The 72,089-nt window shown below is 35.8% G+C and overlaps 4 pseudogenes; all 4 read right to left on the reverse strand.

Annotated features, from left to right (window-relative positions):
• Window positions 1–4,245: 4,245 nt before the first annotated feature.
• Window positions 4,246–4,611, reverse strand: LOC149177831 (cytochrome P450 78A4 pseudogene; annotated as a pseudogene).
• Window positions 4,612–9,320: 4,709 nt separating this feature from the next.
• On the reverse strand, window positions 9,321–11,085 carry LOC149177832 (GTP-binding nuclear protein Ran1B-like; annotated as a pseudogene).
• Window positions 11,086–40,711: 29,626 nt separating this feature from the next.
• LOC149177833 (cytochrome P450 78A4 pseudogene) lies at window positions 40,712–42,592 on the reverse strand (annotated as a pseudogene).
• Window positions 41,615–42,592, reverse strand: LOC149177834 (cytochrome P450 78A4 pseudogene; annotated as a pseudogene).
• Window positions 42,593–72,089: the final 29,497 nt, after the last annotated feature.

The following is a 72,089-nucleotide window of genomic DNA, read 5'->3' on the forward strand; positions in this document are numbered from 1 at the left end:
GTTTTGCAAACGCTCCGACCCTTGAGAGAAAACGAGAAAAGTTTCTCACAGTAAGTCTCCACAATCAAACTTTGCGTAGTGGAGGCAAAACTATATGAGGGAAAAAGTATGAGCAGGGGGAAAGCAAAGCGCCCATGAAGGCCATGAAACTAATGGCTCAAGAGATTTAACAGGGCAGATAAACCACTGCTCTGATACCGTTGTAGGAATCAAAATATTAGACAATGAATTCAACTGTATTAAGAATTATGTAAATTGTACATATAAATACAACAATGAAATCATTGGATTGAGTTTCCAGGTTTCTTGGACATGCATTAACTATCCACCAAAACCTCGATATATTAGATCGCTAACATCAATGCATGGTTCAGGCTCAAATTTCCTCAAGCCTACTGCACCAAGGTTTCCCACTATTTTCTTACTTATTTTCACTTATTGTTGAAGGGCTCAATCCTTCTATCTCTAATGCAAAGTGATCAAACGATTTCCATGGAGACTTGATTAGTAAGAATAGTTACCTCACTCATTTAAGTTTTGTTGACGATATTCTCAAATTTTTCTTTTGTAATCACGTCGACAGTATGGCTCTTAATTAAGAAGATCGTTGACTCCTTTCGTGGTGCAACCAATATGAAATCGATCTCCAAAAGTCACGAGGTACAAGAATATTATCCTTTTTCTTTTTCTATCCATTTTCCATTGGTTTGCGAGGTTCAAAATGTCCGTGGTTAAGAGAGGGTGTTCTTCTCTATCCAAAAACATGAAGATATGGAATAGAGCCACCAATGTTAAAAACCATTAGTAAAGGAAATTGGTAGTAAAATCATTATGCTTCTTCCTCACTAAACATGAAAATGATGTTTCCATTTTTTATTATTAAATTATATTATCTTATAATATTTGTATATAAACTTCCAAATAAAAGGTATGCTTATGAAATTCTTGTTGTTGGGTGTGTGCACGACTATTCTCTGCATTTAATATGATATTTGGTCTATGTAAATTTATGCATAGAGAAGATTACTTCTTAAATACTTTAACCAACTTGTCTTAAGCCACGAGCTAGAGAACTACATAACAAAAATGCATTCTTAGCATTTACTGTTCCAAGGCCTTAAAGTTCATTTATTTTAAACAAATTGCAAAGCCTTTAGAGCTCTTGTTTTTGTCAAACTACACAACATAAAGTATCATACACAAGATAATGGTGTGTCAAAAATAAACCTGAGAGATTCAGTTATGAAAGAAAACACACTCTATAAACAAATAAAAATAAAAAGTAGGTGAGCATGTTAATGCCAAAAGAAACGACTCATCTACCCTATTTTACAAAATGGTCTTACTTCAAAAAAAAGATTCTTGCAAGAAGGAAGAAATTAGGGCACAAAGAGACCAATAGTGTTATCATTATGATAATGGAGAAAGCCTTTAAAGCAGAAAGAATATTAGAGAAAGAACTATATATGGGCAGTCAGAGGTAGGTCTCGGAACTATAGAAGAATTTAACATGATCATTTTTATAAATGTGACCCATATAGAAAAGTTACTTCATCACATACTCAATTTGCCTTCTTTCTCAATGAAATTTGGGGTGATTCAATGGAATTAAAAATTGCGTCTTTAAAAAAAACATGCTAAAATATTAAATAGAGAACACATAGATTGCAAAGGTTGCTAATGGTTGCTAAATCACACCTAAGGTTGACCATGTCATTTCCCTTTCTTGAGTTTTGAGTTTTTTTTGGTCCAATATATATATATATATATATATATATATATATACAAATTTCTTATTTTTATTTTCAAATTTCAAATTCGACTAATAATTTGTAGAATGATTGAGCCCATATAGCCATTAGTTCATACCAATTTCATCTAAATATGATCCAAATTAGTTGGTTCGGTTTAAACCAGGGAGTTACGATAAAAAATTCCGATACCCAGTCATCCAATTGAATCAACCATTCAACCATGAGTTGACGAGTTCTAACTAATAAGCCAACTGAGCCACTAATCAATTAGAGAAAACAAAAACAAACTAAACCTGAATCCCGATGTCAAGTCCACACCACCTTCAACCTAGTCATGTCATTGAGTTGGCCTCCTCCATTTCAGAAAGTTATATTTAACTTTTAATTTAATGTTGACATTTACTTTTATTTATATATTAGATTTATTAGTTTAAGTTTTAATTTTTAAAGTTCAAATAATATTTCCATTGGCAAAGGTGGCATTTATTTTATTACGTTTAGTAATAGATTCAAATTTATAAAAATTCATATAAAGAAAATAGCAATAACAATGTTTTGAATTTTCAACCTACTCAACAACCTTTTTCTTTTCAGCATTTTAATATATATATATATATATATATATAATTAAATTTAAGAACCTGTATCGATTCCTCCAGCCCTCCTCAATCTAGGAATTGTGAACTTCTAAGATTGGAACCTAGAAATAGAATAAACTGCCCCATTGTTCCAAATAATTTAAACCCTTAAATCACAACAATGTTTGACAACATTCAACGAGAGAAAATTCATACTCTTGGAGTTGAGAGAGCCATTCTAATGAGCAAGACTTCAAAATAGTGCATAGTTTCACGAAAAGTTATCTTTGCATCTCAAATTTACTTAGATTAGTGCATAGTTTCACGAAAAGTTATCTCTGCATCTCAAATTTACTCAAATTAAAGTTACTGCGCCATTCTAATGAGCCAGACTTCAAAATAGTGCATAGTTTGGCTCAAAGTTATCATTAAGAATTTCAGAATTTACTCTTTAGATTATAGTCGTTACTTTTTAGACATGAGGTTACCTAGAACTTCATTGTTGACAGAATTTTGTTGACCAGAACTTTAATTTCATGTATTTCAAAATTTATGGTTCGCATAGTTTTAGTTTTAATTTACATAAATTATTGGTGTATATAAATAAATATATTTTCATTAGATTTTGAATATTTTAATATGTTATGAGTTTTTGATGGGCAATTCCAATCCAGTATATTATGATTTTATTGGTAATATTATCTTTTTAAATGATTTTATTAGTAATATTATATTTTTTTAAATGTTAATCTTGTGATAATTTTTGTTTTGTAAACTTGGGAGGACTATGTATCTTCATCATGTCCAATATATCACCCCTATCGGGTGGGAAATTGAACCGGTGACTTCATATGAAGGAGTGTCGTAATAGAGCACCGGTGACTTCATATGAAGGAGTGTGGTGACTTCATATGAAGGAGTGTCGTAACAGAGCACCCTATCACCGTCTATCCAAGAGGTCGTGGACTTGATCTTGTGATATTGATAAATTTATTGGCTATTGATATAAAATGTTGTAAATCCTTTAGTATCTTAATATTAAATATTATTTACAAACTATTCATTACGAAAAAATTAACATGATGTTATAAATTCGTTTGTTTAAAATATATTTAGCAGCGGGCCGACCCATGCCCGTACCTGTGTGTTCGTACGGTTGAGAATGTGGGTCAAAGAAGAAGCCGTGGACGCCGCCATATCTATCTTGGCAGACGTGTTGATAGTAGATACCGCTCATATTTAAGGTCCCGAGAAACGCTTCGCCACCTGTTCGTTCGTTTATTGCTTATTTTTTCATTGACGAAGAACTGCAACAGATCCTCCGACGACGAGACCATACAGATTACAAAGAGAAAAACGACTGAAAATAAAATGCGTGCTGGTATAAGAAGTTGCATGATTCTTGGGAAAGCGTAAGCGTATGTATTTTTCCATGGTTTTAAAGCATAATTTTCCTCTGAAACCGGGTAGCTACAATGCTTATATTGTAGTTTTAGATTTTATAGATCTCTTGTCTTAGATTTTGCAATCTGGATGGACCTCTTCACCCATCGAAACGAAAAGAAAATAATAAGCTAACAGGATTCTGCATGGATCGGACAAAGGTATGAAATTATTTAACATAGTAATAGCGGCAAGACAAGATTGATATGGGTGGTAACTCATCATCTTTATTGTCGAAATATGCTCACACGTCGGATAACCTAACCTTAATGTGCAGCATACACACACACAGCTTACAATAATTCGAAATCAAAATCACCATCGTTGTTCTATCCATCACAAAAACACACAATCTCAATCTCTTCCTCTTCTTCTTATGACGAAGCATGGGTCAGAGAGTGTACCACTTGCAATCGAAATACAGAGCCTAGTAATACTGACAAACAGAACATGAGGTGAGGTGTAATTGACTAGACAGAGACAGGGACAGAGGATTTAATGAAAGCGAAAGGCACCCGCATGACGGGAACAGAATGAAGAGGATGAGCCATTTCGCATGACAGCTTCAGGACCTCGGACAGATCAACCGGATGTTGAGCATGAGGAAGCCATTCAAAATGATGGAGCAACTTGGCCACCCAGAGGTTAACAGTGGCAAGGCCCAGAGCCTTCCCCGGGCACACACGACGACCAGCACCAAAAGGAGCAAGCCTCAGATCGTTACCCCTCACATCCACGTCTTCCCCGCCTTCCGACACCACAAACCTCTCCGGACGGAACTCATGAGGTGATTCCCAAATGTTGGGGTCGTGAGTAATCGACCACATATTCACCATGGCCGTCGTGCCCGCCGGAACACACATTCCGTTGATGTTGACATCTTCAGTTGAGAGCCGCGCCCATGATAGCAGCGGTCCAGGCGGATGCATTCGCAGCGCTTCCTTTACCACAGCTTGGAGGTACGGCAGCTTAGGGATATCCGAATCATTCACGCTGCGGTCTCGCCCCACTACAGCGTCCAACTCTGCCTGAGCTTTCTTCTGGGCATCTGGATTCAGCACCAGTTCTGCCATGGCCCACTCCGTCAGCAGAGCCGTCGTGTCTGTGCCACGAATCATCTCCTGCATACATAACATTACATAAATTAGAACCAAACTTAGTTAATGCCCCTCCCCAAAGGCAAGGGCAATCAAACTCACCTCATTCATAAGTTTCGGTGTGAAAAAACTAAACTAAAATACGGAGAGATAGATCAGATGAGAGTGGTGAAAAAACTAAACTAAAATATAGAGATACACATTACTACATGTTAGGGGGTTTTAAGACAATATTTGAGTCAATTGTCTTAAATTAAGACAAAAAGTGACTTGTGTATTGTATTAAATATTGTCTCTAAAGGATTGTGGCAAAATATAATGTCTCAAAAATTTGTCTCTATAAAGATAATATAGAACACATATTATTATTGTCTCTATAAAGACAAGATTTATTGTCTATTAAGAGACAATTTGATTTGTGTCTCTAGAGACAAATTCATTTGTATCTCTAGAGACAACTTCATTTGTGTCTCTTTAGAGACAATTACATTTTTGTCTTTTTAGAGACAATAGCTGAGATTAAAAACCATAATTAAAACTATTGTCTCTTTAGAGACAATATAAAAAATTATTTAAAAATAAATAAATAAAATCATAATTCAAACTATTGTCTCTCTAGAGACAATTTAAAAATTAGTTAAAAAAATAAATAAAATCATTTTGAATGTTCTTTCAAAGTATTTTCACATTCAAAGTTCACAAATAGTACTCGTGTATGAGAGAAACCACCACAGAAATTCGTGTCTGATAGAAACCAGCGCATATGGGTTATTAATATTACCTTTGTTTAGCAAGAGGGGATTCAATTCATTACTAAATTTACACCCAAGTTTTACGACTTCAAATGGGAGTCAGAAGTTTGGATTTATGACGCTACCTTAGCTTTGATAAGCGTTCCATATCCCAATTTTACTATAGTTAAAGAAGAATCTGTAGACTGTTGAATGGAAACGACTTTAGATGTAGACAATGTGAATCCTTATGTAGAAATCAATCGAGAGCCCAATTAATGAAATGGCGATACCTTTATGTGTTCTACAGACAACATACCCACAAGAATACCCAGGCAGGCTTGATAGCCACAGTTATCAACTGTACAAGATTGTATTAATTTTGTTGGTGGCAAGTATGGGTTAGTTTTATGCTTCAATCATGTTATCAAAAATATAGCTTCATCGCTCAACTGGATTACGCAGTATTATAGAGTGAGTATGATATCTAGAACTGGATTACACAGTATTATAGAGTGAGTATTCTTTCGCTTGAACGGTCTGTAATGGAACGTTTTTATGCCTGCCCAGTTTTTTGCTAAAGCAAGTATGGATCCTTCTATTTCATTGAACCAAAAAAAAAAATAGTGTACAATTTTACATGCAAGTAGTACAAGACCTCCCGGTTAGAACCTTATAGTTATACAAAGAAACCCGAACCCATGGAAAAATGAACAAAAATGCAATCTGGCTTCCGGAAAGCACGTGAACTAACCGGCAACACCGCTTTAGGAAAAGCCCTGTTCATCTGAGCCGTCCAATAAAAAGCATTAAGATCGACGGTCGAGGAGGATATCACTCCGTCAAAAAGACCGAAGTATAATAGTCCTGCCCCCCAAGTTGCACGAACCACCGCAACCGTCGATCGTCGTTGACTAAATCCAACGGATGATGTTGATATCGCACGGGATAAGAAGGGTCGACGTTAGTGAGCGGGGAAGAGCGGTTTTTGGAACCCTCTCCATGCCACGTGTTTGAGGGTGAGTGGCATTGCTGCATTTTCATCAAAACCGCTTTCCAACAGAAAGCTGTGCGATCATCCAGAAACCGCCTAGGGGGCGGTAAACCATGCCGAGACTCCAAAATCTTGAAGGACCGTCCGCTGGAAGAAACAGGGCTCTGTCTGCGCTTGTGGATCTTCCTTGCCCGAACCTGGAACCCTGAATAGATGAGGGGTTTGTCACTGAACGAAGATCTGAGGGACTCGTTTTGATCCCCAAGATAAACAGAGAGCATCCTCTCGTTTGCTCTGGGAATATGAGCGGCCAGACTAGGTATCTGCCACGCCACAGAACCGTCTATCTGATAATGATGACACATGCAAATGTTGAAAGCAAAGGTTGAGTCAAATTGATCCCTGGTCCCAGGCTCTATCTTTAAACTCCAGCTTATCATTTTCTACCTGTTCCTGAACAACCTCCTTTAACCTGCTCTGTGGAAACTCATGCCAATTTGATGCCACTTTAATCTCTGTGCTAATAACACCCTGGTTGGCAAGCAAATTAGCCACTTTGTTCGCCGATCTGCGAACATGCTTAAAGCCAACTTTATGGAGGCTTTGAAGGTGGTGTTGGATCCATTGAAATCCTTGATCATTGTTATTTTAACTTCTTTTTCAAATTATTTTTGATCATTGTTGAAAATTAATACTCTAAACAGACTCATCACAAATATTCTTTAACTGATCACTTATCAAAAGCTTATGAGGTTTCTTATGTAGCCCGTGAATTATTTTGATTTTAACCAAGGAAGACTCGCTTATTATGTTTGATAACAAAGGCATTAGCAATGGGTTCTACAACAACCCACTTCCCTTTTCTAAGTACTTGCAAACCACTGACATCGTCTTGCATTAGAACAGTGATGCCACCTGCATTTGATTGGCTTCTTAAAGCAAGGGTAACATCTGGGTTTAGGCATGGTGGATACTAATTTACAAGTAACAGCTGTCTGTGTTCCCCAAAAATATTATTCAAGTAATCAGAATGGAGTCCTATAACTTCAGAAATTGCAGCCAGCAGCCTTAAACACAGTGCCCTCACCTCCATAGCATACTTGCCTGCAATTTCCCTGTAACAAAAGCTTCAATATTATATTAAGCCAAACGAGTTATGATTGTTGCTTTAATGGTTGACATAAGGTTTAATGGCTACCTATAGGCTACAGGTTTTTTAGGCCAAGAGTCGATGACTTTGTGTAATGGAAAACAAGGGTGTCTCAGATAGTCCCTCCAATTAAGGACTTCATCTTTGTGAATATTGAAGCTTGTAGCAAGCTGAGCCAATTGCTTTGGATCCTCTGAATAGAGGCATGCACGATCTTCCATCGGCATTTCGAAGAATTCTTTGGCGATTCCCATCATGTTTTTCATCACCCTCTCTGGTACCCCATGGTTCACTATCTGATCATATCATGCAGCTTCAACCATATTAATACTGAATTTGAACAGAATTTTTTTAAGAATTAATGTTCATAATTGAGATATTGGAATTTTATTGAGAGATATTATGAGATTCAAAATTCAAATCTTAAAATTCAAAATTCAAATCTTCAAAACAGTTTATATCGCAATATCATGAGATTCAAAATTCAAAGCGTCATGAATCCAATCCATTCCGCAAAAAAATCATAACTTGGGACATTGGAGATTGAAGGTTGTACCTAGAAAAAGCCATCCTCCTGACATGCACATTGGATTTGTTGTATGACAGTGGTTCTGCTAGGGCCATCCAAGTGTTTCAGATCCACCACTGGAATGCTCTCGCGGACCTGAGACATGTTGGGTTGCTCCTGGGGAGGCAAAATATATTTGTTCTGCACCTCAACATTGTTTATTCCATTGCACAATAGTTTCTCAACACCATTAGCATTGGTCTCAGTGTGAAGATCCATTCTAGAGGACATGCATCTTTCTTTCCTCTTGATGTTATTGCGAATACAATCTTTTTTCCATACAGATGTTGCACGACTTCTAATCGAAGTTAGAAATTGCAAGTTCGCATTGCAGAAATTGCAATCTGTAGAGCCCCGAATGGAAACACAGGCTATATGTAGGGTCAACCAATAGTTTTTACCATGGAAACATTGACAGTTGCAACAGAAAGTGTCCCGGATGAAAACAATATTGCAAAGGGAGGATTTGGCCCGTATACAAGGTATTAGCACTTACTTTATAATATCATTTATTCTGATAGTTTAGCAGGTAAACTGTTCATTGTACAAGATTTATGTAAACCAATTTCAGAGTTAAAAATAAATCCTCAGACATAGTTAGAATTTTCAGAGAAAGTTTTAACAAGCCATAATATATTACAAGCAACAACCATCGCAACTAGCATTTCCCCCAACATTACACAACGAAAGGCACTTGAGCATTCTTGAAATATTTGAAGAGTACAAAAAGTTCTTGTGCAAAATGTGCAAGAGTATAAAACGGAAAGAAACTGTCTTAGCATATAAAAATAGCTCTGTAATGGAGTTGAACTAAGATAGCTTAGCCAACTCCACTGATGAAAACATCTCCACAGTACCCAAATCACATATAGAGAGATGCGATAATGCTATTCTAAGCCCCAAATACAAATCAGAATTAAATGTCGGAACTGAAGAGCAAACTCCAATGATACAAAACTAATTGAATCCACCAATCCCTAAATATGCAAAAGCATCTTAACAAAGCTATTCAAAAGCATCATCATCGTCATCTGGAAGGGGTTGGGTCGTAGTTGCTACAAGTTCTACCTCGTACCTGACAACATAAAAGATTGTAAGCCAAAGTTTCAATCTTTTAGAAATGGAATTGTAAATTATTTCAATAAAAGTTAACAAAAAATAATAAGAAAATAGCATTCTACTTACTACTGATGAGTTGCAAGGTCTATCTGAACCTCAGGAGGAGCAAGAGCAGGTGACTCCACAAAATGAAGGTTTGGATCCCTATAAAAATAACCCATTATAGAATCAATGCAAATTTTTTAATATAACATTCATATTAGGGAGCATCAGAAACTAGATTAAAGGCTCACCCTGAGAGCTTCCGTGCCAAGTGCAAGAATGGCTTCTCAAAGTTGTAGTTACTTTTTGCAGATATCTCATAGTACTGAAGATTCTTCTTTCTATGAAAAGTAAATTGCTTAGCTTTCACTTGCCTATACTTCACATCAACCTTGTTTCCACAAAGAACAATAGGAATGTTCTCACACACCCTAAAATTCACAAAGATATTTAGCTAATTGGTTCAGGCAATTGTGCCACCACACAATTAAGGAACCTTCATTTCTACTTAGAGATCCAACCCCTCTGCAAAAGAGATACCTACAAAGATCTCTGTGCCACGTTGGGACATTCTTGTAAGTCAATCGTGCAGTAACATCAAACATGATAACTTCACATTGCCCATGAATACTACAACAAACAAAATCCCAATCAGTAAATAAGAAGGAAACAAATAAATAGAAGTGGAAAAACATGGAACCCTCGCCAATTCAATCAGGAAAATGCCAACAGAAATAGGAAAAGCAAACCAGTATTGATCAAAACAACCAATAACAAAGTCTGTCTATAAATTCAAAATTAAACTAAATTAAAATTCAAATAAATATAAGTGGAAAAATACAGAACCCTCGCCAATTCAACGAGGAAAATGCCAACAGAAGCAGGAAAAGCAAACCAGTATTGATCAAAACAACCAATAACACAGTCTGTCTATAAATTCAAAATTAAATTAAATTCAAATTCAAATTAAAGAGACATAAACGAGTAAAACAGAGTGTTGATAAAAAGGAACCAAAAAAGGGTTCATAGTTGCTCCATTGTCATTGATATTGAGGTTAAAAGGTGTTGCTACTGAGCCCACACTACATACATATCAACACGGGAAAATAGAATTGATAAGTCAAAAGTTCTCTTGGGATCGATCCAAGTTTAAATCCATGTAGGACCTTTTTAAACAAAAAGTTGAAAAGGCACCCCAAAATCTCAAATGTACAGTGCTCCAATCAATAGGTGTCTACTACACCTGCAGAGGATGACAAAAAACACTACTTTCGTAAAGTCCCAAGAGACCTGATTTCAAGTGAAAATCAAAATCAGTCTAGAAAAATATAGAAATGGGAAAATAATCAAACTAATTATTGACGTACCTTAACCACATTTTGTCATTAAACCTTACCTGACTGAGCTATAAAGTTGGATCAGCATTTCATCCTTGGCTTTCCAACTTGACAAAGCACCACAGCCTGCAAATCATCAAATCATCAATTCAAGTATCATGGACTGAATAAACACTGAGATTCTGTATGGTTGTATTGTGTGCTCATCCACATGGATGTCTTACTTTGGGAACATTTGCAGCAAGACTATTTAGAACATCTTCCACATAACCATGGACTTCTTGAGCCATCATTCTGAGCTCCTCCTCCGGATCTACAGGCCTTCTTACCATGGTTTCCTAGATTATAAACAAGAAAATCAAACTGAGCTTGAATATTAAGTTGGGAAATAATTTTTCTATTCTCATCATTGTATATGGTCATGGTCTCCTAGGCTAAAATGTGTATTGATTCTTAAATTATTTAATAGCAAACATTTTGATTATGTACATGTGCAACTTATGATGGAACTTTATGTGCTTCATTGCCTATATACAAGTGTTCAATACAAGTTATATTTGTTCACGATTATACTTTGGGTTACATAAAGTAGTCTTGGCCTCTGGCCAGCTAAATATTGCCTACCCTCTACCTTATATCTAATTAAGTTTTAACAGTGGAAATAGTTTGTCTTGAAGATCGAAGAAAACTCAAAGGATGTTAGTCCTAGATGAAACCAAAGACTAGAAATCTATTTTCATTTTCTGCTAAATAGTTCTCTACCAGAGAAACCAAATTTTTTGGTTACCTGTAATTATTCGTAAGTTGAACAATTGTCCAGCAGCACAATGCCTACCTATTTGCAATATAATTGTCCATCAAAAAATAATGTGACTAGCATGAGTTTGAATGCAGTTTACTAATTTTTTAACCTTAAACAGACATGTGAGTACTCGATAACATAAATAACAAAATAAATATAACATGTCCTCCTACTGACACAAGATGTGAATTGATACTCTGTTTCAATTTCTGAGATGAGAGAATTACTTATGAGAATATTTAAGATATCTGCACATTCAGACTGAGGTGGAATTCATCGAATGTTTAAGTTCCCTCCCTCCCTTCAGAAAACCCAAACAGCAATCATTTATCGGTCGCCCGAAGGATGAAAACATAGACCCATGGACAAAAAAGTAAAATATTGAACAATCTACCTGGCTGGTGGGCAGGTGAAGCAGATGATAATTACTACTGAAAACACTATAAGTCCCATCCATCTATTCGATTCCATGATCTCGACATGCCCATGCCCTATCCATTTTTTTCTGCTGGAAAAAATAAATAAATAAATAAACACCTAAAAAAATAGAAAACCATTGGAATCAAATGTATGAAATCAAATATTGTTAATGATTAACATATAGCATCACAAAATAGATACAACAATGTCAAGTTTCTTGTACAGTCCAATCATAAGGTGCTTTAGAATAACAATTTAACATCTGGTAGAGTAGATGAAATGAGAATACTATGAATAGAAATATCTGCAAACAAAATCCATGAAATGTTCTTCTTTCTCATAGCATACCAAGAGCCATTCATGGATATGCTCATGATCCCATGATGTTTATCAACTACTATGATTCCTTCTGACATACATACCCCACTCTCAACACTTCTAATTAATGAATATGGTTGGTTAGAACTCTGTGAAATGAATCAGGACCAATTTCTCTAATTAATTTAGATGTAAGGTATCAATCTACACGTACCTGGTCATTTGGAAATAATATATTGATGTGCAAAGCAGCTCACAAATCATAGCATATCTATTTCATGCCCTGCAAAAACTTGTAAACTCAACCACTGAGATAAAATAATGAAATTAAACAGCATTTTGAACTGTTAAAAATAGAAGGAACGAAGGCCAAGTACTATGTAATCCACACAGTCCACCAAGTGAAAAGGCTAGCTGGCCTTGAGCTGCATCTGTGGCTCCAGGAATATCAGTCACTATCCTGAGTGGGATCACCAATACAAAAACAAAAATTATTATTTATTCAACTTATTGACCATTATCTTAAAACAACTGTAAATAACCTAGTAGAATCCAACATAGTTCCATTTAATCTAACATAATAATGTACAAATCTATCTAATCCGTAAGAATATCAGTTCCATTTAATCTAACCTAAAGATAGTATAAATCTATCTAAACCTCGAAAATATCACACCTCAATGCTTAAAAGTCAGTATTTAAAAAAACTGACAAAAAAATCTCGGTTCAAGAGTTTATCACCTTAGGTAAAAACAACTAAAAAAGTAAAACAATTAAAAAAACTAAAAAAGTAAAACAAAACAAATTAACCTCACAAGCTAGAAGAGACTAATCTTAACTAAACCTAAAACCAAAAAAGTTTAGACCTAAAATGATTCATCTTAACTTCATGTTATCTTTAAGATGATGAGAACAAAAAAATTACTAAAACAAAAAATATTAACCTAGTAAACTAGAATACATTAATCTTCATCAAACCTATTAAAAAAGCATCTTAATCTCAAAGAATATATCAACTTAAGCAAAAGACAGGAGAAAATAAATAAATAAACCATCTTAACCTAATACACTATGATAGAATTTTCTTAACCATTAAAGTCCACAAAAGTCCAAGATGTATTAAAGCCATCCATGATGTATTAAAGCCAGATGAAAATTAGAGTAGATCCAATTGAACTACGATCTATCCATCAATCAGCTGTAAACCTCAAAGAGATACCAAATTATAAGAAAAACTATGAATAAACTCCCATTACCAATACCAACCAGCATTATATCCATCTTTATCAATCTATTTTTAAGCTGGGTGCAAAGTTCACTGAGATACCAAATTTAAAGAACTACCAAACAAAGCATAAGAAATTGATAAATGAAAACAGCGCAGGCTAACTGGAAACATTGTAAGACATTGATCTGTAAAAGCACAGCCAAATAAAAAGCAGGTACATGAGCCAGAGGTTTACTTTTTCATTTCAATCCAAAATAATAAAAACCATTTGCAAAACTGCTATGACAGAAAATGATTTTTGAACTGAATTGGACAGAAAAACACATCTAAGGATGGCATATGCATTTTTCAGCAGATTTGCAGCAACCTCAGCTCAACCATATATTAACAGCCAAGTTGGACACTAAATTGGTGTTTGATCCCCCCTTGTTTGTGAGACAAGGGATCTCATCCACATAGCAATTTGACTGCTAAAGTCTAGCATACATGTTAGGGAACCTATCTGCTTTTTGTACATTGACGAATCAACCAAATCTAAATCTGAATCTACTGAAAAATTCAAAATATGTATCATAAAAGTAGCCTAGGGTTTATTGTCCATTATCCAAAACTTCTTCAGAATCTCAATTGCTTACTTACCCGTGTTCGAGGACCAGCTCACCTCAACTCTGCCAAACCTCCAAGACCAAGAAATAATACATGTCAACTTCACTTGCCAGTTTCTTATTGCACCATGGGATAGAGTTTTTTAAACTAACTGTTAGGACCAGGTAATCTACATACAACACAAATATAAGCATATCAAATTTATCATAATCAGACAAATAATAAAATTTAGGACCTGCAACAGTCTTAGTGATGCCCATAATCTGTAAGTACTCATAAATCCATGAGTACCAAGCACAGGAGGCTACTTTAGCCCAGAAAGGGACTTCTTCAACTTGCACACATGGGTATCCCATCCTAACAAAGATATTATATTTGAACCCAAGCTGAAACAAAACCATGAATCACTCTTCCTGCCACCTGCATCTCTGGCCCTGTCAAAATCCACTAAAGCATGCAGCAGCTCAAAGCACTGTGCCAGTGTGCCCTTTAAGTACCTCACATACCTCAGACCATGGAGCATATTTGCAGCAACCTCAGCTCAACCATATATTAGCAGCCAAGCTGGACACTAAATTGGTGTCTGAGCCCCCCTTGTTTGTGAGACAAGGGATCTCATGCACACAACAATTTGACTACTAAATTCTACCAGATATGTTAGGGAACCTATATACTTTTTGTACGCTGACGAATCAACCAAATTTGAATCTTAATCTACTGATAACTTCAAAATATGTATCATAAAAGTAGCCTATGGTTTATTGTCCATTATCCGAAACTTCTTCAGAATCTCAATTGCTTACTTACCCCTATTCGAGGACCACCTCACCTCAACTCAGCCAAACCTCCAAGACCAAGAAATAACACATGAGGTGTATGTCCTTCATGTCAACTTCACTTGCCAGTTTCTTCTTGCACCATGGGATAGAGTTTTTTTAACTAACTTTTAGGACCTATTCATCTACATACAACACAAATATAATCATATCAAATTGATCATAATCAAACAAATAATACAAGTTAGGACCTGCAACAGTCTTAGTGATGCCCATAATATGTAAGTACTCATCAAAAAAACAAAGTATCTTCAAAATTTGTTTTGTTGCACACATAATTAGTTTATGTTTGGACCCTCACAACCTAGTGCGCTCCTTAGAAGCTAGAGCGATGCACGTTCAAGTTATTAAAATAACACATATCAATCCTTTTTGTCCTCTTTTTGGGAGGCGCTACATTAATTGTGGGTGTGAAATGCTCATCACATTGAACACCCTCCTCATTATTTTTTTCTAAGTCCATTCGCTGAAATTCAACAATGGTTTCCTGTCAAGGTTCAGGAATGACTATTGGATGATTTTGTGCAACAAGCAAATCATCATGTGCTTGTATCTCCTCCCCATGCTCACTCCCAGATGTTTCACCTGATTCCTATACACAACACACTTTAACTTGTTATAATAACATTAAAACCTCCAATTGATTTATGGCATTATTCATATAATATTATAAACAACTAACCTGGGATCCATAACCAGTAATTAGTTTTTCCCCTCGATTTATCATGTGTTGGCAAAGACCTTGGGAACCATGTAATAAAGCATATTTTAGGTCTTCCTCTGAAGCTTCCTTTTGAAACTGGTGAACCTACATTAACAAAGGTAATCATATCTATAAGGTAAAATAACTAATAAGATACAATTAACTCAACGTGACCATGGTTATTTTGCCTAAAATAGAAAATATAATAGATGGAAATATCACTTACCATACCACCATGAATACTATTATATCCACCAGAGCCTAATTTGTGAGATCCAAATTTTTACACCCTAGCTTGGGTTGTTTTTCTTGTATCTCATAGGCGTCTCTTAGCTCCTCCTTGTGCAGATGGCGTATAGTTTGGATTTCTGAGGACTTTCCTCTTAAAGTTGGCATCTTTCATAAGTTCATCCCACGTCACTTGGTCTGTCATCCAAGCTGGACGTGGATACATCAAGTTTTTTGTCAACTTTGTCCTTAAATTGGACCTCTTTGAGTGCATGTATTTACTTGCAATCTGTAAAATAAGTTCCTTATCAAATCCAAGATTACCAAATGCTATTACTACATCTTTAAATAGTTCCTCTTTTTTGGCATTGGCTTGTTTCCTCCAATCCATTTGGATGGTATTTCCAAATAATTGTTCTGCACGACGAAAAATAAAGTGATAAAATTTCAGCCCTGTTTCATCCTTCAAGACATTTCCTTCTAAAGTGAGCAAGATTGTAACTTCTTGCATTCCTTTTGTGGTCACCGATGATATTGTTGTAGTCTTGGGGATTGAGGAAGGTTCCCTTATAGATACATTAGGCACTGTGTCACTTACTTCCTGCATTTACAATGAAATTGTGGAACTATTAAGAACCCAACCAAAATATGAAACTATTTTTCATTTCTAAAATAATGATCCTAAACATAACAAATGAAATTATAAAAAAAAAAAAAAAAAAAATTACCTGTTGATCTCTTGTAGGAGCTACACTCTCCAACAATAACATTTCCCATAACTAAATTTGTTCAATTATTTCTTGTCTGATTTGAACATTTGTAGGAATATCTGGTAGGAGCCTTAACATTCTTGTTTGTGAGTCTATAAGACTCCTCAAAGAAACTTGTTCTGGTCTTGGTGGGAGAGCACTAACTAGACCCACATTTGATGTAGAGGGCATGTTATGGGGTTCTAGTCTAAGTGTAGATGGCATAACATGACCCTCTATACCAACAAAGTGTGTAAAGGGCATGTTATGGGGTTCTGGTCTAGGTGTAGATGGCATAACATGACCCTTTATACCAACAGATTATATAATTGTTGGAGTCACCCTAGAAACATCCTGCAAGGCACAAATATAAATAATAAGATGGAATAACAGATGAATAATGTTGAAATATGTAACTAGGTTTGGTCTTCATAATGACATATCTAATCACAATTCTATGTAATTTATGTAAAAAAAGGAAAAAGAAGATTATTTTTGTTATGACTAAGGCATGGGTTTCATGAACACATGAAGAAGCAAGTCCCATTATAGGATGACAATATCTCAGAAGACTCATTAAAAGGAGGTCATGAAGGTGGCAAATGATCAATGAAATGTATAGTAAAGTTGCAAATAATCATGGCAACCAAAATACTAATCAGTACAAATAGGTGTCCATGAGGTATGTATAATAATTTTCTTTTAAAGGGTCCATCATAAGATGTAGTAGGGTTGAATTTATGGGTTTATATTTTAAGAAATACCCTAGTATTTAGAAACCTTAATCTTAAGGTATTTGTTCCCTATGATTTGATTTCTAGGGCATGGGATGAACTCTAGAATGACATAAAGGGAAAAGAGTATGATCTAAGGTTTGAATATAAGAAACCCTAAAAAGGGCTCTTGATTACATAAAAACCCTTAAAAAAGTAACTTGACATCATGTTTTGGAATAATATATTGCTTTGGGTTACTTGTTAAAATAGTATTGTATGTACAAGAAGAAAAAAACGGATGGGGTGATCCATTTGAAGGCATGATGTAGCTCTTCGTAACACCTTATAAATCATGGAGTCGTTGTGCAAAAACTTTATTAAATATATGCCCTAGATTTCTCAACAAATTACATAATCAAACTCACATAAATAAATGGTTGAATCTTACATCTTGCATAACATTAGATGTATATGGGGGCATTAATGATCCCTGCATGCCAACATTGGCTGTATTGAGGGGCATAAACGAATCCTGCATACCAACAAAATGCATGCTTAGTAAAACACATATATATATATATATATATATATATATATATATATATATATATATATATATATATATATATATATATATATATATATATATATAGTGAAATAAGTTAACTAAATGCACAAAAATATTGATCAAGTTTTACCACTATCATTACCTTAGATGTTTTATAAGGTGTTATAGGGGTTGGAATGACTTTAGCGATTGCCTGCATTCCACAAACATAAATTAGCATAATATAATAAGGAATATAAGATAATTGAACATATAAAAGACAATATTCAAGCTTACCTCATGCATCATCATACCAGCGTCTTGCCCTCGTGCATTGTTAACATTTCCATAAAAGTAGTGAATATCATTGAATCCCCCATAGTAGCATCGGTAACACCCATGGGTACATTCTTGAAAAAACACATAATAACATAAAAATAAGAAAACCTTGATCAAAAAACCGATAAGAAAATAGAATCGGTAACACCAAATATGTGTTGAGTGAGCATTGAAGATCTGTCCAACACTTTGAGGCAAGCTTATTAGAGTGTTCCAACAAGCATTTAACTAGTCACAAACAAACTTTTGAAGTATCATTTTAAAGTTATTTCTAAAAACAAATCCAACCTATAACTAAATCAACAACATAAATAATACAAATACCAAAAGCAACATAAATACCCGGTCTGCCATTTTGTATAGAATAATGTAATAGAAATCTACGAATAAAATTTTGTGGACACTAGTTAGGATCATTACATAAACAAATGTTGAAATATATGACAACGTGTAAAACCATAAAATTATTCTAAAATATGTTGGTTTAAACTTCTATGCATGTAAGACTAATTTCATTGAGGAGTTCTCTGGATTATATGACAAAGGGTAATGCACTGTCTTAAATTGTTGTCGCATAATACAAAGTAATCTCTGTAGAATATCTCCTTGCTGCCTATAAACATTACTTCACTATCTCATTGCAGCCACAATCAACTCCAAACCAGACCTTGCTTGCCTCAAAACCCTAGACCATACCTCAAGATGATTTGTTGCCACATAAAAACCTTAGGGGTGATTCGTTGCCACAAACAATCCCTTATAGTTGGTTCGCTACCACAATTGATACCTCAGGGATGATCTGTTGTCATCAACAGTGCCTCAGAGGTATCTTTCTATCTCAGAATTGCTTCATAGACATATCGCTGCCACAGTGAAGCCTCAGATTTAATGTACTGCTATAGATAATGCCTTAGAGATAGGCCAATGCCTCAGATAATGTCTCAGGGATGATTCGTTGCCCAGATAATGCCTCAAGATAGTTTGCTGCCACAGTTAGTGTCTGTTCGATCATTTATATAACAACATTCAGAAGTTGGATTAAAGTGAGAGATTTTAGAAAATTAAATGAAAGTCTGGTTGGTTGACTCTCTGCAATTATGGATTGAAACCAACGAGGTTCCATATATGGTGCTCAAAAAATAAACAGCGTTCCTAACAAACAAGCATCATTTTGTATATAAAATATTTAAATAAATTATCACCAGTTTATATTAAACTGTGAAATCAACATTTGAAAAGCAATGCATATGAATCATATTAAGCATGCATGGAAACTACTAATCGAAGTCCAAATAATAATTATGGTAGATGAAGCGAGATGGTGTGCTACCTTAGAAGAGCACCAATATGCAATAAAGAACCCTGAAATATGCTTGGAAAATGAAAAGACATCAAATAATTTAGAACACTGGTGGCAGAGAGGGTATAAAAACTCAGAATTATGTTTAACCCTCCAATATAGTTAACCACACATGGAATAAGTGAATTCAAATGAATGACAATGCAGTGAATGCCCATGAGCTCTGGTTTCATCAATTCATGAGTAAATGTTGGTGTGGGATTAAACCAAATAATGCCAATTTCATGCCTCATACTTCTCAAAGACCCAAGCTACAAATATCATGGCTTGGTATTATACCTATGCGCAGATTTGTGGAGATTTGAGATGTTTAGAGGAGAATCAATCATATTTCCATAACACCCCTCTAGAACCTATTTCATGCTAACGAATTAGAGTCTAGTGCCAAACACATGATCACATATCCAAGCAAAAGATCATCCCAGTGCATCTCCTAGAATGGTGGATATCAAGTGACTCAATGTGGCCATTTATTGCACAGAAGTTGAAATATATAACAATGAGCCAATGGGGCGTGCATTTTCATAAAAGGATGACCTCATTTCTCAAAACACACCCAAATTAACTAGGATTGCTACAATGTTGTATGTTGGGTTAGGGTGCAACACTATCATGTTATAAGACACAATTGCATATAAAAGGTTATACTCCATGGGATACATAAAGAAAATTCCTTTCCTTGTCTTAATTAGAAAGGAGACATTTTTTCATTGACAAGAAAGAATTGTTATTTAGAAAGGAGGCATCATCCAATGAAGTTCGAGATGGTGAAGAATGCACCATACAGTACATTTCAGCTACTTCTGTTCAGGAAAATCCCATCTCACTTGTTAATAATGAAACTCACGAGTATGGGTTTAAGAATTCAGATGCAATTGAAAGATATCAAGATCATGTAGTTGAAAAAGAAGAGCAAATTGAACAGGTTTACAAAATTGAAACTCACGATGATGAAGAACGAAAATCACATAAGAAATTATAACAGTAGCCAAAATGATGGTTGTCCCATGTTGTCTAATGCAGTTTCTTTGAAATTTGAAGATCATCAACTGATTCATTCATCATACGATGAACCTCAAGAAGCTTATGAGAATATTTGAGTTTCAAATGTTGGTCTGCAACCTCATAACTCAGTTATTGAGGATGAAGTTCATGAAGACAAATTTCATTATTCAGAGCTCATACAATGACAAACAGTTTTATGGCCTTGATGAATTGTATGGTTCAAAAGTGGATAGTGTCTCTAGTATGTATGAGCCAATGCCTAGTGTTTCCCAGCATGCAGGTGAGTCATCTCATTACAAGGTTGATTGGATTCATGTCTACACACAAATAAAGAGCGATACTTCAAAGTAGAAATTAAGTTGTTCATGTAATTATAAAGAAACAGAACCAGACACGGCTCAGGAAATTGTTGATAATAATCCCCAATGCCTACATCTATACCATGAAAATAATCCCAATTCCTACAGCTATACCAATGAATACAGCTACACAAGGAAAATAATACCAATGCCAATATCTTTGCAAGGGAAATACATCAAATTGAAAGGAAAATACCTGTGGAAAATAAACCCTTTGTTGTCTACCTTGAAACTTCTAGCTCAGCTTCGAGTTCCTTTGAAAAATAACAGTGAAAGCTGCCCCAGCATATAAAAACTAAAACAATTTAGCACCAAAAAGATTTTCGGCCTCTACACCAAAAAAGTTTCGGTCATTTCAGCAGTCTTGTTTCCATTTTAAGATGGCCTAGTCTGTTGTTTCCTGCTGTTTCCCACCCATGTCTCCCACTTTTCATAAGAATGAGGGTATTAATATCTATCTCCCACCACCCACGAATAAATGAGTATGTACTCTACTGCCATTGGGCCTCATGCCCTTAATGCCCATCATAGAAACCCTAGTCTCGTGGCTCTCAAACATTGGTGTTTGTTTGTCTCTCCATTTTCTCGACAAACCCTCCATTGCAATGGGGCAAATGAGGAGGAAGGTTTAGTTGATGATGAGGAGGAAGGTTTGGTTGTAGAAGCAAAGGTGTCGGTTCATTGCAGTGTGGAGGAAGGTTTGGTTGATGAAGATGCAGCACCATTTTGCAGTGGATTCGTAATGGAAAGTCGTGGTAGGAATCAGGCAGGGAATGGAGTAGTTCCGCCAAGCCCACCGATGGATTCTGTTCCATAAATTCCTCCCAAAATCCCAATTTCTCGTGCCGTCTGGAGAATCCCTCTGGAACAAATCGAGGTGATTCTCTAGCCATCTCTTAGCACAACAGAAACAAAGTGACATTGGTGTGGCACTGTCACCATCTTCGTGAATCTGCAAACATTTCTCAATCTTTTTCGTTCCTCTATTCCTTGCAGAAACCCTCTCTATTCCTTGCAGAAACCCTCTTTGTTCCTTGAAACCCTCTATCTTTTTCGTTCCTCTGTCCCTTGCAGAAACCCTCTCTGTTCCTTGAAACCTTCTATGTTCCTGCAATTGTCAGGCCATAACTAGTATGCGAGGTGCCAAAAAAGATCTAACCAATTTAGAATCATACCACGCACCAGGCAAAACAGAAAGGGAAAGGCCATACGCCAGACTAAAGATGGCCACGCGCAGCTACAAGGATAAAAACTGAGATCCACTCGTCTAGACAGGAAACATTAATGGTATACTAAGCCCAAAATGATGTTATGAATCATGAAGACATCTTACCTGAAAAACAAAAGACACGCATAGGGTAGCTGGACAAAAGGAATGCCATGCGCAGAGACATGGGTCGTAGCCATAAATCAAATGCAGAGAGATATTCCGCATTCAAAGCCACGCACCGAGAGATGGTTCAAGGCATAAGGCCTCACACAGAGCAGTAGAGTTCTCATGTACTTGTGCTTCAACTTCCATTTTCACTCAAACAACTTTATCTATCGCTGCGAACCACTGAAATCCTACAATTTGGCTGTGTACACATGTTCTCTAAGATAGCATTAACCGATAAACACTTAATTAAATAAGTTTATTTAACAACTATAGAATATTTATTTATATAAATAGGAATAAATAAATAAAAATTTAACCAATATTATAATAAAACCCCTTTACCTTTCCCTAATGATTTATTAAGTTAATTTATCAACCATAGAATAATATGTAATAAAAATAAAATAGAATAACATTCTTAGTATTAAATAAATTAATTTAATAACCGAAGTAAATCTTTCTTTACTTATCCCTAGTATATAAATCAATAAAGAATTAAATATATTAATAACCATAGAATAATATATGAATAAATTTTTTCTTTAATTTAACATATTTTTATTTTGGAGTCAAGAGGGTTCTGAAACGCGCGCTCTGCTCCCACCACCGCCTGCAAACATTAGGTCTGAACCGATCTTCAGCCGCTCAGGATGGCCCCTCCGGAGGCTTTGCCGGAGGAGGAAGTTCACCAACACACCTTCTCTGCCTTGATCAAGTCCATGCCTCCTTAGTGAGCTCGCCCTTCAGTCTCAAAGTTCGTGAAAAAACTTGATGGGTTGCAGGACGTTTCTCCCCCTCCAACTTTGCCCAGAATGGTTGCTCTTGCCTTGGCAAAAAAAGGAATTATTGGGCAATTTACAGAACTTTGGCCCTCTCCAAAAGTAGTCCAGAGGTGGGTGGAAAGGAATTGGACAGACAAAATACAAGGGAAAATCTCTATCAGATTTTGTGGAAAGGGATATTTTACATTTCATTTTGAGACAAAGGAAGACAAGGATTTAATCTTCCGTAATGGGCCTTATTTCATGGATTCCAGAGGCTTATATTTAAACAAATGGACTCCAGATTTTGACTCGGAGCTTGATATTCCTAATGCGGTCCCTGTTTGGGTCCAACTTCCTCACCTTCCCTTGCATTGCTGAGGAGACGAATCTATGCGTGCTATTGGGAATGCTGTTGGGAAATGCATTGATTGGAGTGAACCGAAAGATAACATGCAGGCCTGTGCCTGCATCTGTGTAGAAGTTGATTTGGGTAAAGGCCTGCCAGAAGCCATCAAGCTCAAGGTTGACGACTGGACACACATTTAGCAGCTTGACTATGAACATATCCCCTTCAAGTGCAAGGTATGTCACGAGTACGGTCACTTTTCTAATCATTGCACTAAACTTTCTAATGTAGAAAATAATCCACAAGAAGAGCAATGGGAAACCATTAAAAAGAAAAAGACAGCCCCTAATCCTAAACCATCCCATGACACAGGTCCTTCCTCTCGACCTCCCCCAATTTCCCCTCCCTCTTCGAATCCCTTTCACATCCTCTCTCTTCCCAAGGAATCCCCTCCCTTGATTCAATCTGATCCTACCTCTTCTCGCCTTGCCCAGGTCATTTCCTCTTCCCTCCTATCTGATCCTCCCCCCCTCAGAATCACCAGAAGCAATTCCAAGGAGCATGGATCCATTCTAGACAATCAAAGAAGCCTGGAAGAAAGTCTGCCAAACAGCACAGGGATGAAAATGCGCAAAAAGACATAGCATTGGGGCTCTAGAACCCCATTGAATCATATATTCAAGGACCAATAGACAAAGACATAGCAAAAAAAGACAATGGAGGGAGAGCAACTCCTCGCACCTCTCACCTGAAATGATTAAAATCCTCTCATGGAACAGCAGGGGACTAGGGCACCCCTCCAAATCAAATGCCTTAAAAGATCTTATTAACCAAGAGAAACCAACCATTGTTTTACTCCAAGAAACAAATCAGAGATAGCCAGAGATGAACAAGATTATTGAACAACATAAGTGCTACAAAGGATGTATATGTGATTCCAGAGGAGCCTCAGGAGGAATTGCTACACTTTGGCTTCAAGATGAATGGAACAGCACAGCAGAAATAGTAGAACAACATTGGGTCAAGATTGTATTGCAGAATATTATCAGCAGTCAACAGATAGTAATTTACAATGTTTATGTCCCGAATCATTACAAGGATAAAGAAGTTTGTTGGGACTCTCTCATCAATAATATAGCAGAAGAAAACAGCAGCAACATCATAGGTGACTTGAACCTCATTTTACATGCTAATGAAAAATGTGGAGGCAGCTTCAACCCAAATCCTTTTAGAAATCAGTTGGAAAATGTTATGAAACATGGTGATCTTGTCGATATCATTCCAAAGAATCACAAATACACCTGGAGTAATCGAAAATTGGGAAGAAATAATATTATGGAAAGGCTCGACCGAATCCTGGTAAATGTATCCCTTCTCTCCACCTTTTCAGCTGTCAACACTTCCATCCTTCCTTTTATTGCTTCAGACCATTATCCCACTGCTTTAACCCTTGAATTTCTCTGCCCCGTGGGCCCTCTCCCTTTTAAATACAGTCCTTTATGGAATGGCATTGAAGCAGCCAAAGTGTTGGTCCAGCAAATTTGGTGCCAACATGTCGAAGGATCTCCAAGTTTTATTTGGGAAAGCAAACTTAGAAATGTAAATAATGCTATCAAGAATTGGGCAAAAACCCAATATAAAGAGCCAGAAGCAAAGAAAAGAGAAGTGAAAGCCAAAATTGAAGAACTTCACTATGCACTAAAAAAGAAAGAATATTATCAGGATGAAAAAAAATCAAGAAAATCTTTACAGTTAGCTATACAGTATCAGAAGAGAAGAGGAAGAAAAATGGCGAATTAAATCAAGGCAGACTTGGTTGAAGAGCGGAGACAGGAACACAGCTTTTTTCCATAAGCAAGCCACTGTTTGGCAAATCAGAAATAATATAACAGCTATCATAGATAATCCAGGAATTCAACACAATGATCAAACTGCCATCAAAAACGTTGCCTCAGAACATTTTAAAGAGCTGCTAACTGAATCAAGGTAGGACGAAAACTACGTTGACTTCCTACAGCATTTGCCAAAAAAGATTGTAGCAGAAGCAAATGAAAGGCTAATAGAGGAAATAAAATAAGAAGAAATCAAGGAAGAAATTTGGGGCCTCCAGCCAAACAAGGCACTAGGGCCGGACGACTTTCCTATTTGTTTTTATAGGGAGTATTGGGAAATGATCAAAAAGGACCTCATCAAATACTTTAAATGGATTCAGAGGAAAAATAAATTAGGAGGCTACACAAATTCAACACATCTGGTCCTCATTCCAAAGGAGAACCAGCCTTCAAATTTCTCCCATTTCTGGCCCATATCCTTATGTAATTCTTCCTACAAAATTTTCACAAAAATTCTTGCTTCCCGTCTCAAACCTCTATTCCCTATGTTAATCTCTGAAAACCAAGGTGGCTTTATGACAAATAGGAATATTTCAGATTCTATTCTCTTAGTCCAGGAAGCCATTCACTCAAGCCATTCTAGAAATGAAAAGGGCTTCATCCTGAAATTGGACTTGGCAAACGCTTTTGACAGGGTTAAACACTCCTTTCTATTTGATGTTCTTCAAAAAATGGGCTTCTCATCCTTCTTCATTGATCTCATAAGAGCCTGTATCTCTAGCCCTTGGATAGCTCCCCTTATCAGTGGCAGACCCGGCCTACCTTTCAATCTTCAAGAGGATTAAGGCAAGGTTGTCCTCTGTCCCCCTACCTTTTCCTTTTAATGGCTAAGTCCTTCAGTTGCGCCCTTGACCATAAGCGGCAAACAAGCCTCATTAGTGGAATCAAATTTGAAGATGGAGTGAAAAACATCAATCACTCCCAATTTGTTGATGATACCCCACTAATTGGAGGGGCGCCCGCAATCATAGCTCAAGAGAGTGTCAATATAGGCCAATGGTCTGAACCAGAGAGTGGCAATATAGAGGAAAAGAGATCCCCGCCAAGATGTATTGCGTTATCAAAGATCAGGAATTTGTCTAACCGAGATGCAATTTGGTGGGCATATGCATGCTTCTTGTTCCAAGTATAAACGCCATTGTTGAATTCCATATCTATAAGCCTATTGTTATGAATGTAGTTTTTGAAGTGTGTGCTTTCACAGTCCAACTTGATCCGTCCTCCTCTTTTTTCCTCCAATCTTGTAATCATGTTGAAGTCCCCTCCTGTGATCCAAAGTGGGTGGGATCTTTCTGAGTTGATCTGAGTTAGGGTGTTCAGTGTGTCTACTTTGTTTGTTGCCTTCTGGGGGAAGTAGACATTAGTTAAGTGTCCATGAACATTTGTCCCTGTTAAATGAAACTTGGCCTGAATAAATTGCTTACTGGCATGCATGTTGGTAAGTGTTATAACTCTATCATCCCAAATGATGGCTAGCCCTCCTGAGGCTCCCATGGCTTCCATGTTCTCCCATGGCCTTCATGTTCTCCATGTAATCATGCAACTCAAAGAACTTCTTCATATTTAGTAGCCATGCCTCTGCATCCTCCAACTTCTTTAAATACCCATTAAAGGTAGGTGGCTTTTCTTTCTTGAACTCATCCCATAAATATCCCTGGTCACTCCTCCTGTAAGGATGCTAGCAATGATGGCCATGATACCTGTCTGAACTAGAACTAGAGTAAAGCTTGTGTCCACTGCCTTACCTATCAGGTGTATCCAAGAACCTGCCATCTCTAATCATGTCATCTCTGTGTGACATGTTCCCACCATGAGACCTGCTACCATAGGCTTAATTAGTCATGTTGCCCTATCGATGAGTGATCCTAAGTGGTCCGTCTCTCTACAAGTCTGACAAGATCTGATGGATGACTACATTAACCTCTGCCTGTTTCTCCTGTGCTTGAATGATTATGTCATTATCTACTTTGATACTTCTTATTTCTTCTTTCAAACTTCTCAATGTGTCTCTTAAGTCAGAAGAGTGCCCACCACCATGCTGATCATATGATAGATAGGGAGAGTCTTGTGAATTTTAGTCTACCATCATTCTAGTCCTCTTCGATTTTCTTCCTTCAAGTATACCATGTCAACTTAAACCAAAACATAACTTAGTCAATATACCTTAGTATAGTTCAGGGTAGGATATCTCATCTACAAGATCAACTAGATTAGCTCAATACATGTATAAACATAATCATAGCATTATATGCAAATCGTCTCAACCATCATCCAATTAGCATGCATGACTATACCAACCACATACCATGACCTCATGCACGACAACTATAACCATGTCAATGTATGTATAATGACGTATAGACACTGACATGCATAACAAGTACATAACTGACAAGAACTCACAACATATACATCCAACAACAACACCATCTACTTTCACATGGCGAAACAACTGCAACCATGCCTACACAACAAGCACATAAAACACAAGAATAAAGAACACATATGAAACTGACATGTATGCATGACCAACAAATTCTGCCCATCCAGTCCACGGGGTGAACCTAGCTCTGATATGACTCTGTAACAGCCTCCTCCCACATTTACCCAAGCTAACCGGTCCACTAGGGTAAACATGTGACAAAGAATTACATGATGTGATTCAACTCTGCATGTACAATTAAGGAAGTGGAACCGACAAAACAAAACAATCTATCCTTTCTCGTAAGCTATATAATCTTTAGGAGACAACCAACCCTTCCAAGTTCCCAACCCCTAAGACAACAACTCATTTTTTTGAGCTAGACCCCTAGTCGCTCCCGTGACAATCCATGCATGCGACTGAGAGCCTCTAGTCACTCCCAGAATAAGGCATGCATGTGACTGTGACCTTCTTTAGGCAATTCTGAGCCAGCGACCCCAGATTTTGTGCCACGTTTTTAGGGCCAGGTCTCAGGCCTCTACTTAGAACTTCATGAAACTTCCAGAAATGATAAATAACAATTAATTAAAGCTACTAATGAGAACATTGGTACAAGGCCTTGACCTGACCCCTACTATCCATTATAAACATTTCGTCAAACATATCACAAACATGTCATCTACGGGTCATAACCACAGATTTGAGTATAGGGGTCTCATACTTATCTGAGAATCGTCAAGAAGAATTTATGCCTTATCACAATAACTGCTTTATCATTTATTAGGTCATACATTCATTATTCATTCATTTCCTAATCAAAACATAATGAAAGCCATGACTAAGATCTGTCATAAAACCATGCCTATAACCGGAAAAATAGCAATGATAGAACAACTATTAAAACCACATATTAACAAGTACATTTACACATGAAATACCAAAGGAAAATGATTTCTTATTAATGTATGTATAAGCCAACCAAGGCAGGAACTTCCAAGAACCACCCCACCATAGATTAGGCTGAACCAAATCTTTCTTTCAACTAATCACCCCCATGCCATATTCCAAGCATGAATGTGGACTCACAACAGAACCAATCAAGGCTTCCTTGAGCTTTATCGTATAACCACCGAGGGATTCGTAGGCCGAAAACCATCATCAATACAATTAGGCTTTAACGCAATCCCATTGGATCACTGGGCCCTAAAAAAGCATGGATGCCTCTGAATCTTTAAACCTAAACTGCGAGGAATTTGTCTATCTCCACCTCTAGGATTTAACATATTTCCCGCCATTCACGAGTCAAGGATTCCTAGGCCCAATGAGGTTCCACCATCTAGGATTTATCCTATATCTTGCCATTCACCGGTTGAGGATTCCTAGGCCTAACGATGTCATACACAATCAGACTTCACCATAATCCACCTTCACCGGCCTAGGGATTCCTAGGCTTTTGTTTCTCCCCTTGCACTACCCCACTCAGTTTCGAAAACCATCGGGCAATCCAGCTCAACCAAAACAAGAGAACCCCATCACACCATGGCTATCCGGAAATGGAAAAGCAAGGTTAAAAACCACTGTCACACCTGGAAAAACCCATGCCAAAGATAAGAAGAGAACCAAAACACACATGCATGTACCATGCATGCGAAAACTAGCAAGGAAACCATACATGCAACTCGATACCTGCAAGTAATCTCGCTCTTCCTTTCTTGATCTTTACTTCCCTTTTCTTTCTTGTCTTTCCTTTGCCTTCCTTCCTCCAATGCTAGAGTGCTCTAAGAATTCTCTAAGTGCCCAAGAGTATGAGAAAGTAAAGAGAATAGAGAGAGATGTCCAAAACTGAACTGACTAAAGGTTGTGAATTGATCCTCCGAAGAATTTTTATCAATGAGACCTCTATTTTCTTCATTTTCCATTATTTTCCTTCATTTTACTCCTCACATGCAACCTGTGACCTTTCACCTTCATTTTCTCCTCATTTCCCTTATATTCATAAATAAAATGTCAGTTAATGCCACTTTTCCTTTGCAAACACTTTGTCATTGCCTTTGCCAATTTCCCTAGCTATAATAAACCAAATGAACACCCACACTAGGATGTTTTGCTCAACATTAAGCTTGGGTTATGTGCCCCATGACCTATGTTATTATTTTGCCTTTATTTACTTTATTTCATGGATTTTTGACAAGGGATGTTACATATTGTTAAAGGCTCGACTATAGTAGTTCTAGCTTGGCCTTGGGACATTAAAGGGGCATTTTTGCCCTAGCCCGCCATATATAAAAATTTTGAAAGTATAGACCTGTACCAAATAAATAAAATATTTTATTGTCCACATGACATAATATAATATCATATGAACTTTTAAAAGAGATAAAGTAATTAAAAGTATAAAAAAAATATGAGTAAGATTTTTAAACCTTATAGTAACTTTTCAAAAACATTTCAACATAGGATATATATATAGAGAGAGAGAGAGTAAAATATTCAATGTTCAAAAAAATAAAAATAAAAATAAAACAAGTGAAAGTTAAAAGTAAAATAAAAAATATCAAGTTATCCTAATTAGAGGGAGATGTGTAATTCATTCCCTTCTTAATATAAAATTAATATGTTACATCTAAAAGTGTTCATAATAATAATAAATTTCATATAGTGTATCAAAAAATACTTTAATATGCAAGATTAGGCAATATTAAGTATACCTAAAAATATATTAATAACAAAAAACCATTTTAATATCAACAATGTAGAGATAAAATGTCTCAATGCACATGTTACATTATTTTACATTTTGGTTCTTTTTTAAGTGTAAATTTTTCTGGTCAATTTTCGCTAAAATTCAGCAAAGTTTTTTTGACTTGCAAGTTTAAGTTATGCACTCTATATAGTATTCAAAGATAAAATGTAAATAATGTTGAGATTACACATTGTGTGTAGAAATTACACATTGTGTATCTCTGTGTAGAGAGAGAAAACCATTACAGATTCATTGAGATCTATAAAGAGATGATAGGGATGTAATTTTTTTTCAAATTTTGCATTCTAAAAGAAATTTTAACCCAAAATGTTTGGATCTATAGTGTTGGTAACCTAGTGATCTTTTAACAATTCCTATTTCTAATATATAATATAATTAATAGACTACCATAATATTAACCTTCTACTTACATACCAATAGCTTTTTTATATATAACAGATCTATTAGAATATATTATATTATTAATATACTATAATATAACCTAGAAAATAATATCTATATATATATAATCATTGTATTATATAATAATATTAAGTTATATAAATCTAATAATATATAATTTATATTTTATTAATTTATTCACATACTAATTCATTTATAAATACTATTATGTATCTAATATAATATTTTTTATAAAAAAAAATTAGGGTGTAATATAATATTTTTTATATAAATTATTTTTTTTAATTTCAGGTGGACATTTAGGTTTTGAATGATGCTTCTTATTCTCTACGCACACTATTTAATTATTTATATGCTCTCCAACATTTCTCGTTCTTCAAGATAGACTTAGCTGATGGCTCTAAAACGTCCACTAAAATCTTTAAAAATTACCCAATGTTGAAAGAATCTTACCTGTATTTATTATATTTTCCATGGTCTCTAACTATTATACATTATGGTCATTTTCAACTCCATATTTCTTCATGGGATACTGAAGTCAACCATTTTGAATAAAATCTACCATTTTGGAAAATTATTCAAGGAACTAGAACATGAAAATATTAGAGATATGGCCTCGATTCTAGCCATGTTATGAAAGCTACTCGATTATGATGAGAATAATGATCTATTTCAATCCATGACAACAAACGAACTTCGTGGTGTTATCCATTCTGGAAGGAATGAAAATCCTAGACGGGACGATTATACCACAAAAGTTTTTACTAAATTTTTTGTGGTCAGGGAGGATCAACATCAAGTCATGGAGCATATCCGCGAGATTGGGCATATGCCTATAATTTTTAACTCCTCATTCATCACCCTCATCTCCCTCATCTCAAAGGTAAACTATCCCAACAACTTTAATGATTTTTGGCTAATCTCCTTTTGTAATAGTTTATACAAAATTATTACCAAGGTGAAGGTGATCATTACAAGACTAAAACCATTACTCTCAAGGGTGATTTTATTGCAACAATTTGGTTTTCTAAGGTAGGTTAATTCATAAAGCAATTGGATATGCTCAACAAGGTATCCACATGATCAAAACAAATGGAAATCCTCAAAATTGATCTTTCTGAGGCATATGATTGGTTCTCTTGGACTTATTTAAGGTTGTTGCTTCTACATATGAGCTAGTGTACCATTTTAAAACTAAATTATGGTCTGATGATGTCCTCCTCTTTTGGTGTCTCAATTTTTGTAATCGCAATATTGGAAAATGAATTCAACTGTATTAAGAATTATGTAAATTTTACGTATGAATACAACAATGTCACTGTTGGATTCAGTTTCTAGGTTTCTTGGACATGCATTAACTTTCCACCAGAACCATGACGGATTAGGTGGCTAACATTCCCCCCCTTAATATGAAGGGGTGTATATGAGGATCAAATAAGAGAGCTAAAATGCAAAAGAGCATGACAACCAATGGTTGAATAAGCTCTCTAAGATGATGGATTTTAAGAGAAAACCACAAACAAACCCAAAGGTAGGAGAACTCGAGGTCTCAACCAGTGGTGGTTTAAAGATGAGCACGAACTCTAGAACTATCAAAGCAATTCCTTAAACAATTCCTAGTCTAGCTAGAAGATGAAGTCTTCTACTAGTGGAAGTGCTCCCTAACAAAACCTGTAGCGGAAACCAAAATCTTCTACAGGTAATGGTTTAACGAATGCCACCAATAAAAAAATTATGTTCATGGGAATTGTTCTGTCTTTGGATACAACTCTAAATATGGCTATGGTTATCTCTAGTTGTACGCTAAGATAGTAGGTTTCAAGTTGTGGCTCAGGCTCACTTGTAATCTTTGAATGGTCAATCTTCGAAGATGGTAACTTACCATAAATTCCCCCTTGTCAGATACCTTTGAGAAGATGATGAAATCTTTGTTGCAAAACTAGTCAATAATCGAGAATAAATTCTATGGTATGACTAGTATAACTTCCTGACTGTTGAACACCATTACCAAGAACTGATTCATCCAAGGTGAATCTTCGTTCTTGCAAGAGTTCTTTTTCCTGGAACATTTGTTTGAATTATGATCGTGCTTACCTCAATGCTCACAAGGATGAAGATCAAAACATTGATCTTTCACATGGCCAACTCGATCACAATGTTGGCATTTGACAATCTGTGGTTGTTGTGCAACAGGAGCATGTAAAGATGGATCATCCTGAAGAAATCCAGCACTGAAAAACTGGATGAGCTTGGAATATTTTGGAATATCAAAATACCATCCCTTTTATATGCGAGACCAGTTCTATTCTTGCTGTTCATAACTTCTTCCCAAGGTCTTGGGAAGTACAAGTTAAAACTTTACATCTACTTGCAAATCTGCTCGTGAAATGACTCCATTATTTTAATCAATCTTCGATTGTTGATGGGATTCAAGCTCAAACAATGATTTGTCCTGAACAAGAACCAGTTCATAATTACAACTCTTCTTTTGTGGTTCATCTCGTTGTAGTTGTGACTCAAGCTCCAAAAACAAAATCTTGTCCTGAAAATTTTGTAAACAAGTTTGTATGTTAGAGAGAGTGTATTATGAATGTGTTATGAACAATGGAGATTTGAGTATTCAGTAACTCTAATACTCGCTCAAGTTTGGCCAGTTTACAATAAAAATATCAAGAATGTCGAGTTCAACCGAAAATGCACCCACTTACAATACAATTTACAAAATAAAATATAGATGATATAGATGGCACCTAAACGTTAAAAATTTGTAGTCAACTATGATAAACAAAAAATAGAAATTCAGAAACCTCCAACAAGCATGACCAAAATTCAAGCCTTCAAAATAGGGCACCATTTCCTTTGACACATACATAACTTTTCTCCATCAAATGCCATTACCCCAAAAAAAAAAAACTCATGGACACCTTTGTAACACCTTCATCCTTTCAATAAACTATCCTCCTGAAGTTCTACATAAAAATGTTGTTCATAGAAGTAATATCAAATTAACTCTCTCAAACATTAAATTTGTACGGCTAAATTTTCCAACCAAAACAACGTCTTTTATATATCTTAATAGAAAACCACTTTAATCATATTTTACGAACATTGGGGCATTCTTTAGAAATCGTCTTCTTCATGTAAATATGAAATCAAAATTAACATTCTCTGCATAACTAACAACAAATTGTCATTTTCATCGTACTATCCACATTGACGACGTTTAGTATTCAACTTTATTATTGAAGAAACAAATATCTCTTACCACTCCAAGGGAAAACCTACAAGCCTTGCGTCCATGATATGATTTTTGACCATTATAATGGAATCCAACCAACCTTCATACTCTGCTCGTTTATGCACATAATCACCATTCTACAATGCCAATAGTCACACGGTCTTTATCTCATCCATTTGAAAGCTATGCACTCTTGCTTCTCCTCTCAGATGGACTCTGACCCAACTCCTCCTCTAAAAAACACAACACAATGCAACTAAATATACAAAAACAACAACTAACTACACTAGAGTGCCAACATTGATGTGCTCTGCTGAAAACAAGCATCTTCGCATCATTTTATTTAGAGTTCTATATGGTTCCCGTGCATAGCTAGAAACAACAAGATGCTTAAATTCACCATAATAAAATCTATATTGACATTTGAAGCCTTAAAGTTATTTGAATAAAAATCTTTGAAATGAAAATTTGTGTTCTCCACGCAACTCTGAAGAATGAACCGAGTGTCCCAGATACCACTGAATCAAATGGGCCAAAGTGGAAGAGGGGTTTAGAATCTAGGTCCAGTAGGAGCACCAAAGGCGCACTGGTTTTTCATGCTACTGATGGCGATGCATCTGTTTTATTAGAAAAAAAACTAGTGAATAAGACCCTTTCGATTTATAATGCTTTACATCAAAAGCTTGTACCAGAAGATGAAGCTAGCCACAGTAACTTCAAACAACCTGATCTCAAATCCTGGCCAATGATGATGGAAGGAGGGTTTTGTGTCAATCGAGACATGAGGGTAATTAGAGCTATTCTTGGTGTAAACGTAGGTGCTCTTTTCTATTTTAGGATGGAGCTTATGTGATGCCACACAATGGAATGAGTTTGAAACAACTTACCAGGAAAGAGACAGATTTGTTATTCTCCTTACATCCGTTCGGTAGAGCATAGGCCTTGACAACGCAAAACAACTTTGCATCCAAATAGAAACGGCTCTGCTCTACATAAAAAAAAAATGTCTCCTCAAGCATGTCCAACAATTTGGCATCTTGTGCAGGTCCACTTCAACGTAGCACAACGTTTCCCCTTCACGGTGAATACAAAACTAGGAAATGTGCAAAACCTCCTCCTTGTCAAACAAAAAATTGCAACACAGATTCTTCGCATAAAATGGCTCTTCAATAAGGAATGTTTTTCAAACGATCCGACCCTTGAGAGAAAACGAGCAAAGTTTCTCACAGTAAGTCTCCACAATCAAACTTTGCGTAGTGGAGGCAAAACTATATGAGGGAAAAAGTATGAGCAGGGGGAAAGCAAAGCGCCCATGAAGGCCATGAAACTAATGGCTAAAGAGATTTAACAGGGCAGGTAAACCACTGCTCTGATACCGATGTAGGAATCAAAATATTAGAAAATGAATTCAACCGTATTAAGAATTATGTAAATTGTACATATAAATACAACAATGAAACCATTGGATTGAGTTTCCAGGTTTCTTGGACATGCATTAACTATCCACCAGAACCTCGATATATTAGATCGCTAACATCAATGCATGGTTCAGGTTCAAATTTCCTCAAGCCTACTGCACCAAGGTTTCCCACTATTTTCTTACTTATTTTCACTTATTGTTGAAGGGCTCAATCCTGCTATCTCTAATGCAAAGTGATCAAACGATTTCCATGGAGACTTGATTAGTAAGAATATTTACCTCACTCATTTAGGTTTTGTTGATGATATTCTCAGATTTTTCTTTTGTAGTCACGTCGACAGTATGTCTCTTAATTAAGAAGATCGTTGACACCTTTCGTGGTGCAACCAATATGAAATCAATCTCCAAAAGTCACGAGGTACAAGAATACTATCCTTTTTCTTTTTCTATCCATTTTCCATTGGTTTGCGAGGTTCAAAATGTCCGTGGTTAAGAGAAGGTGTTCTTCTCTATCCAAAAACATGAAGATATGGAATAGAGCCACCAATGTTAAAAACCATTAGTAAAGGAAATTGGTAGTAAAATCATTATGCTTCTTCCTCACTAAACATGAAAATGATGTTTCCATTTTTTATTATTAAATTATATTATCTTATAATATTTGTATATAAACTTCGAAATAAAAGGTATGCTTATGAAATTCTTGTTGTTGGGTGTGTGCACGGCTATTCTCTGCACTTAATATGATATTTGGTCTATGTAAATTTATGCATAGAGAAGATTACTTCTTAAATACTTTAACCAACCTATCTTAAGCCACGAGCTAGAGAACTACGTAACACAAATGCATTCCCAGCATTTAGTGTTCCAAGGCCTTAAAGTTCATTTATTTTAAACAAATTGCAAAGCCTTTAGAGCTCTTGTTTTTGTCAAACTACACAACATAAAGTATCATACACAAGATAATGGTGTGTCAAAAATAAACCTGAGAGATTCAGTTGTGAAAGAATACACACTCTATAAACAAATAAAAATAAAAAGTAGGTGAGCATGTTAATGCCAAAAGAAACGACTCATCTACCCTATTTTACAAAATGGTCTTACTTCAAAAAGAAGATTGTTGCAAGAAGGAAGAAATTAGGGCACAAAGAGACCAATAGTGTTATCATTATGATAATGGAGAAAGCCTTTAAAGCAGAAAGAATATTAGAGAAAGAACTATATATGGGCAGTCAGAGGTAGGTCTCAAAACTATAGAAGAATTTAACATGATCATTTTTATAAATGTGACCCATATAGAAAAGTTACTTCATCACATACTCAATTTTCCTTCTTTCTCAATGAAATTTGGGGTGATTCAATGGAATTAAAAATTGCGTCTTTAAAAAAAACATGCTAAAATATTAAATAGAGAACACATTGATTGCAAAGGTTGCTAATGGTTGCTAAATCACACCTAAGGTTGACCATGTCATTTCCCTTTCTTGAGTTTTGAGGCTTTTTTGGTCCTATATATATATATATAGATATATATATATATATATACATATATATATATACATATTTCTTATTTTTATTTTCAAATTTCAAATTCGACTAATAATTTGTAGAATGATTGAACCCATATAGCCAATTTCATCTAAATATGACCCAAATTAGTTGGTTCGGTTTAAACCAGGGAGTTACGATAAAAAATTCCGATACCCAGTCATCGAATTGAATCAACCATTCAACCATGAGTTGACGAGTGCTAACTAATAAGCCAACTGAGCCACTAATCAATTAGAGAAAACAAAAAACAAACTAAACCTGAATCCCGATGTCAAGTCCACACCACCTTCAACCTAGTCGTGTCATCGAGTTGGCCTCCTCCATTTCAGAAAGTTATATTTAACTTTTAATTTAATATTGACATTTACTTTTATTTATATATTAGATTTATTAGTTTAAGTTTTAATTTTTAAAGTTCAAATAATATTTCCATTGACAAAGGTGGCGTTTATTTTATTACGTTTAGTAATAGATTCAAATTTATAAAAATTCACATAAAGAAAATAGCAATAACAATTTTTTCAATTTTCAACCTACTCAACAACCTTTTTCTTCTCAGCATTTTAATATATATATATATATATATATATATATATATAATAAAATTTAAAAACCTGTATCGATTCCTCTAGCCCTCCTCAAGCTAGGAATTGTGAACTTCTAAGAATGGAACCTAAAAATAAAATAAACTACCCCATTGTTCCAAATAATTTAAATCCTTAAATCACAACAATGTTTGACAACATTCAAGGAGAGAAAATTCAGACTCTTGGAGTTGAGAGAGCCATTCTAATGAGCAAGACTTCAAAATAGTGCATAGTTTCACGAAAAGTTATCTTTGCATCTCAAATTTACTCGGATTAGTGCATAGTTTCATGAAAAGTTATCTCTGCATCTCAAATTTACTCAGATTACAGTTACTGCGCCATTCTAATGAGCCAGACTTCAAAATAGTGCATAGTTTGGCTCAAAATTATCATTAAGAATTTCAGAATTTACTCTTTAGATTATAGTCGTTACTTTTTAGACCTGAGGTTACTTAGAACTTCATTGTTGAAAGAATTTTGTTGACCAGAACTTTAATTTCATGTATTTCAAAATTTATGGTTCACATAGTTTTAATTTACATAAATTATTGGTGTATATAAATAAATATATTTTGATTAGATTTTGAATATTTTAATATGTTATGAGTTTTTGATGGCCAATTCCAATCCAGTATATTATGATTTTATTGGTAATATTATCTTTTTAAATGAATTTATTAGTAATATTATATTTTTTTAAATGTTAATCTTGTGATAATTTTTGTTTTGTAAACTTGGGAGGACTACATCTTCACCATGTCCAATATATCACCCATGGGAAATTGAACCGGTGACTTCATATGAAGGAGTGTCATAACAGAGCACCGGTGACTTCATATGAAGGAGTGTCATAACAGAGCACCGGTGACTTCATATGAAGGAGTGTCGTAACAGAGCACCCTATCACCGTCTATCCAAGACGTCGTGGACTTGATCTTGTGATATTGATAAATTTATTGGCTATTGATATAAAATATTGTAAATCCTTTAGTATCTTAATATTAAATATTATTTACAAACTATTGATTAGGAAAAAATTAACATGATGTTATAAATTCCTTTGTTTAAAATATATTTTTGAATGCATAGATGAATTTAGCACCCCTAAGGCAATGCGATAACACTGAAACTTATAAGTCTAACAAAACCCCGGTGGATTTTGGGAAAATTTGAAGGGAGATATACCTAAAAAGGCCTCGAAAACTTACAATACTACTCTACATAATCAATGTTGTCTTCCTCAAAATTTGAAGGGAGATATACCTAAAAAGGCCTCGAAAACTTACAATACTACTCTACATAATCAATGTTGTCTTCCTCTCAAAGCAAACGAAAAGACAATTGAAATTAGAAATGATTATTTATATCATCATAGATGCTTTGTTATTATGCAAATTCATTGAAGAGAGATTCCTTCATTGTATAACCCAAAAGATTTTCAATCATATTTAAGACCTCTCACTGAGAGAAGTTAACCAAAATATCCATATAAGAAGGTGTTTCAATAATAAAAACCAACCCTAACAAATTATGAAAACTAGTTCCTACTTGTCTAAATTATGTTTTGAGATTGTTGTAACCTATAAGGCTAGGTTGGGAAAAAAGATTTAAACAATGTCATTAAATCATTTTATCATATTATGTTATTGTGTTTTGCTAGATGGAGATTTTGACTTCATCAATCCAATTAATCTACCATCTTTGACTAATCACACTTTAGGTTGATAATGATAAATTGTTTTAATCTACCATCTTTGACTAATCACACTTTATGCGGATAATGATAAATTGTTTTAATAAATGAGTAGAAATTATTTTATTAATTCAATGTCTTTTTAAAATTCAAACTACTCTTAAACTTATTTTTTTGACAATTTCTTTATTTAAAGCTATTTGAACTTTGTAATATGCCTAACCTCCTGCATATGATGTCTTTCACTTAACAGGGGATACAAAATCATTAAAAAAGTTATTGATCCAAAAAAGCATTCACAGTAACTAGTCTTTATATTTTTTATATCCACATTTCTATTTTCCCGCACTCGTCTCTATTTTATTTTAAAGGAGAAACAACAAACCGTGGTGCGCCGCTTTTGGTTTTAGCTGCTTCGGGATTCAACAGGCTGAAGCAATATTTTAGCGGCGGGCCGACCCATGCCCGTACCTGTGTGTTCGTACGGTTGAGAATGTGGGTCAAAGAAGAAGCCGTGGACGCCGCCATATCGATCTTGGCAGACGTGTTGATAGTAGATACCGCTCATATTTAAGGTCCCGAGAAACGCTTCGCCACCTGTTCGTTCGTTTATTGCTTATTTTTTCATTGACGAAGAACTGCAACAGATCCTCCGACGACGAGACCATACAGATTACAAAGGCAATCACCGAAACAAAATATGGCAGAGAAAAACGACTGAAAATGAAATGCGTGCTGCTATAAGAAGTTGCATGATTCTTGGGAAAGCGTAAGCGTATGTATTTTTCCATGGTTTTAAAGCATAATTTTCCTCTGAAACCGGGTAGCTACAATGCTTATATTGTAGTTTTAGATTTTATAGATCTCTTGTCTTAGGTTTTGCAATCTGGATGGACCTCTTCACCCATCGAAACGAAAAGAAAATAATAAGCTAACAGGATTCTGCATGGATCGGACAAAGGCATGAAATTATTTAACATAGTAATAGCGGCAAGACAAGATTGATATGGGTGGTAACTCATCATCTTTATTGTCGAAATATGCTCACACGTCGGATAACCTAACCTTAATGTGCAGCATACACACACACAGCTTACAATAATTCCAAATCAAAATCACCATCGTTGTTCTATCCATCGTTGTTCAAAAACACACAATCTCAATCTCTTCTTCTTGTGACGAAGCATGGGTCAGAGAGTGTACCACTTGCAATCGAAATACAGAGCCTAGTAATACTGACAAACAGAACATGAGGTGAGGTGAGGTGAGGTGTAGGTGTAATTGACTAGACAGAGACAGGGACAGAGGATTTAATGAAAGCGAAAGGCACCCGCATGACGGGAACAGAATGAAGAGGATGAGCCATTTCGCATGACAGCTTCAGGACCTCGGACAGATCAACCGGATGTTCAGCATGAGGAAGCCATTCAAAATGATGGAGCAACTTGGCCACCCAGAGGTTAACAGTGGCAAGGCCCAGAGCCTTCCCCGGGCACACACGACGACCAGCACCAAAAGGAGCAAGCCTCAGATCGTTACCCCTCACATCCACGTCTTCCCCGCCTTCCGACACCACAAACCTCTCCGGACGGAACTCATGAGGTGATTCCCAAATGTTGGGGTCGTGAGTAATCGCCCACATATTCACCATGGCCGTCGTGCCCGCCGGAACACACATTCCGTTGATGTTGACATCTTCAGTCGAGAGCCGCGCCCATGATAGCAGCGGTCCAGGCGGATGCATTCGCAGCGCTTCCTTTACCACAGCTTGGAGGTACGGCAGCTTAGGGATATCCGAATCATTCACGCTGCGGTCTCGCCCCACTACAGCGTCCAACTCTGCCTGAGCTTTCTTCTGGGCATCTGGATTCAGCACCAGTTCTGCCATGGCCCACTCCGTCAGCAGAGCCGTCGTGTCTGTGCCACGAAAAATCATCTCCTGCATACATAACATTACATAAATTAGAACCAAACTTAGTGAATGCCCCTCCCCAAAGGCAAGGGCAAGCAAACTCACCTCATTCATAAGTTTCGGTGTGAAAAAACTAAACTAAACTAAAATACGGAGAGATAGATCAGATGAGAGTGTGGTGAAAAAACTAAACTAAAACACAGAGATACATAGAAGATGAGAGTGTGAAAAAACTAATAGTACGGACCCAGAGAACAGCGATCATATCCTCCTCATCTAGCTTATCTTCTCCATGCAACGACAGCAGGATTGATCACCCGTTTCGCTCTTCCGCTCTGCACGTCGGTGCTCTTCGATGATATTTCTAACGAAAGCTCTCACACGCGGCACAAGGCGGGCGCAACGAGCATGGATTCGAAGAGGGTCCAGCGGTCGCAGCCATGGTAGATGATCCGCCCAGTTGAACGCTCCCAACAGCTCGAAACCCTCATCCACCATCTCCCGCACCTCCTTCACTTCTTCACAAGTGGAAGTACATGACATATCGAACCTCCTTCCAAACACGCTGCCCATGATATTGTTCAGCGCAGCTCCTTGCAGGTGTCGTCGAACCCTAACAACACCGCTGGACTGACATTCCTTCTGAATATCAAGAAGCATTCCGAGAGCATCGGCCTGGCGACCAGGCTCGTGAGCAGCGATTCTGCGCGGAGCGAAAAGATGCGCGGAAGAAATTCTCCTGAGCAGCCTCCAGTAGTCCCCATTGGGCGCAAAGCCAATGGCCCGCCCAAACAATAACTGCTGCGCAGATTGCTTGAGGGGTCTGTTGGCGAAATGAGGAGAGTTGAGCAGCTCCCGGGCCACTTCAGGATCCGATGTAATAACGGCGGGCGTGGAGCCTAAGCTAAAGGCCATAAGCTTCCTGGCGCCATGAAGATGAGCCAGATATTCGAGCTTGCGGTGAGCAAGACCGATGCTCATGTCTAGCAGACTTCCGATGATGGGCCATCCTTTGGGACCAGGAATGGGTACGCCGCCCGACCTCCTGCGTCTCCCCGCCCACGCACAGCCTCCCGGGATCAACCAGGAGGCCAAAACAGCAGATACAGCAGCAATAAGCAGTGCAATATAAAGATGCCACTGACGCCACCCACAAACATCGTCGGAGTCCAACGACAAACGACTGCAACCATTTCTAAAGAGGAGGAAATAGAGCCACCACCCGCCTCCTGCAGAGCTCCCGCGATTCTCCATCTCAGAAATGGATGGCAAATACAAAAACTAAGCAGCAGCAAGAAGCCAGAGAGAGATATGAGCGCATAGAATGTGGAGGGGTTGAAGCGGATTTATAGCTCCAAGGGTTCGATTCCACGGGAAGAGAGGTAAAAGCCGGTAACCGTAAAAGGCAGATCCCGAAACATTTATTAAGTCGATACCATTCATCCGTTGGAATTCGAAGTGGACGCACATGCACTTGGTTCAAACATTTATTAAGTCGATACCATTCATCCATTGGAATTCGAAGTGGACGCACATTAACTTGGTTAATGCAATTGGTTCAGTTTTGGGAAGATTTTGGTGATTTGAGTTTTTAGGATGGATTTTGAATGTCTCAGCGGTTTTTTCATTTTTTCTATGGCCTTGACCCTATTGCTAACATTAAAAAAAACAATTCAAAAACTCACTGGCAAATTTTGGAAAACAAAAACATTAGATTCAGACACAAAATAATTGCCGGTACGAAATTGAAATTGTGGTATGCTTAAACGAATCTTGTACTTTTAAATTTCTGGGGTATTTGAATTGCATAGATTACAAAGTTCAAATTTATTTTTTCCGTAAATGCTAACTAGATTTCTTACCGAATGAAAAAAACATTGAGTGTCTAGCTGTGAAAATAATGCAGAAATAGATTTAGTTATGAAGCAGTTGAACAGAATTAGTTATGAGCAGTTGAACAAGAATTAGTTGTGAGTGGATTTAGTTATGAAGCAGTTGAACAGAATTAGTTGTGAGTGGATTTAGTTATGAAGCAGTTGAACAGAATTAGTTATGAGCAGTTGAACAAGAATTAGTTGTGAGTGGTTAGGAATTGGTTGCATAAGTTTTCCTATATAAGTGTGATGTAATTAAGCAATTGAATTAATGAAGTTGTGTGTCTTTATGTTGTATTTGTTTTTAATTTGGTATCAGAGCTCTCTTTAGTTTGCGCCTCTCTCCTCTTCGTGGGCAGTGAGACTCTGCCATTAGAGTGTGCGTGAAGAGACCTGTGTGCGTGGAGAAGCGTGAAGGGTTGAACGTAGTGTGAGGGACTGGTGACTGTGTGGAGGTTTGTGAACTGTTGCGTCAGCGGTGCAGAGGTGAAGACCCTTGGTATGATCGACGAGGAGGCCGGTGCAGTGTCGCAGTGGTGTGCTGTCGAGAACCGTCGAGAAGTCTGAGAAGCGTTGCATTCGTGAGGCTGTTGGGTAAGATTAAAAAATACGCAGAGTTTTTTTCTGTTATAATTCCTTCGCATAGCGGCAGCGCTTGTGCGTTTGGTTTTTGAACAAGTCTAGGTCTGTAGCAGAGTTTTATTTAGTAAATTTCTCAGGCAGTGAGGCCTGCAGTATTATTGTTTAAGAAGCTTGCGATTTTGGATTGAATTTGGTCATTAGTGGAGAAATGGCTAATCCCCTTGCAGATTCATATTTAAATGAGTCTTCAAAACTTGATGGAGAAAACTATGTAAATTGGAAATTTAAGATCATCACGGTACTGGAGGCATACAATCTCTGGCCGATTGTCAAAGGTGACGAGACCAAGCCTCCACCTCCTACTAACACTCAAGATTGGGAGAAGCGTGAAGTGAAAGCAAGGGTGCTGCTACGCATGTCAGTGAAGGACAATATTATTCCTCACATTCGGGACTGTGAAACTTCGAAGGCGACATGGGACACTCTCAAAGGTTTGTATGAGACTTCTAATGCAAACCGTATTTTATTTTTAAAAACAAAGCTGCTATCTATCAAAATGGAATAGAACCTTGGTGGAATTTGCTCGTAGTATGCTGCAAGGTAAGAACATCTCTAATGGTTTCTGGGCAGAAGCCATTAACACTGCTGTTTATCTGAAGAATCGATGTCCCACTAAGAAATTAGTTTTTCAAACTCCTTTTGAGGTTCTTTATGGTTATAAACCTGATGTGAGTCATTTCAAAGTCTTTGGATGTACTGCTTTTGCTCATATTCCTGAAGCTAACAGAAGAAAACTTGATGCCAAGTCCATCAAGTGTATTTTCATTGGATATTGTACGGATCAGAAAGCCTATAAATTGTTTGATCCAAGTTCCCATAAACTATTTGCAAGTCGTGATGTATTGTTTCATGAGCAGACTGATAAAAGTAATACAAAGAATGATACATGGCATATTTCTAATGATGCACATATCAAGCTTGATACTTTGATTAAGCAGGAACAGGAACAGGTCCAGGTACAGGTACAGAATCAGGATGATAGCAGCAGTACGAGCACATCTAGCAGCAGTGAGTCATCACACGGGGGTGATACACCTCAAAGCCGACGAATCATGGATGGAACACCCACACCAAGAAGGTCGTCCCGACAGACTCGGCCTCCTGAAAGGTATAGAGACTATGCCTTAATGTCTAATATAATGAATGTTGAAGAACCAATTGATTATGAGCAGGCTAAACAACATGAACCATGGATTAATGCTATGAATGATGAGTATGCTTCTATTATGAAAAATCAAACATGGGAATTAGTGGAACTTCCTGAAAATAAAGTTCCAATTGGAAGCAAATGGTTGTACAAAACGAAATTTAAAGCAGATGGTACAATTGATAAATTGATAAATTTAAGGCAAGATTAGTAGCAAAAGGATATGCTCAACAGGAGGGAATTGATTATGAAGACACTTTTGCACCAGTAGCTAAGTTGAATACAATTAGATTACTGATTGCCTTAGCCACAAAACATAATTGGAATATACATCAATTGGATGTCAAATCTGCTTTTCTCAATGGTGATTTAAAGGAAGAAGTTTATTTGGTTCAACCTGAAGGGTTTGTCAAACAGGGACAGGAGCATCTGGTTTGCAGGTTAAGAAAGGCATTGTATGGTTTGAAACAGGCACCAAGATCATGGTATGTAAAGATTGATACCTTCTTTCTTCAGAATGGATTTGTGAAAAGCAAAAATGATCCTAACTTGTATTTTAAGAAAGATGAAAAAGGAAATGTTGCTTTAATATCTTTATATGTGGATGATCTCATTATAACAGGCAGTGCTCACAAATTAATTGAAGAAATTAAAGTTCAGTTGTCACAGGTTTTTGAAATGAAAGATTTGGGTGAAATGCATTACTGCTTAGGAATTGAGGTATGGAGAGAACCTGGTAAAACTTTGATCACTCAAAGCAAATATACAAAGGAGATTCTTAAAAAGTTCAATATGACAGATTGCAAAGCTATGTCAACTCCCTTAGAACAGAATGCAAAGTTGTACAAAGAAGATGGATCGAAAGAGGCAGATGGAACATTATATCGTCAGTTAGTGGGAAGTTTGAACTATCTCACCACTACCAGACCAGACATTGCATACTCAGTCAGTATCCTTAGTCAATTCATGGCTAAGCCTTCAGGAAATCACTGGATTGCTGCAAAGAAAGTTCTCCGATACTTAAAGGGAACAGTGAATCTTGGTATTATGTATACTGATGTATCTGATGTTGCACTGACAGGTTTTTCTGATTCAGATTGGGCAGGAAATCCAGATGACAGACGATCTACCTCTGGCTATGCATTTCATATTGGATCAGGAGTCGTATCTTGGAGTAGTAAGAAACAGCCAACTGTTTCTTTAGCATCAACAGAATCAGAGTACAAAGCTTTGACCAATGCCACCTGTGAAGCTATTTGGTTGCGAAGAATTCTTGCAGATCTTGAAGAAGTGCAAAGTGGTGCAACATGTATCAATTGTGATAATCAGAGTGCTATCAAATTAGCACATAATCCAGTTTACCATGCTAGAACAAAACACGTTGAGTTACAGTACCACTTTGTCCGTGAGAAAATTGAGTCAAATGAAATTGGATTGATATATTGTAACACCAAGGATAATGTGGCTGATATATTTACTAAGCCCCTTGGTAAAATCAAATTTGAAGTTTTTAGAAGTCAGTTAGGTATTGTAGAGAATCCATTTCTCCATTAAGGGAGGATGTGAAAATAATGCAGAAATAGATTTAGTTATGAAGCAGTTGAACAGAATTAGTTATGAGCAGTTGAACAAGAATTAGTTGTGAGTGGTTAGGAATTGGTTGCATAAGTTTTCCTATATAAGTGTGATGTAATTAAGCAATTGAATTAATGAAGTTGTGTGTCTTTATGTTGTATTTGTTTTTAATTCTAGCAAGGCGGAGTTCCTCGCGGGAAGGCCAAAAGTGGTCAGAATCTAGACAAAAAAAATTCAAAAAATCTTGTAGAGACAATATTTGAATTTGATGGTGGAAATGGATTCAGCACCATCAAAAACTCTTGGGGCACCTAAAATTTTGATCTTTAACCACTGTAAAAAACTTGCATTTACAAAAAACTTTGCCAGATTTTCTAAAAATATGGCCTGAATTTCCATGAATTTCAGGGCAAAAAAGCCCCCTAAAAGTAAATGTTGAAAATTAATAATTAAACAAAATTATGATTAAATAGATTTTATCATCTATATAATCTTCTTTTCATTAATAAATTATAATTACTTTGATTAATCATATATTTTCTTTTCTAATATCTAAATATTTTTATCTTTTCTACTTTTAATATGTATACATGGTTAATATATAAAAAGTTAAAAAAAAAAAGCAAATTTTATTAAAGTGTTAAGAAATGGGGAGTAAATTTTATTATATACAGAAATACATTAGTGAATCGATATAGTACACTATGTACTATGTTTAGCGAATCAATATAGTACACTATATACTATGTTGCCAACTATATTTCTAACAGAATGAAAAAACCTAAACGTTGAAAAATAATAAGTAAACAAAATTATGATTAAATAAATTTTATCATGTATATATTTTTCTTTTCATTAATAAATTATAATTAATTTGATTAATCATATATTTTCTTTTCTAATCTTTAAATATTTTTTTATCTTTTCTATTTTTAGTATGTATACATAAGTAATATTAAAAATTGGAAAAAAAAGAAATAGCAAATTTTATTACCGCGTTAAGAAAAAAGAGTAAATTTTATTATATACACAAATACATGAGTAAATTTTATTATACACAAAAATACATTACTGAATCAATTTAGCACACTCTATATTAAACAATCAACATATTACACTATGTACTATGTGCAGATTTGAGTGCACTCTTTATTTTTACAAACAAGGGGAAATGGTAGAGTAAATTTTATTATATAAAATAATATATTATCAAATCAATGTAATAATATTTATAAATATATTAAATTATAAATATTTCAATAAATTATTTTAATTATATAAACATTAAGTGTAAACAATATTTTAGTATTATTAAGAGAATGCTTTATTTTTAATTGTTTTTTAAATATCAATATGGATTTTATTTAGTAATAATTAATAATATTTATAAGGAGAGATATTTTTGTTTCAGAATTAAAAAAAAAAAAAAAATTTGAAATTTTTAATTTAATTGTTAATAATTATCTATAAAATACTCTTATTAATAATTAGAGATAAAAACTAAGGCGGAGTTCCTCCCCTACTCTAGGTAAAAAAATTCAAGAAATCATGTAGAGACACCGTTTGAATCATGTTTTTTCATCGTGGAAACCTCTGGGCCACCTAAAATTTTGAAGTCCCAGAATCCAGGTAAAAAAATTAAAAAGATATTGTAGAGAGAGTATTTGAATCATGTTTTTTTTAATCGTGGAAACGTTTGGGGCACCTAAAATTTTGAAGTTCAACCACTGTAACTTGCATTTACAAAAAACCTTATTTTCTCAAAATATGGCCCGAATTTCCATGACTTTCAAGGGGAAAAAGCACTGCTAAAAGTAAAGGCTGAAAATTAATAGTTAAACAAAATTATGATTAAATAAATTTTATCATCTATATGATTTTCTTTTCATTAATAAATTATAATTACTTTGATAATCATATATTTTCTTTTCTAATCTTTAAATAGTTTTATCTTTCCTATTTTTAATATGTATACATGGGTAATATAAAAAGGAGTTGTCTATAATGGGACTTTTTGGAGATTCCGATGACGGAATCCGGCGGAAGAAATTGAGGTTAAATCTTGATTTGTTGCAGTTAAAATGGTTTTTTTGAGGTTAAATCTTGATTTGTTGCAGTTAAAATGGTTTTTTAACTGCATATTTGGATTCAACACCCTGAAAAACCTCTGGGAGGCCTTGATTGTGAAGAAACTAGCTATCAAACTTGCGATTCCAATAAATTGCTGCCGGATTTTGACCGGAAAAATCCACCGGAAAGGCTTCCAAAAAGTCTCATTATAGACAACTGCATATAAAAAATTGAAAGAAAGAAAGAAAAAAAAAGGCAAATTTTATTAGGGTGTTAAGAAATGGGTGTAAATTTTATTATATACAAAAACACATTAGTGAATCAATATAGTACGATATGTACTATGTTTAGTGAATCAACATAGTACACTATGTACTACGTGGTCAACTAGATTTCTGACAGAATAGAAAAAACTAAAAGTTAAAAAATAATAAGTAAACAAAATTATGATTAAATAAATTTTATCATCTATATAATTTTCTTTTCATTAATAAATTATAATTAATTTGATTAATTATATATTTTCCTCTCTAATTTTTAAATATTTTTATCTTTTCTATTTTTAATATGTATACATAGATAATATTAAAAATTGAAAAAAGAAAGAAATAGCAAATTTTATTACAATGTTAAGAAAAAAAAGAGTAAATTTTATTATATACAAAAATACATGAAAGTAAATTTTATTATATACAAAAATACATTAGTGAATCATTGTAGTACACTATGTACTAAACAATCAACATAGTACACTATGTACTATGTTTCCTTTTAGAATACGCAGATTTGAGTGCACTCTTTATTTTTAAGAAGCAAGAGAAATTGTAGAGTAAATTTTATTCTATAAAATAATATATTATCAAATCAATGTAATAATATTTATAAATATATTAAATTGATAAATATTTTAATAAATTATTTTAATTATATAAATATTAAGTGTAAACAATATTTTAACATTATTATGAGAATGATTTACTTTATTTGTTTTCTAAATATTAAGATGGATTTTATTCAGTAAAAATTAATAATATTTATATGGAGAGATATTTTTGTTCAAAAAAAATTTGAAATTTGAAAAATTAATTGTTAATAATTATTTACAAAATATTCTTATTTAATAATTAAAGATAAAAACTAAAATTTATATCAAATACATATTTTGAGGATTATATTTTTTACTTTTCCAACATATTATTAATAAATAAATGTTTTATGATATAAATTTATATATTACATCAAATTATAATATAGTAAAAAAATACAACTATAAAAGATTAATGTTATTGTTATTTCCCTTCCAAGTTAATTGTCTCTGAAAATAACAAATTCATATCAAGCTTTTATAATTTCATTTTCAAAGTGAAGAGATCTCTTGTATCATAAATAGGTTAGTTTTCCGTAAGCTTCATCTAAATGTAAATTTTTACACGTTAATTATAATTTGAACATGTCCACCACTACCATGATGTAATAATATTGTCTAGATTTCCTTGGAAAACATGTGAAGAAATCCATGGAAATGACCTCCCATTTCCACTCTAGAATCGAAATCCACTGTAGTAATCCGCCTGTGTGCTTACATTTTGCTTTTACCTGTTGACGATCGAAGCATCTAGCCACAAACTCCGCCACTTCCTTCTTTAGATTCAACCAATAATAAAATGTTTTCACTGTTGTCAATGTCTTCTGGTATCTTGGGTGCCCTGAGTACGGTTTTGCATGGAATTCTCGCAAGATAGTCTTCTTGAGCTCACTTTCATTCAGAACATAGATCTTGTCCCTAAATCTGACCAAACCATCCATTGTGAAATGATAGTCAACATCCTGATTACTTGTGCCATGATGTAACCTCTGCCTAAGATCCATGTACCTGTCATCCTGTTGTCCTTCCTATGAGATCTGATCCTGTAAATATGTCCCATAATAACTCATAGTTCTTATATGATTCACCTACACTCTCCTACTAAGAACATCTACAACCCTATTTTCCTATCCCTTAATGTATCGGATCTTAAAATCAGACTCACTAATCATGGCCAACCATCTAGCTTGCCTGAAATTCATATTCGGTTAGTGAAACGGATACCTCAATCCACTGTGATCGCTCATTAATATAAACCTCCTGCCAAGAAGATAGTGCCTCCACATCTTTAATGCATGACTAATCGTTGCCAACTCAAGATCATGAGTCAAATATTTATGCTCATGCTCATTCAAATTCTGTGACTCATAACACACTACATGTCCTTCCTATATTAAGACTCCACCAATTCCTCTCTTGCAGGCATTTGTACACACCGCAAACTCCTTGTCTGGATTTTAAATCTTTAGAACTGGAGTGTTTGACAACAATTGCTTTAATTGCTCAAATCTTGCTACACATTCCTCGGTCCATTCAAATATCTTACCTTTCCTTTGCAGTGACGTAATAGGATATGTAATCCAAGAGAAGTTCCAGATGAAGATCCTATAATAACCTACTAGATCCATAAATGATCTTACTTCGTCCATGTTTCTAAGAACGGGTCACTCCATGATCGCTCTTATCTTTTCTGAATCCATTGTTATGCCTTCCTTGGAAACAACATGTCCCAAGTAATGTACTTTTGTGTTAAATAAATTGCATTTACTAAGCTTTGCATGCAACTAACACTCTCTTAGCAATTTCAACATTGTTGCTAAGTGTTCGACATGCTCTTCCTCATTCTTAGAATATATCAATATATCATCAATGAGCACAATGAAAAACTTGGCCAGATAAGGATGAAACACACTATTCATCAAGCACATGAATGTAGTTGGAGAATTAGTCAAACCAAATGGAACTACAATAAACTCACAATGCCCATACCTTGTGTTATAGGCCATTTTGTTGCATCTGGTCAATAGGCCTTCAAACAGGATCAATTCACATCCTTCAACATATTATCATAGTTCTTGCATAAAGCCCTAAGAATGAATCTCCCTAATCCCTGAGTTTCCCCCCTTGAATCCTTCATTTCAGTGATTTTAAGGATCAGGGAACCCTGCATAACCGAGAAATTGTGTTGCAGTGCGGTCTCTCCTTCTCTCAAGGTGTTGTGCAGTGCACCCTCCAAAACTATGGGGGTGCGATGATTATAGAAATTCAGGAAAAAATAATAAAAAAAATCTGGAGCTTCGTCTTCTAGAAGCTTCCAGAGGTTGTTTCAACCACTTACCTTGGATAAAATTTTGAATCCTGTCTTATTCCACCTTGGAGAAATCACCATCTTGTCCCTTGCGCTATCCTCCCTTCACATTTTGATCTCAAGCCTAGATTGGTAAGTGGATAAGAATTCATGAGCTACCTCTCCTTCTTATATATTTACCTCATTCCACAAGGATTTGGTTGGTTGTTGTTCGATTTTGGGGAGTGATTCTACCCTTATGTTGATGATGTGGGAGATACCTTTACATTCATTAGGGTGATTAGAGGTGCAATTTGTGACAATGAAATGACAAGTCAACTTGGAGGGGCGCTTTTATAGGATCAAAACCTTCTTCTTTTTTGTAACTCACTCCATTTCTATTAATGCAAAGAGTTCTTTGTTTTCCTATATATGATGTTATGGTGTCATATATTTCACTACCATGTTGATCTATTGAATAAAGTGATTATATGATGCTACATATACTTTTTGGATCGTTTGATTGTGTTATCTCACTGTGTAGGTTCTAATAATAACAATCGAAGCTAGGATTGGAGCATTCAAGATAAGGAAGGAGCGAAGCATACGACAAATTCCAGGTAGGCTTCATCTCGTTATCTATTTGCTTTAAGGAAAACATTAGTCCCTTTGTCTTTTTGTTGTTTTAGGTGACTCCACCAGGCATAGGGAAGATACTTTTATCCGCAGTCATAGATTTTTCATAAAAAATTGGTAAACACTCCATCACCGCTCTTATATTTTCCGAACCCACTAATATGCCTTCTTGGGAAATAACAAGTCCCAAGTAATGAACCTTTGTCTGAAAAAAAATTGCATTTTCTAATCTTGGCATACGTTTGATTCTCCCTTAGCAATCCCAACACTCTTGCTAAGTGTTCGACATGCTCTTCCTCATTCTTAGAATATATCAATATATCATCAATGAACACAATGGAAACTTTGTCTAGATAAGTAGATAAGGATGAAACACATTATTCATCAAGCACATGAAAGTAGCTGGAGCTTTAGTCAAACCAAATAGAACTATAACAAACTGATAAATCCCATACCTTGTTCGTAAATCAGTCTTGTAGATGTCCTCTTCTTTAATGCGTACCTGATGATATCCGGATCTCAAGTCAATCTTCGAGAACACTATTGCTTGTTTCAACTATTCGAACAAGTCATCAATCCTCAACAACGGATACCTGTTCTTGATGGTCACCTTGTTTAACTTCCTGTAATCAATGCATAGCCTAAGAGTACCATCCTTCTTATTCACAAACAACACTGATGCACCCCAAGGTGATACACTTGGCCTGATGTATCCCTTGTCAAGCATTTCCTTCAACTACAACTTGAACTCTAATAACTCTGGTGTGCTCGTCCCTTATGGTGCCTTTGATGTTGGTGTTTCCCCTTGTACCAAATCAATATAGAACTTCACTTCTATACGAGGTGACAGCTCTGAAATCTCTGCTGAAAACACATCTTGAAACGGATGCAAGATCGGGTACCTCTTCATAACTTCTGCATTCTCTACATCCTTACCTTTATTGCTAAAAATATGCATTGCAATTAACACACACCGTTTTCTACGATTGCATTTTCCTACATAACTGTCACCATTCTAACTGATGTAGCTTTCTTCCTACCCTGCAAGATTGTTTGTTCTCCATTGTCATTCAAGAATTCAATAGCTTTGTCATAACAATCCAACTTAGTCATGTGAAGATACAACCAGTCCATACCCAAAAGCATACTATATGATCCCAACAATAGTACATTCTAATGTGCTAAGGTAGGCATACCATTCAACTTGAATGTACAAGCTCTTACGAAATGACGAACTCTCTTCTTTGTACTTGTAGCCGAATGCACTAACCAAGATTCGGCATGCACTTCTTTATTCAAACCTCACTTATCCACCAGGTTAAGACTTACATAACTATAATTAGATCCAAGGTCAATCAAAATAGAAACAACTTGATCCCAAATCTTACCATCCATCTTGATAATAGATTAATGGTGATTCGCGTGCCTATTATCCAGTGCTGCATAAATCCGTGGAATGCTCTGCCCACATCCCCAACTGTCTACGCATCCTATGCACTATAAATCTAAGGCCTACCACCCTGATTTTGCGGACAATCTCTCTTGAGATGATCCTTACCACATGTCAAACACTATAACCTTCTCTTGCCATCACCTTTATTCTGTTGTTCTCTAGGCTGAGGTCCATTAAACTTCTTGTAAGGTGATAAATTTTCTTTCTCTCCTACATCCGGAGGTCTTGGTTGTTTTGGCTGCCATTTGCCTTTAGCTTTCTCTTTCCCTTTCCAACCTTGCTGAGACTCTGTCTTGCGCATTTATTGCTCACAACAGTGCTTCAGTTTCGCAATGACTTCTTCAAGTGACTGAGGCTCATCATACTCAATCCGATCTTTAAACGCTAATGGTAATCCATTGAAAAAAATCTAAACTTTGGCTTTTTCATCCTTAAGATATGATACATACCTCAATAAATCCAGGAACTTAGTCGTATACTCCTCATCTATCATCGATCCCATCTTTAGCTCACATAATCCCTTGGATTTTTTATCGTAGTACCTCCCGTGACAAGTACTTCTTACTAAAATATCTCTCTAACTCATTCCAACTCAACTCTTTTGTCCTGATGTCTCCAACCCGCTTCACATCTTCCCACCACATTTCTGCTTTCCCTTTAGGCTGAAGATACCTGTTCTGGCCTTCATGTTCTCCATGTAATCATGCAACTCAAAGAACTTCTTCATATTGAGTAGCCATGCCTCTGCATCCTCCGACTTCTTCAAATACCCATTAAAGGTAGGTGGCTTTTCTTTCTTGAACTCATCCCATAAATATCCCTGGTCACTCCTCCTGTAAGGATGATAGCAATGATGGCCATGATACCTGTCTGAACTAGAACTATAGTAAATCTTGTGTCCACCGCCTTACCTAGCAGGTGTATCCAAGAACCTGCCATCTCTAATCATGTCATCTCTGTGTGACATGTTCCCACCATGAGACCTGCTACCATAGGCTCAATTAGTCATGTTGCCCTATCCATGAGTGATCCTAAGTGGTCCGTCTCTCTACAAGTCTGACAAGATCTGATGGATGACTACATTAACCTCTGCCTGAATGATTATGTCATTATCTACTTTGATACTTCTTATTTCTTCTTTCAAACTTCTCAATGTGTCTCTTAAGTCAGAAGAGTGCCCACCACCATGCTGATCATATGATACATAGCGAGAGTCTTGTGAATTTTAGTCTACCATCTTTCTAGTCCTCTTCGATTTTCTTCCTTCAAGTATACCATGTCAACTTAAACCAAAACATAACATAATCAACATACCTCAGTATAGTTCAGGGGAGGATATCTCATCTACAAGATCAACTAGATTAGCTCAATACATGTATAAACATAATCATAGCATTATCTAAAAATCATCTCAACCATCATCCAATTAGCATGCATGACTATACCAACCACATACCATGACCTCATGCACGACAACTATAACCATGTCAATGTATGTATAATGACGTATAGACACTGACATGCATAACAAGTGCATAGCTGACAAGAACTCACAACATATACATCCAACAACAACACCATCTACTTTCACATGGCGAAACAACTGCAACCATGCCTACACAACAAGCACATAAACCACAAGAATAAAGAACACATATGCAACTGACATGTATGCATGACCAACACATTCCGCCCATCCAGTCCAAGGGGTGAACCTAGCTCTGATATGACTCTGTAACAGCCTCCTCCCACATTTACCCAAGCTAACCGGTCCACTAGGGTAAACATGTGACAAAGAGTTACATGATGTGATTCAACTCTGCATGTACAATTAAGGAATTGGAACCGACAAAACAAAACAATCTAACCTTTCTCGTAAGCTATATAATCTTTGGGAGACAACCAACACTTCCAAGTTCCCAACCCCTAAGACAACAACTCATTTTTTGAGCTAGACCCCTAGTCGCTCCCGTGACAATCCATGCATGCGACTGAGAGCCTCAAGTCACTCCCAGAATAAGGCATGCATGTGAATGTGACCTTCTTTAGGCAATTCTGAGCCAGCGACCCCAGATTTTGTGCCACTTTTTTAGGGCCAAGTCTCAGGCCTCTGCTTAGAACTTCATGAAACTTCCAGAAATGATAAATAACAATTAATTAAAGGTACTAATGCGAACATTGGTACAAGCCCTTGACCTAACCCCTATTATCCATTATAAACATTTCATCAAACATATCAAACACATGTCATCTACAGGTCATAACCATAGATTTGAGTATAGGGGTCTCATACTTATCTGAGAATCGTCAAGAAGAATTTATGCCTTATCACAATAACTGCATTATCATTTATTAGGTCATACATTCATTATTCATTCATTTGCTAATCAAAACATAATGAAAGCCATGACTAAGATCTGTCATAAAACCATGCCTATAACCAGAAAGATAGCAATGATAGAACAACTATTAAAACCACATATTAACAAGTACATTTACACATGAAATACCAAAGGAAAATGATTTCTTATTAATGTATGTATAAGCCAACCAAGGCAGGAACTTCCAAGAAACACCCCACCATAGATTAGGTTGAACCAAATCTTTCTTTCAACTAATCACCCCCATGCCATATTCCAAGCATGAATGTGGGACTCACAACAGAACCAATTAAGGCTTCCTCAAGCTTTATCGTATAACCACCGAGGAATTCCTTGGCCGGAAAACATCATCAATATAATTAGGCTTTAACGCAATCCCATTGGATCACTGGGCCCTAAAAAAGCATGGATGCCTCTGAATCTTTAAACCTAAATCGTGAGGAATTTGTCTATCTCCACCTCTAGGATTTAACAAATTTCCCGCCATTCACGAGTCAAGGATTCCTAGGCCCAATGAGGTTCCACCGTCTAGGATTTATCGTATATCTCGCCATTCACCGGTTGAGGATTCATAGGCCTAACGAGGTCATACACAATCAGACTTCACCATAATCCACCTTCACCGGCCTAGGGATTCCTAGGCTTGTGTTTCTCCCCTTGCACTACCCCACTCAGTTTCGAAAACCATCAGGCAATCCAACTCAACCAAAACAAGAGAACCCCATCACACCATGGCTATCCGGAAATGGAAAAGCAAGGTTAAAAACCACTGTCACACCTGGAAAACCCCATGCCAAAGATAAGAAGAGAACCAAAATACACATGCATGTACCATGCGCTCGAAAACTAGCAAGGAAACCATACATGCAACTCGATACCTGCAAGTAATCTCGCTCTTCCTTTCTTGATCTTTACTTCCCTTTTCTTTTTTTTCTTTCCTTTGCCTTCCTTCCTCCAATGCTAGAGTGCTCTAAGAATTCTCTAAGTGCCCAAGAGTATGAGAAAGTAAAGAGAATAGAGAGAGATCTCCAAAACTGAACCGACTAAAGGTTGTGAATTGATCCTCCGAAGAATTTTTATCAATGAGACCTCTATTTTCTTCATTTTCCACTATTTTCCATTATTTTCCTTCATTTTCCTCCTCACATGCAACCTATGACCTTTCACCTTCATTTTCTCCTCATTTCCCTTATATTCATAAATAAAATGTCAATGAATGCCATTTTTCCTTTGCAAACACGTTGTCATTGCCTTTGCCAATTTCCCTAGCTATAATAAACCAAATGAACACCCACACTAGGATGTTTTGGTCAACATTAAGCTTGGATTATGTGCCCCATGACCTTTGTTATTATTTTGCCTTTATTTACTTTATTTCATGGATTTTTGACAAGGGATGTTACATATTGTTAAAGGCTCGACTATAGTAGTTCTAGCTTGGCCTTGGGACATTAAAGGGGCATTTTGGAACTAGCTCGCCATATATAAAAATTTTGAAAGTATAGACGTGTACCAAATAAATAAAATATTTTATTGTCCACATGACATAATATAATATCATATGAACTTTTAAAAGAGATAAAGTAATTAAAAGTATAAAAAAATGTGAGTAAGATTTTTAAACCTTATAGTAACTTTTTTCAACATATATATATATATATATATATATATATATATATATATATATATATATATATATATATATATATATAGAGAGAGAGAGAGAGAGAGAGAGAGAGAGAGAGAGAGAGAGAGTAAAATAAAATAAAAATAAAACAAGTGAAAGTTAAAAGTAAAATAAAAAATATCAAGTTATCATAATTAGAGGGAGATGTGTAATTCATTCCCTTCTTAATATAAAATTAATATGTTACATCTAAAAGAATTCATAATAATAATAAATTTCATATAGTGTATCAATAAATACTTTAATATGCAAGATTAAGCAATATTAAGTATACCTAAAAATATATTAATAACAAAAAACCATTTTAATATGAACAATGTAGAGATAAAATGTCTCAATGCACATGTTACATTATTTTACATTTTGGTTCTTTTTTAAGTGTAAATTTTTTTGGTCAATTTTCGCTAAAATCCAGCAAAGATTTTTTGGACTTGCAAGTTTAAGTTATGCACTCTATATAGTATTCAGAAATAAAATGTAAATAATGTTGAGATTACACATTGTGTGTAAAAATTACACATTGTTGTATGTCTGTATAGAGAGAGAAAACCATTACAGATTCATTCAAATCTATAAAGAGATGAGAGGGATGTAATTTTTTTTCAAATTTTCCATTCTAAAAGAAGTTGTAACCTAAAACGTTTGGATCTATAGTGATGGTAACCTAGTGATCTTTTAACAATTCCTATTTCTAATATATAATATAATTAATAGACTACCATAATATTAACTTTCTACTTACATACCAATACCTCTTTTATATATAATATATAATAGATCTATTAGAATATATTATATTATTAATATACTATAATATAACCTAGAAAATACTATATATATATATATAATCATTGTATTATATAACTTAATTATCATTGTATTATATAATAATATTAAGTTATATAAATCTAATAATATATAATTTATATTTTATTAATTTATTCACGTACTAATTCATTTATAAATACTATTATGTATCTAATATAATAATTAAAAAAAAAAATAGGGTGTAATATAATATTTTTTATATAATTTTTTTATTTTTTATTTTTTATTTTTTTTTTTTATTTTTTTTTTTTTTTTTTTTTTTCAGGTGGACATTTAGGTTTTGAATGATGCTTTTGATTCTCTATGCACACTATTTAATTATTTATATGCTCTCCACCATTTCTCGGTCTTAAAGATAGTAATTATTTATATGCTCTCCACCATTTCTCGGTCTTAAAGATAGACTTAGCTGATGGCTCTAAAACGTCCACTAAAATCTTTAAATCTATAGATCTTTCTCGATGTATTAAAAATTACCCAATGTTGAAAGAATCTTACCTATATTTACTATATTTTCCATGGTCTCTAACTCTTATACATTATCGTGAATTTCAACTCCATATTTCTTCATGGGATACTGGAGTCAACCATTTTGAATAAAATCTACCATTTTGGAAAATTATTCAAGGAACTAGAACATGAAAATATTAGAGATATGGCATCGATTCTAGCCATGTTATGAAAGGTACTCGATTATGAGGAGAATAATGATCTATTTCAATCCATGACAACAAACGAACTTCTTGGTGTTATCCATTCTAGAAAGAATGAAAATCCTAGACGGGACGACTATACCACAAAAGTTTTTACTAATTTTTTTGTGGTCAGGGAGGATCAACATCAAGTCATGGAGCATATCCGCGAGATTGGGCATATGCCTAGAATTTTTAACTCCTCATTCATCACCCTCATCTCCCTCGTCTCAAAAGTAAACTATCCCAACAACTTTAATGATTTTTGGCTAATCTCCTTTTGTAATAGTTTATACAAAATTATTACCAAGGTGAAGGTGATCATTACGAGACTAAAACCATTACTCTCAAGGGTGATTTTATTGCAACAATTTGGTTTTCTAAGGTAGGTTAATTCATAAAGCAATTGGATATGCTCAACAAGGTATCCACATGATCAAAACAAATGGAAATCCTCAAAATCGATCTTTCTGAGGCATATGATTGGTTCTCTTGGACTTATTTAAGGTTGTTGCTTCTACATATGAGCTAGTGTACCACTTTAAAACTAAATTATGGTCTGATGATGTCCTCCTATTTTGGTGTCTCAATTTTTGTAATCGCAATATTGGAAAATGAATTCAACTGTATTAAGAATTATGTAAATTTTACATATGAATACAACAATGTCACTTTTGGATTCAGTTTCCAGGTTTCTTGGACATGCATTAACTTTCCACCAGAACCATGACGGATTAGGTGGCTAACGTTCCCCCCCTTAATATGAAGGGGTGTATATGAGGATCAAAGAAGAGAGCTAAAATGCGAAAAAGCATGACAACCAATGGTTGAATAAGCTCTCTAAGATGATGGTTTTTAATAGAAAACCACAAACAAACCCAAAGGTAGGAGAACTCGAGGTCTCAACCAGTGGTGGTTTAAAGATGAGCACCAACTCTAGAACTATCAAAGCAATTCCTTAAACAATTCCTAGTCTAGCTAGAAGATGAAGTCTTCTACTAGTGGAAGTGCTCCCTAACAAAACCTGTAGCAGAAACCAAAATCTTCTGCAGGTAATGGTTTAACGAATGCCACCAATAAAAAAATTATTTTCATGGGAATTGTTGTGTCTCTAGATACAACTCTAAATATGGCTATGACAATAGGTTCAAGTTGTGGCTCAGGCTAACTTGATAAATCTTTGAATGATCAATCTTCGAAGATGGTAACTTACCATAAATTTCCCCTTGTCAGATACCTTTGAAAAGATGATGAAATCTTTGTTGCAAAATTAGTCAATAATCGAGAATAAATTCTGTGGTAGGACTAGTATAACTTCCTGACTGTTGAACACCATTACCAAGAAGTGATTCATCCAAGGTGAATCTTCGTTCTTGCAGGAGTTCTTTTTCCTGGAACATTTGTTTGAATTATGATCGTGCTTACCTCAATGCTCACAATGATGAAGATCAAAACATTGATCTTTCACATGGCCAACTCGATCACAATGTTGGCATTTGACAATCTGTGGTTGTTGTGCAATAGGAGCATGTGAAGATGGATCATCCTGAAGAAATCCAGCACTGAAAAACTGGATGAGCTTGGAATATTCTGGAATATCAAAATACCATCCTTTTTATATGCGAGACCAGTTCTATTCTTGTTGTTCACAACTTCTTCCCAAGGTCTTGGGAAGTACAGGTTAAACCTCTACATCTACTTGCAAATCTGCTCCTGAAATGACTCCATTATTTTAATCAATCTTCGATTGTTGATGGGATTCAAGCTCAAACAAGGATTTGTCCTGAACAAGAACCAGTTAATAATTACAACTCTTCTTTTGTGGTTCATCTCGTTGTATTTGTGACTCAAGCTCCAAAAACACAATCTTGTCCCGAAAATTTTGTAAACAAGTTTGTATGTTAGAGAGAGTGTATTATGAATGTGTTATGAACAATGGAGATTTGAGTATTCAGTAACTCTAATACTCGCTTAAGTTTGGCCAGTTTAAAATAAAAAAATCAAGGGTGTCGAGTTCAACCTAAAATGCACCCACTTACAATACAATTTACAAAATAAAATATAGATGATATAGATGGCACCTAAACGTCAAAAATTTGTAGTCAAATATGATAAACAAAATATATAAATTCAGAAACCTCCAACAAGCATGACCAAAATTCAAGCCTTCAAAGTAGGGCACCATTTCCTTTGACACATACATAACTTTTCTCCATCAAATGCCATTACCCCGAAAAAAAAAAAAAAAAAAAAAAAAAAAACTCATGGACACCTTTGTAACACCTTCATCCTTTCAAAAAACTATCCTCCTGAAGTTCTACATAAAAATGTTGTTCATAGAAGTAATATCAAATTAACTCTCTCAAACATTAAATTTGTATGGCTAAATTTTCCAACCAAAACAACCTCTTTTATATATCTTAATAGAAAACCACTTTAATCATATTTTGTGAACATTGGGGCATTCTTTAGAAATCGTCTTCTTCATGTAAATATGAAATCAAAATTAACATTCTCTGCATAACTAACAACAAATTTTCATTTTCATCATACTATCCACACTGACGACGTTCAGTATTCAACTTTATTATCGAAGAAAAAAATATCTCTTACCACTCCAAGGGAAAACCTACAAGCCTTGCGTCCATGATATGAATTTTGACCATCATAATCGAATCCAACCAACCTTCATACTCTGCTCGTTTATGCACATAATCACCAGTCTACAATGCCAATAGTCACATGGTCTTTATCTCATCATTTGAAAGCTATGCACTCTTGCTTCTCCTCTCAGATGGACTCTGTACCCAACTCCTCCTCTAAAGCAAACAACACAATGCAACTAAATATACAAAAACAACAACTAACTACACTAGAGTGCCAGCATTGATGTGCTCTGCTGAAAACAAGCATCTTCGCATCACTTTATTAATTTAGAGTTGTATATGGTTCCCGTGCATAGCTAGAAACAACAAGATGCTTAAATTCACCATAATAAAATCTATATTGACATTTGAAGCCTTAAAGTTATTTGAATAAAAATATTTGAAATGAAAATTTGTGTTCTCCACGCAACTCTGAAGAATGAACCGAGTGTCCCAGATACCACTGAATCAAATGGGCCAAAGTGGAAGAGGGGTTTAGAATCTAGGTCCAGTAGGAGCACCAAAGGCGCACTGGTTTTTCATGCTACTGATGGCGATGCATCTGTTTTATTAGACAAAAATCTAGTGAATAAGACCCTTTCGATTTATAATGCTTTACATCAGAAGCTTGTACCGGATGATGAAGCACACAAAAATGAACCTAGTCGCAGTAACTTCAAACAACTTGATCTCAAATCTTGGTCAATGATGATGGAAGGCGGGTTTTGTGTCAATCGAGACACGAGGGTAATTAGAGCGATTCTTGGTGTAAACGTAGGTGCTCTTTTCTATTTTAGGATGGAGCTTATGTGATGCCACACAATGGAATTAGTTTGAAACAACTTACCAGGAAAGAGACAGATTTGTTATTCTCCTTACATCTTTTGGGGAGAGCACAGGCCTTGACAACGCAAAAAAACTTTGCATCCAAATAGAAACAGATCTGCTCTACATAAAAAAAATGTCTCCTCAAGCACGTCCAGCAATTTGGCATCTTGTGCAGGTCCACTTCAACGCAGCACAACGTTTCTCCTTCACGATGAATACAGGACTAGGAAATGTGCAAAACCTCCTCCTTGTCAAACAAAAAATTGCAACACAGATTCTTCGCACAAAATGGCTCTTCAACGAGGAATGTTTTGCAAACGCTCCGACCCTTGAGAGAAAACGAGCAAAGTTTCTCACAGTAAGTCCCCACAATCAAACTTTGCGTTTTGGAGGAAAAACTATACGAGGGAAAAAGTATGATGGGGGAAAGCAAAGCGCCCATGAAGGCCATGAAACTAGTGGCTCAAGAGATTTAACAGGGCAGATAAACCACTGCTCTGATACCGTTGTAGGAATCAAAATATTAGAAAATGAATTCAATTGTATTAAGAATAATGTAAATTGTACATATAAATACAACAATGAAACCGTTGGATTGAGTTTCCAGGTTTCTTGGACATGCATTAACTATCCACCAGAACCTTGATATATTAGATCGCTAACATCAATGCATGGTTCAGGCTCAAATTTCCTCATGCCTACTGCACCAAGGTTTCCCACTATTTTCTTACTTATTTTCACTTATTGTTGAAGGGCTCAATCCTGCTATCTCTAATGCAAAGTGATCAAACGATTTCCATGGAGTCTTGATTAGTAAGAATAGTTACCTCACTCATTTAAGTTTTGTTGATGATATTCTCAGATTTTTCTTTTGTAATCACGTCGACAGTATGGCTCTTAATTAAGAAGATCGTTGACACCTTTCGTGGTGCAACCAATATGAAATCGATCTCCAAAAGTCACGAGGTACAAGAATACCATCCTTTTTCTTTTTCTATCCATTTTCCATTGGTTTGCGAGGTTCAAAATGTCTGTGGTTAAGAGAAGGTGTTCTTCTCTATCCAAAAACATGAAGATATGAAATAGTGCCACCAATGTACTATAACATAGTACACTAAGTACTATGTTTCCCAGATTTGAGTGCACTCTTTATTTTTACTAAGCAGGAGAAATTGTAGAGTAAATTTTATTCTATAAAATAATATATTATCAAATCAATGTAATAATATTTATAAATATATTAAATTGATAAATATTTTAATTATATAAATATTAAGTGTAAACAATATTTTAACATTATTACCAGAATGATTTACTTTTAATTGTTTTTTAAATATTAAGATGGATTTTATTCAGTAAAAATTAATAATATTTATATGGAGAGATAGTTTTGTTCAAAAAAAAATTTGAAATTTGAAAAATTAATTGTTAATAATTATCGACAAAATATTCTTATTTAATAATTAAAGATAAAAACTAAAATTTATATCAAAAACTTATTTTGAGGATTATATTTTTTACTTTTCCAACATATTATTAATAAATAAATGTTTTAAGATATAAATTTATATATTACATTAAATTAAAATATAGTAAAAAAATACAACTATAAAAGATTAATGTTATTGTTATTTCCCTTCCAAGTTAATTGTCTCTAAAAATAACAAATTCATATAAAGTTTTTGTAATTTCATTTTCAACGTGAAGAGATCTCCTGTATCATAAATAGGTTAGTTTTCCATAAGCTTCATCTAAATGTAAATTTTTACACGTTAATTATAATTTTGAACATGTCCACCACGACCATGATGGAATAATGTTGTCTAGATTTCCTTGGAAAACATGTGAAGAAATCCATGGAAATGACCTCCCATTTCCACTCTGGAATTGGAATCCACAGTGGTAATCCGCCTGTGTGCTTACATTTTGCTTTTACCTGTTGACGATCCAAGAATCTAGCCACAAACTCTGCCACTTCCTTCTTTAGATTCAACCAATAAAAAAACGTTTTCACTGTTTTCAATGTCTTCTGGTATCTTGGGTGCCCTGAGTACGGTTTTGCATGGAATTCTTGCAAGATAGTCTTCTTGAGCTCACTTTCATTCAGAACATAGATCTTGTCCCTAAATCTGACCAAACCATCCATTGTGAAATGATAGTCAACATCCTGATTACTTGTGCCATGTTGTAACCTTTGCCTAAGATCCATGTACCTTTCATCATGTTGTCCTTCCTGTGGGATCTGATCCTGTAAATATGTCCCATAATAACTCATAGTTGTTATATGATTCACCTACACTCTCCTACTAAGAACATCTACAACCCTGTTTTCCTATCCCTTAATGTATCGGATCTTAAAATCAGACTCACTAATCATGGCCAACCATCTAGCTTGCCTGAAATTCATATTCGGTTGGTGAAACAGATACCTCAATCCACCGTGATCGCTCATTAATACAAACCTCCTGCCAAGAAGATAGTGCCTCCACATCTTCAATGCATGACTAATCGTTGCCAACTCAAGATCATGAGTCAAATATTTATGCTCGTGCTCATTCAACTTCTGTGACTCATAACACACTACATGTCCTTCCTATATTAAGACTCCACCAATTCCTCTCTTGCAGGCATTTGTACACACCGCAAACTCCTTGTCTGGATTTTCAATCTTTAGAACTGGAGTGTTTATCAACAATTGCTTTAATTGCTCAAATCTTGCTGCACATTCCTCGGTCCATTCAAATACTTACCTTGCCTTTGTAGTGACGTAATAGGATATGTAATCCAAGAGAAGTTCCAGATGAACATCCTATAATAACCGACTAGATGCATAAATGATCTTACCTCGTCCATGTTTCTAGGAACGGGTCACTCCATGATCGCTCTTATCTTTTCTGAATCCATTGTTATGCCTTCCTTGGAAACAACATGTCCCAAGTAATGTACTTTTGTGTTAAATAAATTGCATTTACTAAGCTTTGCATGCAACTAATGCTCTCTTAGCAATTTCAACATTGTTGCTAAGTGTTTGACATGCTCTTCCTCATTCTTAGAATATATCAATATATCATCAATGAGCACAATGAAAAACTTGGCCAGATAAGGATGAAACACACTATTCATCAAGCACATGAATGTAGTTTGAAAATTAGTCGAACCAAATGGAACTACAATAAACTCACAATGCCCATACCTAGTGTTATAGGCCATTTTGTCGCATCTGGTCAATAGGCCTTCAAACAGGATCAATTCACATCCTTCAACATATTATCATAGTTCTTTCATAAAGCCCTAAGCATGAATCTCCCTAATCCCTGAGTTTTTCCCCTTGAATCCTTCATTTCAGTGATTTTAAGGACCAGGGAACCCTGCATAACCGAGAAATTGTGTTGCAGTGCGTTCTCTCCTTCTCTCAAGGTGTTGTGCAGTGCACCCTCCAAAACTATGGGGGTGCAATGATTATAGAAATTCGGGAAAAAATAATAAAAAATCTGGAGCTTCGTCTTCTAGAAGCTTCCGGAGGTTGTTTCAACCACTTACCTTGGATAAAAATTTGAATCTGTCTTATTCCAACTTGGAGAAATCACCATCTTATCCCTTGCGCTATCCTCCCATCACATTTTGATCTCAAGCCTAGATTGGTAAGTGGATAAGAATTCATGAGCTACCTCTCCTTCCTATATATTTACCTCATTCCACAAGGATTTGGTTGGTTGTTGTTTGATTTTGGGGAGTGATTCTACCCTTATGTTGATGATGTGGGAGATATCTTTACATTCATTAGGGTGATTAGAGGTACAATTTGTGACAATGAAATGACAAGTGAACTTGGAGGGGCGCTTTTTCAGGATCAAAACCTTCTTCTTTTTTGTAACTCACTCCATTTCTATTAATGCAAAGAGTTCTTTGTTTTCCTATATACGAAGTTATGGTGTCATATATTTCACTACCTTGTTGATCTATTGAATAAAGTGATTATATGATGCTACATATATTTTTTGGATCGTTTGATTGTGTTATCTCACTGTGTAGGTTCTAATAATAACAATCGAAGCTAGGATTGGAGCATTCAAGATAAGGAAGGAGCGAAGCATACAACAAATTCCAAGTAGGCTTCATCTCATTATCTATTTGCTTTAAGGAAAACATTAGTCCCTTCGTCTTTTTTTTGTTTTAGGTGACCCCACCAGGCATAGGGAAGATACTTTTATCCGCAGTCGTAGATTTTTCATAACAAATTGGCAAACACTCCATCACCGCTCTTATATTTTCCGAACCCACTAATATGCCTTCCTAGGAAATAACAAGTCCCAAGTAATGAACCTCTGTCTGAAAAAAATTGCATTTTCTAATCTTGACATACGTTTGATTCTCCCCTTAGCAATCCCAACACTCTTGCTAAGTGTTCGACATTCTCTTCCTCATTCTTAGAATATTTCAATATATCATCAATGAACACAATGGAAAACTTGTCTAGATAAGGATGAAACACATTATTCATCAAGCACATGAAAGTAGCTGGAGCTTTAGTCAAACCAAATAGAACTATAACAAACTGATAAATCCCATACCTTTTCCGTAAATCAATCTTGTAGATGTCCTCTTCTTTAATGTGTACCTGATGATATCCGGATCTCAAGTCAATCTTCGAGAACACTGTTGCTTGTTTCAACTATTCGAACAAGTCATCAATCCTCAACAATGGATACCTGTTCTTGATGGTCACCTTGTTTAACTTCCTGTAACCAATGCATAGCCTAAGAGTACCATCCTTCTTATTCACAAACAACACTGATGCACCCCAAGGCGATACACTTGGCCTGATGTATCCCTTGTCAAGCATTTCCTTCAACTACAACTTGAACTCTAATAACTCTAGTGTGCTCGTCCCTTAAGGTGCCTTTGATGTTGGTGTTTCCCCTTGTACCAAAGTTCACTTCTCTACGAGGTGACAGCTCTGAAATCTCTGCTGAAAACACATCTTGAAACGGATCCAAGATCAGGTACCTCTTCATAACTTCTGCATTCTCTACATCCTTACCTTTATCACTAAAAATATGCATTGCAATTAACACACACCGTTTTCTACGATTGCATTTTCCTACATAACTGTCACCATTCTAATTGATGTAGCTTTCTTCCTACCTTCAAGATTCTTTGTTCTCCATTGTCATTCAAGAATTCAATAGCTTTGTCATAACAATCCAACTTAGTCATGTGAAGATACAACCAGTCCATTCCCAAAATCATACTATATGATCCCAACAATAGTACATTCAAATGTTCTAAGGTAGGCATACCTTTCAACTTGAATGTACAAGATCTTACCAAATGACGAACTCTCTTCTTTGTACTTGTAGCCGAATGCACTAACCAAGATTCGGCATGCACTTCTTTATTCAAACCTCACTTATCCACCAGGTCAGGACTTACATAACTATAATTAGATCCAAGGTCAATCAAAATAGAAACAACTTGATCCCAAATCTTACCATCCATCTTGATAATAGATTAATGGTGATTCGCCTGCCTATTATCCAGCGATGCATAAATCCGTGGAATGCTCTGCCCAACATCCCTAACTGTCTACGCATCCTATGCACTATAAATCTAAGGCCTACCACCTTGATTTTGCGGAAAATCTCTCTTGAGATGATCCTTACCACATGTCAAACACTATAACGTTCTCTTACCATCACCGTTATTTTGTTGTTCTCTAGGCTGAGGTCCATTAAACTTCTTGTAAGGTGATAAATTTTCTTTCACTCCTACATCCGGAGGTCTTGGTTGTTTTGGCTGCCATTTGCCTTTAGATTTCTCTTTCCCTTTCCAACCTTGCTGAGACTCTGTCTTGCGCATTTATTTCACACAATAGTGCTTCAATTTTGCAATGACTTCTTCAAGTGACTGAGGTTCATCATACTCAATCCGATCTTTAAACGCTAATGGTAATCCATTGAAAAAATTATGAACTTTGGCTTTTTCATCCTTAAGATATGATACATACCTCAACAAATCCAGGAACTTAGTCGTATACTCCTCATCTATCATCGATCCCATCTTTAGCTCACATAATTCCTTGGATTTTTTATCGTAGTACCTCCCGTGACAAGTACTTCTTCCTCAAATATCTCTTTAACTCATGCCAACTCAACTCTTTTGTCCTGATGTCTCTAACCTGCTTCACATCTTCTCACCACATTTCTGCTTTCCCTTTAGGCTGAAGATACCTGTTCTGGCCTTCATGTTCTCCATGTAATCATGCAACTCAACTCAAAGAACTTCTTCATATTGAGTAGCCACGCCTCTGCATCCTCCAACTTCTTCAAATACCCATTAAAGGTAGGTGGCTTTTCTTTCTTGAACTCATCCCATAAATATCCCTGGTCACTCCTCTTGTAAGGATGATAGCAATGATGGCCATGATACCTGTCTGAACTAGAACTAGAGTAAAGCTTATGTCCACTGCATTACCTATCAGGCGTATCCAAGAACCTGTCATCTCTAATCATGTCATCTTTGTGTGACATGTTCCCACCATGAGACCTGCTACCATAGGCTCAATTAGTCATGTTGCCCTATCCATGAGTGATCCTAAGTGGTCTGTCTATCTGCAAGTCTGACAAGATCTGATGGATGACTACATTAACCTCTGCCTGTTTCTCCTGTGCCTGAATGATTATGTCATTATCTGCTTTGATACTTCTTATTTCTTCTTTCAAACTTCTCAATGTGTCTCTTAAGTCAGAAGAGTGCCCACCACCATGCTGATCATATGATACATAGGGAGAGTCTTGTGAATTTTAGTCTACCATCTTTCTAGTCCTCTTCGATTTTCTTCCTTCAAGTATACCATGTCAACTTAAACCAAAACATAACATAATCAATATACAGGCTCAGTATAGTTCAGGGGAGGATATCTCATCTACAAGATCAACTAGATTAGCTCAATACATGTATAAACATAATCATAGCATTATATAAAAATTGTCTCAACCATCATCCAATTAGCATGCATGACTATACCAACCACATACCATGACCTCATGCACGACAACTATAACCATGTCAATGTATGTATAATGACGTATAGACACTAACATGCATAACAAGTGCATAACTGACAAGAACTCACAACACATACATCCAACAACAACACAATCTACTTTCACATGGTGAAACAATTGCAACCATGCCTACACAACAAGCACATAAACCACAAGAATAAAGAACACATATGCAACTGACATGTATGCATAACATTCGGCCCATCCAATCCAAGGGGTGAACCTAGCTCTTATATGACTCTGTAACAGCCTCCTCCCACATTTACCCAAGCTAACCGGTCCACTAGGGTAAACATGTGACAAAGAGTTACATGATGTGATTCAACTCTGCATGTACAATTAAGGAAGCGGAACCGAAGAAACAAAACAATCTAACCTTTCTCGTAAGCTATATAATCTTTAGGAGACAACCAACCCTTCCAAGTTCCCAACCCCTAAGACAACAACTCATTTTTTTGAGCTAGACCCCTAGTTGCTCCCATGACAATCCATGCATGCGACTGAGAGCCTCCAGTCACTCCCAGAATAAGGCATGCATGTGACTGTGACCTTCTTTAGGCAATTCTGAGCCAACAACCCCAGATTTTGTGCCACTTTTTTAGGGCCAGGTCTCAGGCCTCTGCTTAGAACTTCATGAAACTTCCAGAAATGATAAATAACAATTAATTAAAGCTACTAATGCGAACATTGGTACAAGGCCTTGACCTGACCCCTACTATCCATTATAAACATTTTGTCAAACATATCACAAACATGTCATCTACAGGTCATAACCACAGATTTGAGTATAGGGGTCTCATACTTATCTGAGAATCGTCAAGAAGAATTTATGCCTTATCACAATAACTGCATTATCATTTATTAGGTCATACATTCATTATTCATTCCTTTCCTAATCAAAACATAATGAAAGCCATGACTAAGATCTGTCATAAAACCATGCCTATAACCAGAAAAATAGCAATGATAGAACAACTATTAAAACCACATATTAACAAGTACATTTACACATGAAATACCAAAGGAAAATGATTTCTTATTAATGTATGTATAAGCCAACCAAGGCAGGAACTTCCAAGAACCAACCCACCATAGATTAGGTTGAACCAAATCTTTCTTTAAACTAATCACCCCCATGCCATATTCCAAGCATGAATGTGGGACTCACAACAGAACCAATCAAGGCTTCCTCGAGCTTTATTGTATAACCACCGAGGGATTCCTAGGCTGGAAACCATCATCAATACAATTAGGCTTTAACGCAATCCCATTGGATCATTGGGCCCTAAAAAAGCATGGATGAATCTGAATCTTTAAACCTAAACCGTGAGGAATTTGTCTATCTCCACCTCTAGGATTTAACATATTTCCCGCCATTCACGAGTCAAGGATTCCTAGGCCCAATGATGTTCCACCATCTAGGATTTATTGTATATCTCGCCATTCACCGGTTGAGGATTCCTAGGCCTAACGAGGTCATACACAATCAAACTTCACCATAATCCACCTTCACTGGCCTTGGGATTCGTAGGCTTGTGTTTCTCCCCTTGCACTACCCCACTCAGTTTCGAAAACCATCGGGCAATCCAGCTCAACCAAAACAAGAGAACCCCATCACACCATGGCTATCCAGAAATGGAAAAGCAAGGTTAAAAACCACTGTCACACCTGGAAAAACCCATGCCAAAGATAAGAAGAGAACCAAAACACACATGCATGTACCGTGCATGCGAAAACTAGCAAGGAAACCAGACATGCAACTCGATACCTGCAAGTAATCTCGCTCTTCCTTTCTTCATCTTTACTTCCCTTTTCTTTCTTGTCTTTCCTTTGCCTTCCTTCCTCCAATGCTAGAGTGCTCTAAGAATTCTCTAAGTGCCCAAGAGTATGAGTGCTCTAAGAATTCTCTAAGTGCCCAAGAGTATGAGAAAGTAAAGAGAATAGAGAGAGATCTCCAAAACTGAACCGACTAAAGGTTGTGAATTGATCCTCCGAAGAATTTTTATCAATGAGACCTCTATTTTCTTCATTTTCCATTATTTTCCTTCATTTTCCTCCTCACATGCAACCTGTG

Source organism: Pinus tabuliformis, chromosome 4_1, assembly GCF_031772625.1.
Source record: "Pinus tabuliformis cultivar Carrire ecotype Pingquan chromosome 4_1, CPIR1, whole genome shotgun sequence".
Taxonomy (NCBI): Eukaryota; Viridiplantae; Streptophyta; class Pinopsida; order Pinales; family Pinaceae; genus Pinus; species Pinus tabuliformis.